The 60,498-nt window shown below is 42.5% G+C and overlaps 1 protein-coding gene across 1 annotated transcript; it reads right to left on the bottom strand.

The window, feature by feature from the left end:
• Window positions 1-9,911: 9,911 nt before the first annotated feature.
• On the bottom strand, window positions 9,912-47,902 carry LOC117205188 (zinc finger protein ZIC 4-like). Its single transcript, XM_033443346.1, has 3 exons — window positions 46,877-47,902; window positions 14,186-14,355; window positions 9,912-11,760 (listed from the first exon to the last, which is right to left on the bottom strand). The coding sequence occupies exons 1-3, from the start codon at window positions 47,814-47,816 to the stop codon at window positions 11,437-11,439; spliced, it is 1,434 nt and encodes a 477-aa protein (XP_033299237.1). The 5' UTR covers window positions 47,817-47,902; the 3' UTR covers window positions 9,912-11,436.
• Window positions 47,903-60,498: the final 12,596 nt, after the last annotated feature.

Genomic DNA, 60,498 nt, shown 5'->3' with positions numbered 1-60,498 from the left:
AGGAAGTTGTATTTCAGCCACTTTACGGCCGATGTACTTATCAGAAGCGCTCGTTTCCCGGCAATTTCATTGTCTATTTTCGGAATCACTATCTCTACTTTTGAACGAAGACTTTGCAACAAATACGAACGCAACGTGGATAGACTATTTGCACTTAATATCCACTCAAGAGCGGCGTAATTAAGGAAAGTAAATTTTTCAGGAAAGAAAAGAAAAAGTATTCTTTGCCATTAATATTTTATTCCATCGATAACGAAAATTAGTAAACGACCAATTCGAACGATCTCGACTAACTCTTTTCCCTTGGCCAGACCACAATAGACCTTAGAGGATTACGTTATCCGTGCTCGTTAAGCGAAGGAAAACAGCGGCGGCGCACCTTGCGCAATGCAACGCGAAACAGGGACACGGTAGTATTCATCAAGGTGTCGGAGTTGGTCTAGCTGTGTGTGTGGGTGGTTGGACTCAGCTGTTGGTACACCTGCCCGGCACGCAGCCAGTGTGAGAGTCGCTGGTTACGCGAGCACCTTTATATGCACTGTCCACGTCGGCCCCGGTGCATTTACATACGCGGTTCGCGCGAACACAATGTAATTGTTACCTCATAATGCATGTTCTATGGCGCGTCTCGGTGTATCGCGTTTCGCCTGACGTCTCACTCGAAGCCGCTTCTTCGACTGTTTCTTTGCAAGTTTCCCTCGAACGATGAAATAAAAAAGAGGAAAATGTAGGGCAACAACGTATTTCTACTGGAGTAGAGATTTTATTAAGAATACGAGGGTAACGTCAAAGAGTAAAAACAGAGGGTAAAGAATCAAGATGGCATTGATATGAAAATGAATCATGATGCTTGCACAGGCTTGGCTCGTCGCGCCTGGGATCAACATACGCGATCTAGATTACTATTAATTACACGCTACTTGACGCCCATGCCTGTTTTCCCGTGAACTCTTTTATACTTGCGAGTTGTTTGAATCTCCACATCTTCACGCTGATTCTTTCACCTTTACGATTTAATGAAGATCGAAACTTCACGTCCCGTTGAATTCGCGTAATTGATACGCGCAGTAATTCTTCTCGAGCAAAGCGATGTTGCCTCGCATGGACCATCCACAGTAAGGTACCTCGCGGCGCGTATAGGCTTCTATGGAGCCACATTAATTACCAATGTCGTCGAAACGCGGCCGATATTCAATTACAAAGTTTAACGGCGGCGCTCGGTTTTCACGAAAGGTTTTTCGAAAACGTTGAAAGTCGTCTTTTCGCCGGAGTTACTTTACGATTATGACAGCGTGTATAAGACGCGCGGGCACGCACCAGCCCGGTTAAGACTGTAACAACGGGGATAAAAATCGGTTGGGCATAAAGTAGACAGTGGGAGACAGGGAACGAGGTTTTGACTCGAGAGAACAAGAGAAAAGGACAGAGGTATAGGTTGTTTCTGGCTGGCTGCGTGACTCGCGGCTACGTGGAAACCCAGGCGATTAAAAAAATATGACGAGCATTCATTTCCACGATCATAAAATCATTAGCATAAGAATTCCTCTACCTGCTCGCCACGGACACACCGGGTTCTGTGGATGGCGGTCTGTTCCTCAGGTTCTTCTCCTCTGGTGGTTGGAGAGGCCAGGCGCCCCTGGACTCGTTCGATTTTCGTCGTCGTGTTTTTTACAAGCAGTTCCGGCCTGATTTATAAACATATAATGTGACGAGGGTGTGGTCTCGCTACCACATAATGATAGGCCAACGTTAATTACGTTTGGTTAAGTCGTTTAAGGAACTCTTTCTCCCTCTCCCACGCTTTCTCGCTCCCTTTCTCTTTCGGGACACGGCACGCGGGGCCCCGAACGCGACCGCTACGCGAAAATTACTGCCCGCCAGCCATGCCGTAATATATTAGCCAAAGATTACAATGTTCGCCGCCTTGACGTGTATGGTCGCGAACGAATCGGTGTCTAAACTCGATTGCTCTTTCAAATTTGTTCACGTCCGCTATTATTAGCTCACGGTGTTGAATGGAATTTTTCTTCTTGCTATTTTTCACGATCCTTCTTCTGGCGTTGCCATGAAACAGTTGCGAGTGTTGCTTTCCTTCAAACCCGACGTAGATATATTTATATTTACATAATAAAATAATAAAATAATTGAAATATAATATAATAATAATAAAATAATACAAATTAATATAGCAACAATTAATACTTTTTATGTATAGATCACACAGTTATTTGGTACATGTCTGTTCGCCATAACATTTTCTTTATTACTTTTTTTTATTATAAAACTTGATATCTGTAATAATAGTATCTATAATAGTGTAATAATAGTCACGTCATATTTTTATCTGTCTTTTACAAATATTCGTAAAACGACTGTCGATATGACGTTCGGAGATAGTCAGCGAAATTTTGCGACGAAAATGCAACTCTAATTAGGAGATAGGCCGAAGTGTCTATATTTCTCTCGGTTCGATCGACTGCCGAAGGATTCTCAGCGAGGAAAGCATTGTTCTCGTTGGTTGGAGCTACAGGAATTCCCTAGCCAGGCCATACGAATCTTTTTGTAGCGGAGGAGAAATGATAAAATATCTCCGGCCCGCGCCTTTCTTTCGAGTCGTGTGGAGATCAAACACCGTTGGCTAGACTCCCACAGCCTAAATGGTGAGGCGAGTTGAAATATCGCGCTGGGCCTCCCTATATGTTAATCTCCGCATTAGCATAATACCGTGATTCTTCAAGGATCATTTGGAAATGCAAATAAATAATTTATAATAATAAGAGCAGACGGCCTGTTGTGGCAGCTACGCATTGCTACGTCAGCCGGAGACCACCTTCGGCCCGTAGTTGCGTCGGTAAATCTAATCGAGATATCTGTTGGTTCGTTGCTCCTTTTCTTGTCACGACAAAAACCGTTGGTGTTCGGGGATTGGCCTATTTTCTGCCTCGCTACCGTTTCGTCCTTCGTCCTACGGATTCTTGCCCGCCACGTTTGCGATTTCTTCACCCTTCACAGTTTGAATGATGAAAAACCTTCGTCAAACCATAGCTGTAATTATCATACCCTTCGAAACTTTGAATTAATTTACTTTATAATTGAAAAAAGGAATCTTCCTTTGAAAATTCACTCTTAATGGTTTTACTGGTATTGACCTTGTGTCCTCCTCCGATTGTCTCAATCATGCTCCTGACTCAATTGTTGCGATTTTACTTCTAGCCATAATGTTTCCGCTCTTAGGAAGAGAAAATAAAGTTTCAGTGAGAAAAAGGCTACTAAGATGAAAAAGCATTTCCAAACTATCGAGACAAAGCTGAATGAAACGAAAAGTCGCACAACAATTCAAGTGATAGGGCTGCGAAGTCTTTGCCTTGTTTCCCTTCTGCACGAGTGTAGCGGACTTTATGATTTTCTGTGGCAAGCCAGCGGCCATATCGAGCGTATCCAGCTACTTTACGATCTCTAACCAGCCTCGAATTTACGCGGACGTTTATAACCGGGCCACGTGAATGAGACGCGCGTTTCGGTTTCCTTCGGATCCTCGTGAGTCGAGAACACAGCCTTTACATAAATAAAGTATAAGCGTGTGCGTCCAGCGGATAATGTAGTCGCAGGTGTACCCGTGTGACGTGTTTTTGATGTGTTACGTGTTAATATACCGAAATATAGCTTTCGACTGTTCCACCTAGTCCCTAACCCCTTAATGGGAATCTCTCGAAAACCGTGAACCCGTTCCGAGAAGTCGTCGCTTTCTTTTTTATTTTTTTATGAAGCCATTACGGTTGTCGTGAACGTGTAAACGTTCGACATTAACCGTCTCAAAGCGTTATCCTGTCTTATAATAAATGCTACGAGGTTTTACGATTGTTAATTTCATTTTTCAATGTTGCCTGAATCGTTCGAACGGAAGATGGTCTGCGAATGTTAAGGGATGCTAACGAGAAGAAGAAGCCTCTTTCCCTTTATTACACGCGTCTGCGTTGAGAAACGAAGAAGAGAAAAGAAGATCGCAACGTACGGGTACGCGTACACGGCCGAGCTAATCACGGAGATCGTTCCACCGGTCTGTCAGATGCGCGTGTATTTTGCATAGAGTGGATTTATAAATCCCTTATCAGCTTATTATCTCGCAAGATTCCCGTGTGTAGTGGCGCGGGTAAGGGCGAGGAGGAACGATACGAGAAACGTGGCAGCGGCCAAAAACGACCACGAACCGGCAGGGTGAAAGGAAGAGAAAGAGAGAAAAAAGGGGAGAAAGAAAGTGGGAGTATCTGTGTACGCGAATGCGTACAAGTGGAAGGTAGAAAGAGGACTCTCGCGACTCATGGGCCAGGGGAATCAGGGAGAGGGGAAAAAATAGTATATACAGAGAGAGGAGGCAGAAGGAGGAACGATGAAAAGTGGTGGGGGAGCAAGGGTGAAAGAGGCGGAGGGAGATACAGTGACAAATGAGAGCGACTACAAATTGCACTTTCCGGCTCTCATTCTCATTCGACTCTCGTTTCTCTCTCCCTCTGGCTCTGTTCCTCCCATTCGCCGGATCGGAGCAGACGGGTAAATGTTCGTCTGGCCCTCCTCTTTTATTCCTCTTCCACGCGGCCTACCTCCATTTATCCTCCTTCGTGATAATACTTCACGCTCGAATAACGAAAACTACTCACAGCGGGTCGGTGCAATTCCGGTTATTGGTAAGGACCATCGCAATATTCCAGCCCACTGCCAGGTCATTCCGCTACCCTGGCCCCGAACTTTCATTCTCGTCCTCATACTCTCGTTTGCACGCACTCTTCCATCGTGTTCTATCCGACCGTGTGAAATTAAACCTGACTCTGTGCCGGACTAATTCGAATACGAGGCAAACGATATCACGTTGATAAAAGATTTCAATCTTAAATAGACGAGTGGAATTAAAACTGGCCATTTGACAGACTAATTTCTTAAACACTTTCGCTTTTAAACGATACACATCTACTGCGAATTACACGTATCTAGGTACAATTGACTTAATCGTAAATCACTTTAATTCCTGAAATCTCTTTAGCTCGGCGTTCCACAATTCCATCATAGCGAGTTGCAGTTCTAGAGGCATAAATCCTCGAGGTCGTAAATTTCTTTCATCCCAAAGGCGATTGCGATCGGTCGATTCTCCGAGGCTAGCCTAATTTCCAGCGGAACTCGAGCATCCGCGAAGAAATACGCGGCGAGCGCGAACGCGCCGGTCGACCGACTTGTATTTACTCGGACGATTTCTGGTAGAACGGTGGGGCGAAGATGTTATATCGTGGCAGGGGCCAAAGAGTAGTGGAGGCTCGGCTATTCTCGGTAAGCACTCGCCTCGTCGTGGCTTGCTGCCGTTGTAATAACCCCCGTAGATCATACCAGCGCACGCACACCAACGTCTCGCAGTCTTCTTCGATGCAACGGAGAGCAGCACACGGCCTCGAACACCAGCACATATTATTCATTGAATGGAGGAGCGACTCGATCCGGCTTCGAAACACACGACACAGTTTTACTTGGCGGGAGCAGCCCTTAACCCTTTAACACCGGTCGTTCCGATCGTCTTGGGATGCTTTATCGATCTAAGTCGAGGAGGGACCAGTAATCGATGCTTTGGCCGATCGATGGGCTCTCGAGGAATTTGCTGGGTTGCAGAGCAGTGGCTCTGCACTCGTTAACGTAGAGAATTGCTTGAATAATCGTGCGAATCACGGCGATCCGGGGGGTTGTACACGATGCTGGAATATTAGTCGGATGTTAGTAGGACTGCGAGCGATCGTTGATTTATTTGGCATCTTGCGATGTGAAGCGTTCCTGACGTCTCGAAGCAGGAAGTAAGAAAGTAACAACCTACTGACTCTAAGTAGTTTCTGTGTCGATTAAAATTTCCGACGAAATTAATATACCTAGATAAAATGAAGGATGAAGAAGCGGATTACTATTTTATGATGGCTTTTGGGTTATAATGGAGCAACGAAAGACTATAACGGAGCGAGTGTGTACTCGATAGTGGCAAGAAACGAGTGAAGCATCGTGAAAGAAGCAGCAAAAGTGCGTTCGAGACAACTGCAACCCGTATAACTCGTGCTTCGGGCAGATTTATACGGGGTTCGTTGGAACACGACGCTCGGTGAGAACTGTCTCGAGAATTCGATGCTCCATCACGGTCAAGCTTCTCATGACCAACATGGTTGCAACTTCTTTGAAATCTTGCTGTGCACCAAACCGCGTAAGAATCGTGTTGAGGCATTTAATTCGGTACTTCATCATGGACAGCATTTCATGGTTAATGTTGTTACAACTTCCCCGAAATCTTGACACGTAAGCCGTGCGAGAACTTGACGATTCGATTCCTCGTCGCGTTCAAACTTCCAATGACTAAAAGGATTAACGATCTCTCGCGTGTTTGCAATTCCTTTAATTTCAAAGTGTTTGCAATTTCTTCAGAATCTTTCGTCTCATCTTTCCATCTCAAAGACTAGCCACGATCGTCGGAGGCACGCGAGTATTCGTTTCATTCGGTTCAATACCGATAAATCACGACGATGCTCGAATCTTCACAATTGTATTATTTATGAAACTATCAATAGGGTAATTTATTCGCGGGAGCCGGCCGCGCGATTCTTCAACAGCGGTCCCTGGAGCAGGATTTATCGCCGGCCGGGCGAAAAATGCAACGCTTTTTAATCCGGGCTCGGTGTCCGGCGCGGTCGAGTCGCGCGAACCTACAATGTTCCCTGTGATTTATCAATCGGCTCGCGGAGGATTAACAGTCGCCGCGGAACCGGTAATAGTCGATCGATCGATATTAAAAAACGACAACGAACAACACCGCGTGTCCGCTAAATTAATGGATCCACCGGTACCAGCGTAAAGGTTCTCGTTAATCGATTGAAATCGTTCCCTCGGGCAACGCTCGTGGCATTTGTTAATCCCTCTTAACCTCGTCGCTATATTTCGTATCTAGTAGGCGCAACCTGATTTCCCGTTAAGACCCTCTATCTGTATCCCTGTTATGCTTTTCAAGCCGGTTTTCATTAAAACGAGGCAAAATCCTGGCGCTTTGTTAGCGTTTTCGTAACTCAAGCCACTCGTTCGATCGTTAAGGCGAGTCGCGCAACGCAATGATTTATCAATAGCTTTGCGGAGGATTTACAGGCGGGACAGGACCGGTAATGGAAGGCAATCGACCAAGCCTTTTAATCCTCTTACATCGTTTTACGTCGCCTCTGCGGAAGTGTCTACGACGATCTTGTCCACCCGGTGCTAACGATCGCGATCCTTTTTCTCGTAATTTTCACCTCTCTCTTTGGTCAATTACAAGCGATGTAAATCTGTTCGGTTTATCGTCGAGAATTGTGGCTAAATTCTTCAGACTTGTCTTGTCACTTGCTACATAAATTTCTGTTTGAAAATCCGTGTGTTAATCCATCGCTACCGAGATTGAGCGTCATCGATAGCCCTTGACGATAGTGTCGCCATGCATATTTATTCTAGAGAATTTTCCTGCGAATTTCTCTTGATTATCGTAAATTATTTGCTACGAGAAAGAATTAGCGTCGACTACCAGGAAACTTGAAGAAAAAAGAGGAGACTAATAAGATGGTAGCGGAAACTGGAGGCTCAACAGCTCGTAACTAATTATCCTAATTGAGGCGGTTTCGCGCGTTGGATGTCGCACGTGTACAATTATGGCGATGGGGTTATGTGGCACGCGACATAGCTACGTGCAAGCGTGCAACGCACTGTATGGACGCATGTACCGCCTTCGTACACACGTTTCTTTATAAAGTCAGGACAACCGTGGCGCATCACCTTCCTTCTTGGTTCGTCTCTCTCTCTTGCGATACGATGTTTCGTGACCGGTCGGCATTAATTATGTGTCGTGCCCTTTAATACGAATCTCGGCTTTATGAGCGACGCGGAGGAACAAGAGGAGGAAAAAAAAGAAGGAACGAGAGCGGAGGCGAAGACAAAAGGACGTTCCCGGCGACGGAATTATTTTTTCGCGTCTGGCCACCGGACCATGGAATCCCCTTCCCTCTCTTCGTTGCCCCGTTCCTCGTCTCTATTTCTCTGCGTGTCTTCTATTTCGTCGGAACGATATTTATTCGGTGTTCTCTGACGAGGGTCCAGCTGTTTTCGTCCATCCATGATTTCTGTGAAACGACGAGAGTTTGATTGCGGTCCGGTTGACTGATTGGACGGTCCCGAGCCCGGACGTCGAGTCACGCTTGCGAAAAATATTCGCGAATCTAGCTCTTCTCCGCTCGATTCGCCCTGGATGCTGTAACGATCCTCTCTATCTTCTCTCTCTCTCTCTCTCCTTTTCTCTCTTCTTTTTTTTTCATTCTGTTGGCTTTTTCGTGATGAAAAAAACCCACAGCCGGTCGAATTCGAAACGAAATACGAGGCATACGGACGATGGATGGAATAAAAAGGAAGAACAAGGAACACAGAAACGACGAAGTAGAAAGGGGAGCATTCACAAAAAGCGAGGGAAAATCCATCGATCACGGGAGGCGATGCAAAGACACTCGGGGAGAGACGTACCCGTGGCTCTATCTGGTGAGGATCTCTCATCCGGGGCCGTGTGTCATCTCAATCGTCCGACCGAAAGAATTCCTTCGTGTTGGTGCGCCGTTTCAGCTAATAAAATCATCTGCATCCGGGCCAGAAATTATCTGACGAATTCATCTGCTTATCAAGCAATAAAATGGCCTCTCTCGCGCGTCCACCTCTGCCGATCCTATCTCTTCTCTCCACCTTTCCTCCTGGTCCCTTCCACGTCTCGCGTAGGTGCCTAGACACATCGTGGCGCCATGCCAGCCGAACCTTTTCGGTACGAACACATGTGCTTGCTATACACGCATATACATCCTCCTTTGGTCGTTCTTTCCTTGCTCGATTTTTTATACTGCCCGTTCAATGCTTGGACAGACGCCGTGCGCCTTTACGGGTTCGAGTATCGGGGGCCAGTTTAATAAGGTCCCTATACGTCCCCCCTTGCTCCGTTCTTCCCCGTGATATTTATAATCCCGCAAGGAAACTGTTTTTATAATCTTACATAGAAATCTCGGAGCCTTCGCGAGCTTAGGTGTGCGTCTTCTTTGCCGTTTCGAGATTTTCGACGAAATGCGGTAGCTTTCGCGAAGTTAGTTTCGGAGCGTTGAAGATACCGTGCAGGAAATTTAAAAGAATACGGAACAGAACGCTAAAGATCAGAAGATTAAAGAGGAATATTAATGTTAAGGATGAAAGCATGGGTTGGTATTTAAGGTATTTAGAATTTTACAAGTTAGAGATTTTTAGATTCAATGAGAAAATGCTTAGTCGTATCACGATATAGAAGAAACCGATGTTCCGGTTTCATGGTTGGAGCAGTAAAATTCTCTCGTAAAGGCAGGTATAGGCCGTGCAATAAAAGAAACGTTAATTTCCTCGCGTTAAAGTTATTATTTATTGATACGACGTAATCTCAGGGCCGAGATCAAGGGAGATGCTTAGTCGGCCGATATTCACCCGAAACTGCGCGCCAGTCGGATTCCTCGTCGCATTTTATTATCTCGATCGTTCATAAATTTCGTTACAATACAAGTATAAAGTATCCACCGCCTCCGCGATACGAAAAAGGTCGTCCTCGGGGTCCGGGAGGTATCTTCGCGTGGAGCATTGTCATCGTTCGGGCAACTTTTCAATAATCAATTATACGACGTTAAAATCGTATATTTATGAATTCCTTTTTTCTACGGGAACGATGACAAAAACCGAAAGCAAAAGAGAAAAAAAGTAAAACTGATACTCTGATATTAAAGTCTCGATAAAGAGCGAAGTATTCCGTGTTATTTTCGATCGTTTCGTAAATTTCGAAAGAACAGGTGTAGATGATTCAGTACCGACGAATAAACCAGACAATATTCTAATATATCGCATCATCAATATATTTCAGATCTTTGCAAAACAAATATTATAATACGATGCAAGGTATGGGTGGATGAACAAGAGAAGCATTCTCATCCAACAACCTAAGCATATACGTAACGAAAAAGGAAAGAAAGAAAATTATTACAATAATTATTTAAACTCGCTTGGTTCGAGCCGTAGGTGTCTCGTTTCTCTCTCTATATTTACAGCATATCACACATAGAAATTATAGCAGTACAATATTTTACAAATGGAACCATCAGCCCCCGAATTTCTATTAATCTCGCAACGTTTTCGTCCTTATTTCCCGCTCGACGACGCAAACTAAATAATAATGGTCATAATAATAATATATACAACAATAGTACGTCTGTTCGGACGTGACTTCCCTTCTTTCCTTCTTTTTTCCAATTTTCTGTCTCGCAAACCAAGCACGTCGCTCGGTTTTAAAACACCGTTTCGCTTCACTATCAACGTTTTAATTAGACTTAAGCCCGCGAGAAGCGCGTACGATCGGTCGTGCTCGAGGAACAATTAAGCCGGAACCCAGCGAGTCGTTCTTTCGTTTCGCGATTGATAAGTCGGAACACGAACGTGGCTGGAATTACGAGACACGGCGCCGTTGGAAATTGCTTCGACTAATTTGTAACGCCGTGATTGCCGAGACACGATTTTTCGTAGCTAAGAACACATGGCAGTGTCCCCTCTCTCTCTCTCTTAATTTCTTTTTTTCATGTTTTTGTTTATTTCTCGCGTTTACTGCAACGGCCATAGCACTTGGTTTAAGGTTCATTCGTATTTACAATCGCACCTCGCCATCTAGATAGAGGTAACTCTCTGTTTGGTACATCGCAACCCGAATTCTCGACGATTATTACATATACAGTTACGTTCGCGTTTGTAATCGCGTTTAGCATCCGTTAATACGATCGTCTTCCGCTTTTTCTCTTCCTTTATATTCTTGTTGATACAATCGTACTGGTAAATAAATACTAACAACACTCGAAAGTGTGTGTTTTCCTAACTTTGGTCACGAGTGTAGGTAGCATTACCTATCTTACAATCCCATTGTCAAATTTGCGGAACAAGTAACCTTGCCGTACTATTACGAAAAACGATCATCCGCGAATACATAGAGTAGAATTCCATTTATTAAAAGAAGAAAAAGGAATTTACAATTAATAACTCAAATCCGATTAATTGAACTCTCATCCATCGAATTCGTTTATGTAAACAAAGAAAATCATAGGTACTGAAAAAGGATCGACAAACTCCTATTGATTCGAACTTCACTTACATCTAGCAACAAGTTCAAAGGAATAAAGTTCTATTGTAACTTATTTAGCACTTCCTTGTGGTCCTCCATTTCTTCTTCGAATAACAGTTTTCAAAAACTCCGTTTTCCCTCCATCGAACGTGTGATCAAACTCGACTTTGATTGCCGACATCGACTATCGTGTATGTTCGTCGAGGTTGCGTTGGTCTCCCCCGAGCAATTGCTCATTTAATTAATAGGAATTAATAGGCAGTCGCTTGGTGATGCATCAGCGGGTTGAAGTGGTGCGGTCCAAGATGATGGGGCGGCGGTGGACCCGGCAACGGGCTGTGCTGAGGACCCACAGTTGGTGGCTGACAGACGTACCACTCCGTCAACTCTGGGCCTCTGGTCGAAGGATGACTCGACGGAGGATTGGTCGTGGTCGTTGTCGGGACGACCGGAGGCGGTTGAGGAGACTCGGTGTGTCCGGTCACGGACAAGCTACCCCCGCTGCTAGTGCTCTCTTCACCCTCGCTTTCATAGCCCCCTCCTATTTTGCCTTCGCCCAGGGTCATGCCGTGCACCTGGAAGTAAGAGGCGGAGCTTATTCTTAGGTACTCGCTGGAAATTTCTAGCTAGTAGCGAGCCTACTAGTCGCCCTTCCCAGGGGTAGGAACCGATGAATGTGTAAAAGGTGGTAGAGGGGTGAGAAAGATAGCAGGGGCTGCGTGGTTTGGGAGTTGAAGTTGAAACGAATCCGGCGGAACATCGATCGTGTTTGTTGAAGATTCCTTGAGTTTCTGTTTTCCTGGTATTTATCACATTAAAATTGATATTACGTAGCATTGGTGTCATTTGTTGTGGACTACTTGGGATTTTCCTTTTCAATTTCATACATGGTAGCTGCAAAAATGCCGGCTTTCCAGAAATACGTGTACAACTCCCCGATTATTAGCTATTGCGAGCGACTTTATCAAGGATGAGGAGGATTAAACGTATAGGTTTGTTTGATAAAGAAACGAGTGGATGAATTCGTAATAGTCCTATGTATTAAAATCAGTGTAAGAGTTAGTGTATGCCGGTTGTAATCGTCGCTCGTTCAATGCTACTATGCCGATCAAAGAAAGGATAATAATACTGTCTGTTAGGGAGCACATTCATATATTTATATCGATGGATGTTAAAATCTTAACCTTCTTATGTAACACTGGCTGAAAATTACAAGACAACAATAACAATGCGTCCAGAGTCCAGTTGCCTGTAGACCTTGAAAACCAAAACAATCGTTAGTATTCAAAGGCACAATAATATGGGTCTCTCCTAGATGTGAAATTTTTATGCTCATGTGCCGCTACAAGTATCTTCAAGATTTTGCGTAATGTCTTTGTGATAAACTGCGTGGTAGTTCGAACGTTCTTTTCCTAACTTTTGGGTAGACTCATTTTTCGCCCTTTTGACGATAGAACTACATATCTATCCTTCGGCGATGGTTGAGCCTCTCAATCGATTCTGCGGAGGCGAGAAATCTCGTTCGAGACACATTGTTATATACTTAATATCGCTACTGCTGTTTTTCAAAACTCGATCGATAACAAGTACAGGAATTTCAAAAATTACGCGCGTCATGCAATCCCATATTAGACCTAATGACACAGTTGCATGATACTTGATTGGTTTCGAATGACCTAATTTACGTTTCCACGAGTTAGTAGAATGCACAACGTGAAATATCGAACGTGTACCACAGAAGAAAGCGTAGATAGTCGTATTCGATCGTAGTAAGTTATCGCTTCGGAGATCAAGGGACTATCACGAGCAAAAGGAGTGCGCGTTGGCTAAACCGAAGAAACCGGGATCAGGGAGACGAGGATCAAGTCTTCCGACTCTCTGATTCTTTCTGCCGTCTCTTTCTAGTCCTTCGTTCATAATTCAGTGAGCAAATCTCGACGACTGCCTTCCGCGAATCACGGCCGGCGAAAAGCGTGGAGAAGCGAAAGGTGCTCGCTCCTATCCGACGAACCTATCGCGCACGTATCTCGGGAGTTGCCGTTTTGGACGGTTCTGTTTCTCTTTCCGTCTACTATCTTTCTGTGTGTGCCACAGATAATTTCCTATTAAGATTCCGTAGCCGTTCGTGCATGAACCTTTGCGCGCCTGGATACCCGGCAGCCTTTCTTCCCACAACCGTTTTTTGCCCATTCCAAAGTGTCTACTAGCGTTTCCTAGCGTGAAACGAAATGGCAAACACGATAGGGCCATTCTTCATATACTTTGATACGCGCCTACGTATATGTGTGCAAGATGATATAGGAAAACAATTCGAGACTGAACCGTGGAAATACGGAATCGCGTGAAATGGACGATTAACACCGTTGAGCATTCGTAATTTAATTCCGAAGCAAGGAGTAGTGAGGAAACGGATGTAATTTGGAATGAAATTATAATTCTTCGAAGCAGATATCTAACATTTCGTCGGTATTAATGATTTTGATTGGGAAAATAAGAATTGCTAATCCTTCAAATAATAATTCCTTCGTTTGGAATTTTTCCGTTTCTATTCATGTCAGTGAATTGTATAGTGATTTTTAAATATTTTTCTATTAATAGCGACAAAGGCTACGAAGTATAACAATTATTAAATATTTATTGTAAAATCGTCGATTAAAAGGAAACCTAGTTAGCTCGAGAGAGCTTCCTTGCAATTATCTCAATTTCAAGGCAGAAGCTTCGGCTCAGTTCGCTGACTTTCGGTTGAATTGAACGAGAGAATGATGCACGGTAAAATTCCATAGTTTTATAAATACGACTGAAGAAATGAAACTTAAATAGAAGTTTGTTTCATTTTCTAAATGTTATAGCAGATGATTTACTTTGGATATCTATATGTGTTCGTATATTATATGCATCGTGTGCTCTTTCAATTTTACCATTCAAATGCGTAAACATCCGTAGTTTACTGATAGTAAAGTGGAACGGAGGTCGAATGTTTCACGATTGCAGACGGCGTACCTTCATATGCTTGCGCAACGAACTAGGATGTGTGTAGGACTTGTCGCAGCCGGTAACTCGACAATTGTACGGCTTGTCCGACGTGTGGACGTGACTGTGCTTCTTACGGTCGCTGCTGTTCGCAAACCGCCTCTCGCAGCCTGAGTATTCACACTTAAACGGTTTCTCGCCTGGAAAAAGACAGGAATTAATGACTTGTAATTGTGCTGGCTGCACTCGTGCCTGGCTACGATAATTGAAAACCGCTTCGGAATCACAGGAAACTAACAGCCCGGAATAGAAATGTAATTGCTACATCCTTTCTCTATCAATAACATGTGCAACATCGTACAAATGATTTAAATGTAACGTGAAGGAAATGTCCCTTATACGAAAGATCCTTGTTTATACGACGTTGAGTCTCTATTATTTGAATTACGACCGAGAGTAATTTCAGTTATACAAGTACCAATATTTATTTCTATGAAATTATAAGTAGATTATATGGATATTTGTGCAAATATTTGTTATCTGCATAATTATAATATATTATAAAAAAGACGAAATCTGGGTAAAAAATTATTTTATCTTCCCATAAATGTATAAAAATTCTCATCTTACTTTACGTCTTATCGAAATCTGAATCCAACTTCAGCTAAACTTTCTCGTTACTTTCTCGTTCAAAAAAGGAACAGTTGAAATTCTTATAGATAAATTCTATTATCCGAACTAATAAAAAGTGCTGCAAGGGATACGTAGACTGAATGTCTATCCCATCCGAAAATCATACAATCTGCTTAGTCTGGTCGTTCTGTTCGGATAAACAAGGTCCCACTATAATTTAAAAGGAAATGCAAACAGTATCTGGATACACGATCGTCGAAAGTTTCCAGGGAAACGCAGTTACATTTCTAACCGGAACAGCCTAACTATTCGCAATTACAATTATCAGGAGGCCAAAGAAGGATCTTGAACGAAGTAGGAAGGGGCTGGTGAAACACGGAAACGGGCAACAGGAAAAATATTTTCTCCGGGGCAAAGAGGAAAAGCTCGCGGGCTTCTCGTAGAAGCTACAATAGGCGGCTCGAACGCGATTACATCGTATCGCGGACCGTTTCATCATGATTTCGTGGATATCTTGATGAGCACCGGTGGAACATTCTCTCCGCTGGTGGCTCCTTTTAGCCCGGGGGCGAAGAGAGGCGCAATGATATCGAGAGATAAGCTCCCCTGCACACGAATAGCCGCCGTCGTCGGGGCGCAACGAGACCGTGTGGCGTGACTCTTATTTATTTCCACCGGAAGTTGACTGGAATATATTTTACCGTCGGCTCACACCCCCGCCACCCCCCGCGGCCCCACACGCCGTAGACTCCCTTTTTCCGGGACTTCCTCCTGGCGCTCTCTCGGAGAAGTGCGGAGACGCGAGAACAGGAAGCGCAAACTTGGCGGATTTTTTATGGGGAAAATGGTGGCCAACTTTGCCCTTTTTCGCTTAAGGGAGTCAGGGAGAAAAGGGAACGTCGCACGGATTCAACATCTTAGCCCGTCAACTATAGATACGAAGATTCTCTTTTTTAATATTTTCTGTCTAAAAATATTATTCCAATTTTTTTCTTTTTTAATTGGAAACTATAATCGAGAAGGTCGGAGTTAATAGAAGAATAATAGAGATTCTGTTGCGACGAGTAGCGTTCGTTTTCTTCATTATGAAACGTTACGTAACGTGCGTTCCTCTTTGTAATTGTGCGAGAAAAATTGATATATTTACTTGGAATTAATTTTCACCGATGAAAACCAACGAGTGGCGCGATCATACGTGTTAATTCTGAAATCTTCGCCGGAATCTGTCCGGATCCTAGAAACGTACGGGAGTTAACGTCAAAACGTAATTAGAATAACAAACGTATGTTCGTATTTCATATTTTTGAATAATTCACCGACTGGTTGCACGATGGCAAATCGCGAAATTCATTTTTCCAGCGTGGTATCGCGAGGAAAGTCTGGACGTTGGGCGCGAATAGGTACAAAGAAGCATGGTGGGTTTTCGCGTACATGCCGGTGAACGTCGTTATTCATCTCACGTGTGAAAAGCGCGATAACATTGCCATGTTACAGTGACGTATCGCCGCGACACAGATTATATTTAAATCGCTCGGACGTGGAGTGCGGGTACTTATGGCAGCGGCGTCATAAGAAGGCGTCTTAAATATTTATGAAGCTGGAAAGATAGCGGTACGCGCGAGCGCGCGCGTTCTCCCTGTGTCGCCGCCTTATCTGACGTTTCACATGCCTCAAACTCCCTCGACTTGCCACCATCGGTGAGATTTCAACGTTGTTTGCAATTTGCGGACGATATACGTGTACGCTCGATACGCTGCGAACCGTATCGAGAAACTTCATTAAAGAAAATGTACGATTACTGTTCGAGATTTCGTTTATCAGCTTGAAAATTTCTGTAGGAAAAAGAAAGTAGAATAACTTTAGTACTACGTACTTTTTTTATTCAATTATATTTAAAAGACAGTATTTTTGACTCTGGTACCACCACATTGTTCAGAACTTTCTATTTCTCTGTTTTTACAAGTTTTATATTTCAATTGCTCATAGTTTTAACACTTAGTCAACCGAATATGGAGATTTCCCCTCTGTAAAGTACATCGCTGCGTGATCGAACGGGGAGATCTCCCTTTTTGATTTTTGCAGCGCGTTTTCATTTTTTTTTTCGTTATTATCAGTTAGTTATTGTTTACCTGGAATTGTTCCCAATTAATTGCATCACTTTTATAAAGTACAGTACGTACTAAAATACACCAATCTAGTGGCATTCAAATTAATTAAAGAGTTACACTATCAGTTCTGACTAAATAAAGTTATAATGGAACGATACCACATTGTAAAAAATATTAATTTTACTTTTTTTTACAAAGGAGTTTATTTAGTCCAGAAAATACAGATTTTAAGTACATTATTCACAATAAACATGAACTTTTGTAATGGTATGTTAGGCAAAGGTACCGATACACGGCGGTACGACGTAGTCATGCTGTATTATGTGTCGGCGCTTTACATTTTCTGTTGTATGATGCAGTTTTTGGATTTCAGCCTCTGGGGGGCGGAGCTTTTTTTTTTTATTTTTTTTCTGTCCTGAAAAACTTGGTTGCAAAACAGAACGCTTCGTAAAAAATATTAATATTAAGTAACTAATGATTTACACGAACTATATTATACTCCATTACTTGTTTCCGTTGAAACTAAATTGAAATTATTCTCAACTAGATACAATGAATTTCGTTTCACACTCTTTTTCCTCTCTTTCCACTCTTTTTCTATCGCAGTTACTTTTTCCATAGTTGCAAATATTGAACTTGTTTCATTCGTATTATTAAAGAAATTTGTGAACTTGCTTCATAAAACTGTTATAAATTTTACATCCGACCGATGATATTGGCAATTTTCGATTTCGATGGTTTACGAGACAAGAGTAGGTCGCTTCGTTCCGCCCGATTCATCGCGAATGGATCTCCACCCACAGATTCGCACCTACTCGAGAAACCCTTCTCGGGGGCCAATCGAGAAAGACAGAGTGAAAGGGACGAGGGTTCCGAGGTGCCAACGACGCTCGGTTTATCCCTGGCCCGCACGTATAAAAGGAGAATGTATCCCTGAGTTTCTGTGGCGCGCTCCTTCCAAAAACGGGACGATTAATAACTTTTCAAATCTGTCCCCGGCAGGGTCGTGAGCCCGCCGGGACCGCTTCGGTAGCGAGCGCGTTGGCAAATAAATAGCAGATAAATAAAAGCTCGCGTCTCTCCTACGTCGTGCATTCTGTCGTGCGCGCACAGGGTTGCGTGTGCAGATGGCAACAATATGCCGTGAAATATTGCCCCCGTTGGTCGTGTGCGGGGTTCTGTACGCGTGTGCGTGCCTCGTCCAATAGGAAGAGGCCTCGATACACGCCCGATCCCGTGGCTACGTGTCTCTCCTTTTTACCTCTCTTCGCGAGACACTGAGATCCAAACGTAAGGGAGAAACGAACAAGACAGTTGCAGTAAGCTTGGAGAATTCTGGCTAAACATTAATATCGTGACGATTGCAATGAAAGGGGTGGCTTCTTGAATCTCAATACAAGAGCGATTGCAAGTAATTTGCTTAGTTGTTAAGTAATTGGCTAGTTGATATCGGAAGATGGGAATTTCATTTGAATCGCTTAGTCTTGATGCGTTCTGCTTTTTTTCCAGTACGAAATATGTTATATGATTCAATTCAGAGACGTGAAATTTCTAATTAGTTATACGGTATTCGATATAGAAATCAATTCATCATTTTGCGCATAACTTCCTGTATGCTTGCGATGCGTTCTTTCCTTTTCGGAAATAATACAATAAAATATGTCTGAAATGCGTGTCTTGTTCTTCCATTTTTAAATTGGGATAAAAATGAAACTAAATAACTAATCGATACAATTTTCATGTTAAGTTAAAGGTGGAAGTCCAAACAACAAGAAAGCAATATAACTTAGGTGCTTTGAGCACGTTGACAAAACAAAGGAATGTGCTAAGACCAGCTATTGATAAAATCCGCAATCACTTAGTTGCCAACTCAATCATTCTCAAATTACGATGCATCTTCCTTTAGACGAGAGGCGTGAATCAGTTTTCCGCATTGACATGTCAATTCTAGCCTTTTCGACCTTAGATTTCCTAGTTAGTATCTGTAGGCTCTATCAACGATCAGAGTTTGATCTGTTCGCAGAAAAATACTCTATATAATGTGACTCATATTGGCATTCGTACAAAGAGACGAAGAACACGGGTACATTCACGAAAGTGCATTGTACGAGAGGGAAGAGTAACGCGAAAGAGTAAGCTTGCACAGGGGACACGCAGACGCGTATACATAAAGTGGAGATTCATGGTGCAGTGGGTTATACACAGTGTATCGTGGCTGAGGCAAGAGGGAGACCCAAAGAGCAGTTCCCGAAGGGCAGTGTAGGCACCGTGTTATGACTTTCAGAATGGGGAGGCACAATGGCCCAGATCCGCGCCGGATAAAATAGTTATTATAATCGTTTTGGCTACGGCCAGTATCGAACACAGCTGAGTGAGCGAAAAAGAAAGGAAATGTGCACGCGTGTGCGTTTTCAATTCGTATACGAGAGCCGATGCAACGCGGATTTCGAGATTCACGATGCACCCACGTCCCGAATCCAGATAGTCTCCAAAGAGAGCAGCTTGACGTAGAAATGACTGGATCAGAAAAAATACCGATGCCAATCGGAGCTTGACTCGAAACGAGCTGAATCCCATCCGCGCCACTGTGTTTGTAGAACTTGTTATTCAAGATGAAGATTCTTAACTTGTAATCGGAGGAACACGATGGTCCAACATCGCCGAAGATGGTAAAAACTCTCTTCGGGGATGTTAACGATCTCTTGGTTGTTCTAAGAATTTTTTTAATCCGCATGCCCTTAAACCAGACGTTGCTACAATTATAAAATTAAAAATCAATCTCTTAAGGTATAAATTTTTCTTTCGCTGAGTACGATAGTAAGAAGGATTAAATTCGTTGTGCTAAAAAAACAATAAATTTGTAAAGGATATATTATACGCGTAAAAATCAATGATTTAAATAATCGACTGAACTAAAACGAATCTATTCTTGTCTATATTAAGCGAAGGACGTGCTAACTTACTCCGTTAACGGATTAAGTATCTTTTTTCGCTATTTAAGAAGAACACTGAAAAGTGCAGGTGGAAGATGAGATTTGCGTTTAAAAGAAACTCATAGATCTCTCGTCGGAATAGAATATAGCACCGGAAGATTTACAGCAGATACACTTCCGTTTCGGCGAAGACTTGAGCATTCCGTCGTTCTTTCGTCGACACGGTTCACACCTTGAAGAAGCAGCCTGGTATAAAGGCAATCTAGAATTCTATTTTTCTTGGAACGCTTCTTAGTGGAAAAACTCATTGAACTGCAGTTTTCGGAAAATCTCCGGAGTGATATATAGGCGTACACCATTGTACAGCTTTCAAACTGTCTTCTTTCTTTTTTTTCCTTTGACCATCGAAGGATAATGGATGATTTTTCGCGACCATTATGTTGGAAGAGGACACCGGGTCCTAGGTCAGCGGACATTGTTACAAGGCGTAGCAGAAAACCAAGCCCTGCTCGCTCGTTTTTCAAGGCCTTTCCACTACACTCCCCCTTCATACTCTCTCTCGCGCATCCCCTATTTTCGAAAGGTTGTCATGTGGATAATTTTCTTGTTATTCGTTCGGTATTAGTGAAAACCGAGAAATTATCTCTGTATTTTCTGTATTTCGATCGCTTATTTCTGCCAGATAAGATCCACGAAAAGTCGATGGGATCGGTTTCGGAGGATCGATCTTGCCACGGATTAGGACCCATGAGATATTGGATCTAGATAAAATCCATGAAGGCCCGCGTTTTGTAAATTGATTGCGCCGTACCCTCGCTCTTCTTCTTCTTTCCCTCTTTCTCCTCTCTCCATTTTCGTTCCTTGAAACTTCTCCACCAGCCTTCCAATGAGATTTCTGTCCTCGTGGCGAAAGTCTGGAGATCGAGACGCGCAGATACAGAGAAGCAAAAGAGACTGGAAGAGATCGCGCGCGGTTATGATCGATGAGCTTTCCGTGGCGGGATAAAAGCAGGATCGAAACGTGAACGTCGCGATTTAATGAAAGCCGCACGAAACTCTCGGACACCCAGCTGCCGTTTCTCTCTCGGGTTGGAATTAGAATCGAGATCGTGATCGGATAATCATTGCGGGGCCGAAAATGGAAGTGTCTAGTACGCGCGATTCATTGCATCATGATTCCCGTTTACGTTTCACGATGCCCTGGCCTCGTGCACGGTTGCACTCGTGCGTGTTCGCCTGAACTTCTCCCTGGTCTTCTTTCGCGTTTCTACTGTCAGTCCGTAGAACGCGTCGCGTGTCGTAACCTTCTACTGGCATTTCAATATCTTCGTGGACGTTTAACGAACGTGCTTCGTGCACCTTTCAAGACGTTATCGACGTGTTCGATGAACTTCGTTCACAGTGTAGACTTCTTTGTTCTCTGCAATTATATTACAAATGTAAATCCCGAGATTACAAAGTGACGTGTGAAAAAATGTTTCAGGATAAATATATCAATCTTGTAGCATACAGTATAGCATAACAGGATAAAATATTATAGCCTTTATCTTTATGAACCTCTTTTAATGCTAACAAGCTGAATATTTTAGCATTCTGCGAACTGTTTGTTACTGGAAAAGACGAAAAATTACTTTGGAAAGTGATAGCAAACGTGACCCATAAATAATAGTAAAACGTTTAAAAAGAAACAGAGGGTATTTTTAATGGAATCTTATATAATTCCATAAGGAACATATTATCGTTAAATTTCTTTTAAATTTCACCATGGACTTCTCAAACAGCCAAATACATCAAATTTATGACTTTATCTTTCTTGTCCTTACACCAAACGTATCTCTTTATCTAAGATAAGGAATCTGGAGATTCGGTCGCGATTTTCCAATCCCTTCGGGAGACCGATCGACCAGAAGGATAACCTGGCTTCGGTAAGACATCATTCAACGGCCATTCCTTTATCTTATCTCAAGATCTGTAGTTGGTGTTTCGGTGCTATCCGATAGAGGATTCCTGCACCGATGTATCATGGCGAAAGCTGTGTTCCGAAAAACGTGGCTCGTATTGACGTCACAGGGAGACATTTAGAGGAGAAGAGAAAGAAGAGAGGACGAACAAACACTCGAATTACCTTCGTGGTGAAACATCTGTCGATGGCGCTCGCCCTTTCAGAGGCAACATGGTGGAATGATCGGCGCATCAACCGGTAGTTACGTTTACCCACGGATTTGCGGTTCTTTTTTTCCGAACTCGTCTCGTGCTTTTCCCTGGCCCCTCGACTTTTCCCTCCAGTTTTCTTCCTCGCTTGCCGATTCGTAGCGGCGGAAACGTTCCCCAAACCTCTAGAGTATCCTTGATTCTTCGCCCTTTTCCAGGCAGGTTCACGTGGATGCATCCAGGAATTCTCGTGCGCGAGAAGCTTCCCATTTTGTTTCCATCATCATAGTTCGATACATCGAGCTCGATACAGATTCAATATTTTTACAATAGAAACAGGACAAAACTTACATGCTATTTTTCCATGTCAAATTTATTCGAATTCGTTATCGAATGATTCATCCGCGTATAAAGCTTCATCGTTTCCCGATAAAATCAAGTATAACAAGAGAATAATCCATATTCGACGCATTTCTATTACCTAGCACAACCACAGTATCTTCAAAGATGAAATTTTTCCCTGGAGAAGCAGTCTGTTTCTCGCCAGATCCAGTTCCTCAGGACCAGAGTGTGTCTCATTCTGAAAAAATCGCGAGGGGATCTTGATTTCTCGAAAATTCGGTAGCCCGGTGTCCTGCACGTAGGTGCAGTTTAGAGTCGTATATCCTTGCCCGTTATCTGAGTCGGGATGCTACTGTTGCACTCGCACACGCTCGCCCAGAACTCGCACGTACACGCGCGCGTCCACTCGACGGACTTTCTCTCGCGCCGGTTTACACGACGTTTATACGTGTTTATGTAAACTCGGACCGTAGAACACACGTGTTGCTGCTGGCGGTTGCTGCTGTCGCTGGCAACTAATCTTCCCTTTCCACTCTTCTCCTCTCTCTTCTCTTCCTTCGTTGCTCCGCTGTTTCCTTCTTCGTGGTCCTCTCTCGTTTCTCCTCTAGGCTTGGAAGTCAGATCAAACTGAGAGATTTTCAGAAACTGCCGGCATAAAAGATAGGGGCGCCATGGCCACGGTATGCCGCTGCCCATCTAGAGTTACCGCAGGGTCGGTATACGAGGTTCCTCCGGGTTTATCCTCGTGAAAACAGAAAATCCTCACGGATTTCGGTTTCATCTTGGGCCCCTGAGAGTCCGCTTTGATTACACGGAAATTGATACTTCGATCGGAATTTCGTGGAAGGGGAAAATGTTAGGCTGGATGTTGACCCAGTGAGAGTTAGAAGACAACGGTTCCGTGTGAGCAGGTTAAGAGGATTCCGAGCTAACTCTTCCCTGTGATCGCTACCGTACGGCCCTGGCCAGCACAGGCCTCCCCGTATGCAAAACGCGAGTTATTTATTCGTGGAAGGTGGCATTTTTTTGGACACTGACCCGCGCGTATATAGTTGTCACGGCGCCGCGTATCTTTGCACCGATCTACCATAATTGAATATCCTCGCTGGCAGGGAGGAGCAGCGTGAATTCTCTTGTTCTTCTCTCGCCAACGGACTCTGAGAATCTTCTTAGGCTGCGATTACAGTGGATGCGAACTCAAAACGTCGAAGCAATTAGATACGCGTGTATGTAGATTCTCACGAATATACGCATCGCAGTCCTGAGTTGTATTATTCGTTACAAGGCCGATTCGAGCGAATTTACGCCCAATGTAACACGATAGTCTGGAACGTTTGTGCAAGAGCTACAGCTATTTTTCATCGCCTTCCAGTAGAATCTTCCAATTTCGGAGACATTATTCGTGTATCTCGATGCAAAACGTGCGATCCCAATATCGTAGGGACTCATCCGAGCGTAGATCCTATGGTAAACGGACTCCGAAGCGGCTCGAACCGACAATATTGGAGCGTGTGCCCCTCGACACACAGGTACATAAACAGAGCGGTGGTGGCGGCACACACGCTCGAGGGTCCTCGACGATCGGCATTGAGAAGCAAAAGTAGGTGCGCGCCCTTATCCCCCATTCAACAGCCACTGAAAGTCTCGTCAACTTTTGCACGGGCCACGTAGAAAACAGCAAACAGATTTGCCCGAGATATCCTTCTCTCTCTTTTTCTACCCTTAAATGGAAACGAAAGAGGGCTGCGTGAAGCTTGGACCGCTTTGTTGCATCTTTGTGCACCGGTGCTAAACGGCAGAAGAGGCAACGATGAATAAGGAAACTGAACAGTGGAAGAGAAACGGAAGGAGACAGTGAGACCGCTTGTTAGAGGGCCTATTGTAAAGATTTTTCACGAAAGGAACTTTTCGATTCGTGCCGCCGGAAAGCTTGCACGCCGATCGAGAAGCTTTCGCTTTTTGGTAGGATATAGGAGGAGGCTAACAGAGTGAGATGTGAATATTTGGTGAAACTAAGTGAGAACGAGACGGAGTAATCGGTGAAAAGAAAACGCCGGCAGATTAGCATTTCAGGTTTTGAGAACCGGAACGAATTGTATTTCGAGTGCCGCTGTTCGTGTACACGGCTACTTAGGTCCACTTCTGTCGTTCTTAACCCTCGACAGCCCTCGCTTTAGCCTGTTCCTTGTGTCGTTATGATCGACGTAATTCTAAGCTGTTTTTTCGAAAGTAAAAATCGGAACTGTAAAATTTCATCGTTTATTTTTATCTTCAAAAAAAAAAAAAAAAAAAAAAGAAAAAGGATAGAAAAAATAAATTTGACATGTATTCGTTTGATTTCGATCAAAGAAGAAAATATCGCCATGTCCTGGCGATTCAGAAGATGAAATAAACGAGCAATACGCGACAGAAAGCCTCTTAAAGTCGGATCTCTTCGGAAAAGTTTCGATTCTCCCCTCGGTGGGCAAAAGCGGCGTTACAAGTACCCTTGCAGGCGTCAAGAAGGAAGTTGGTGATTTACGCGCGGCCAAGGATTAAGCGGGGAAACGCGATGGATACTTTGAGGGAGTATAAAGGCGCGAGACGAACACGGCACATGGAAGCGCCTAACGAGAGCAACGAGAAGGTGTGCGTACCATCGAGTTATCAGGTAACCGAGAGAGTCGCGGGTTTCCAGAGGCGATGCCTCATCGAATACCTTGAAGCCGAGACACACGTTGCCTCGAAACGATGTAAATTCAGCGGCTTTCTGTACCCGTTTTGCTTTTACTCGATTCGCTCGGGAAAGGATTAAATCATGTTCAAGAAGCAGGGAAACATTGACTCGCCAGTGTATGTCAGTCTTCGTGTAACCCGTGCGAGATTAGTGGAGATCATGTTGAGCAATAACTCAGAGGATCCGTTTGGAATATCTTTACACGCGTTTGAAAAATCGAACTAGACCTGGACGATACAAGGATTCTGCCGACACAATGGGCCCGTTCACGGATGTTAATTCGAGAACACCGGAATTAGACGATTACGAATGGGATCATCGGGGACTTTGTCATCAGAAACAATGCTAGGGCAATGGTGGAACGCCGAATTAAACGCGCTTTAGTCACGGTTAATTTGGTTAGCCGACGTTTAGGTCATTAATAGATGCTGGCGTAAGATCGATCGGTATTTATTGACTGTCGATGATTCGACGATTTCTATGGACGACGTGGATCGTCGATGGACTTTCTGATCTCTACCCTTTTCCTCTCTAATTCTTTTCTCTCCATCGGTTGCTTCGCCCTCGATCTCTGTTTCGTACGCGAGCAACCTTTCGAAGTTGACGTGGCGCGGCCTGGTCTCGTGTGTGGGCCAGTTTTAGGTTTATTAATGAACAGAGCCGACCCGCACTCTGGCGATTAGACACAGGGCGTGGTGGAGAGATTGCTAAATCAGATCGCGTTCCAGAGCTGCAGCCGCATTATCCTCCGGCTATTAACGAATATCTCTCGACACTCTTTCCAGGTGAAATTTCAACCCCTTAACTTCTTGGCCTTACTTACGACTTCTTTAGAATTCGAACGTTTGACGTTCGTTGGTGGAACCGTGCTAAACCACCCCTAAATCTTTATTTTCATTCAAATGTTCATTTCTCTTTAGAAAAATTGCCGATCGTTAAAGACAATGCACACACATAGTACAATTACAATGATTCTCAAATTGATCATGACGTTTCGAACGCAGATAGTAAAGCGTTCTAGCTGATTCTGTTTTGGTCGGCTCGATGTTACAATTCCAAGGTTGTATACCCACACTTTTATATTTATACGCACGCGTTACTTGCATCTACCCACCTTTGAAATTGCATTCTGTCTTCATCAATAATGTCTTTATTTCAAGCAATAATATTTGTGCCACTGTTCACTTTGTTTGCTTCCTTACGTCAAATTAGATAAATTAAATAATGGAATCGACAACACGTGCATTACTAGCAATGAATCTATTAATATCGACTCTCACGACTAAAAAAGTGTAACGCCGCCGAATCAGCACGACAGAAAGGAACGCCAATAGCCTCGCACCCCCGGAAATAATTTCTAGTTAAGCAAAAGAGATCTTGTGGAAAGCCCCGGTAAACGCAATCTCGGGACACGTTCGACCAACGAATCGAGCTTCTCGTCCCTCTTGTCCGATAGGGGTGCAGAGCCACGGGAACCATGTGCTTCGAGGAGGAGCAAGGGGGCCAATCGGTGAACGAAGGGGAAAGGATCGGACCGATGGGGATCGGTGGTCGGGAGTGGGAGAGAACATAATGTTTCCCACAGCGCGAGGAGTTGTATATTTTACGATATGGCGAGCAATTTGACATCTCGCGCGAGGCATAATTCACGCCCGTGTGCAGGCCGTGCGTGGCCTGGACCTCGCCACCCTCCTACGTTCGCAATGATAGCGACTGGTACGTTGGTGTGCGTGTATGCATCGACGCGGGGAACACGCAAGAATCGCATGAAGGATAGCTCGTACACGCGTGCACACGCACCGAGCGGACAGGTACGCGCGCGTCCGACCGCATCGAAACCATTAGAGGCTTGGACTGTTCGTAAATACTACGATCGTTTTCTTTCTTTTCCTATTTATTAGGTCGTTTCGTGAGTTTTGTGACTTTCGTTATCAAAACAAAAAAATAACAAAAATATGAATTCGATCTTGAGGTTTTCTACCTCTCTTTGTTAAAATATCCTATTTACCGCGTGGAAGTTGAAGAAAACTAAAGCTCCATCATTTCCTGTATATAGTCTTTGTCTTTGTTCGTTCAATTGAAAGTATCTAGTCATTAGACTGTGTCATATAACTTGAGATAAAAAATGAAAAGTAGAGAAATCGCAGATAGGGTTCCTATTTGGATTTTGTAATTTTGTTTGGAAGAAATAAAACGATAACGATAATCGAAATAAAAAAATGTTGGTAGAGTTCTGTTTCGATACTCTAAGAATTCTCCTATTCTATTCACCTATTTTTCATCGATTTCCCTCAACGAGCCAAACCCTGTAAAGAGGCGTGTTCGATCTCTGGGTTTCGTTTGGATCAGCTTCGAGACCATCCTAATTGATTGTTAATTATTTCCCGCGATGATTAACGAACTGTAGGAATGTCGTATATGGACGAGTCTGCTCGTAAATGGGAATCCATGACTCGTTTCTCTATTTCGATTCCTCCCGTTCGTCGACAGTCGCCTCTTCTTTTTATGGGAATATCGAAGGTTGGTTTCCATCGTGGTGAACGTCGAGATTAAACGTTTCGACGATCGTCTCGCCATCGGTTGCGCAACGATTCTTCACTATGATTTTAGGATTTATGATGGAAAGAAACTCGTAAAACCCGTGCAATCCTTTCCAATGAATGATTGACGAATGACAGTCGAATAAAAATACCTCGGTGGTCGTTTGCCCGTACAAGCGGATAGAGTTCGTACGCGGAAGCTGGATTCTAATCTCGCCACAGGCCTCCATTTACCGGCGTGAGATTCGAACCGCGCGTGTCTTTTTATCGCTGATACGCCGTTGGCGTGCTCGCGTGTCGTTTCACGCTGGAATTTTATTTATCGAGACTTTTCGCTGTCCGACGCCTGGACGTTCTCCCGGCGCGTTTTTGCCCGGCTCTGATTAATGCCTCGCGTTTCAAAATCCAGCCCGTGTTAGATCTTCGTCCACATCTATCATATTAGACCCGAGATAATATAAAATGCTCCAAGGAAAAAGTTACATACGCGAGGTTTCAAAGTACCCAAAAACAAACTTTGATATTGCCTCATTAGAAAACATTTCTACCATAGCAAGACTACAAAAGACTGCAAAGCAAACTTCATTGCAATCTTATTATAATAAATTGAACATCAAGAACCAGGAAAACATTTACACTTTAGCCCGTTAATCTAGTAACTCGTCATTCGAATTGCCAGTCCCCGAAACGCGATACCGTCTTTGTTCGATGATCCTCTGTTCAATCACGCGTACTTTCAAATCTTCTAAAAGTGAATTTCAGATCGCATTTACGTTCGCAAGGGTCGCAACCAATTCGATTAAGATCGATTTAAGAAAGTTGGTGAATTCTAAGACGTTTTTAATTAAAGGGCACTTCCACGGTTTCCTCCATAATTTTCGCGCGAGTCAGGTCGCCCGGATCGACGACTAACCGTTTCAGGCTGTGGTTCGCGCACGTTTTACCGTTCTCCTTGCCCGCTCGCATCCTAATTAGCCGCGAACAATACGCAATCTGCGTCATCTATACGCGGCACCGATTCTTGCGCTTTGCCTAACAACCCATTCTACTGATTGCGCCGCAACAGGCAATAAATCTACGTAATCGGGGGTCCGGTAAGGCGCGCTCCGCGATTTTAACACGTGTACAAGCTCGCTCGATAGTTATCGCCCGCGCTTTCCAGACGTGAATTCTCTCTCCTGCAAATGAATGATTCTACCCGACATTTTTCCGAGATCGACTCGCATAGTTCCGCGCTTGCATCCGCTCTACGATATAAGATCGCTATTCAAAAGCGGAAGTTTAGGCTGATACGTTTCCTATGGGAACTTGTGAAATGAGAATTTGTTTTGGTGCTGGAAGACGTGCAGAGCAAACGTTTCTTATGGCAAAGCGTGATCGATCAACCAAAGAGACGAGGTGGATCAAACGTGTAGATTTGTTTGATAAAGAAACGAGTCGATGAATTCGTAATAGTCTTATGTATTAAAATCAGTATAAGTGCAACGGATAGTGTATGTCAGTTATAATCGTCGTTCGCTCAATGTTATTATGCCTGTTGAAGTGATTACCACTTCTAAGAAAACTCTACATCTGGTCTTTTTTAGTTTTCTCAAGCACTGAAGCCATCGACAGCGTGTAGACAAAAGACTGCGACGAAGTCAGGCCATAAACAGTAGACAGGCGACGTTGGCTTCGGGGTTTTTCAGTTATTAGGTAACACAGCTAGCGTGCGGATCTGGACCAGCTCAAATTGTATTTTTACTTATTACACTTCTATTTAAATATATCTTCTACCTTACAATTTATCCACGTGTTTTCTCTGTTTACACACCGAATAACCTCAACAATGCCGATCGAAGAAAGAATAACAATATTTATATTCTCCCTTAGGGAGCACGTTCATGCATTTATATCGACGTTACCACGAAAAATTGACCTTCTTAAGGGGGAGGGGAGGGGGGGGGGGTAAGGTTTTAAGACTTTTCTTTTTGCATTTTTTTGTATTTTTTTAATTGAATGCATAACATCTTAAGAATATTGTGTCAAAATTTCAAGTCGATTGGAGCAAAATTGACGAAGTTACGAGTATTTTTATACATGTCGGATGATATTACCTATTCGACCCGAGCGTGCTATTGTTACTTCGCAGACATTTTTTTCTCTATATAATACCTAATCTTACCCCCAGATCTATTTATAGTACTTAACGACTTAAGTACAAACCTCCTTATACCTGTACTGTATATTTTGTCAGTGTAGAGTAAAAAATTTAGTGTAGGAGTAAATATTCCATTTTCATTAAGTTTTGTGTTAAATTATTACTAAAATGCCTAAAAAAGTTACTAGATATGATAGACAATCAACTGGTTCGAGATTATATCGACCTAGAAAAATTGTATCTCCGCATAAACGTAAATACGAAGGCACTTCAACAAGTAGCGCGTCAACGAAAAAAATAAAAATGACCGTTGAAGATCAAGTTACGAAGGATCGTGAAAAATATTGTAGGATAATTTACTTTTTATTAGTTTTTTCAACAATTGCTACGCTAGTGAAGAGGTAAGCCGATAAAATTTGCTTATGAACGTTGTATACCAGATTTTTTAGTGTTCAAAATTTTAAAGCGTTTTCCCCACAACTCACGTTTTCAAAGTCGGTGCCCCCGATTACTTCAAAACTACTGCACCGATCCTTTTGAAATTTTGAAGACTATTTCTATACATAATTTACAAGGTAACGCTGTAGAGGTTTTTCAAATTTGTTAATTATTTTTATTTTAAAATAACAAATTAGCCGCAAATTTTCGCACAAAATCGCGTTTTTCCCTTCAAAGCGTTCCAAAAAAGTGAAAGATTGAAATTTCGAAAAAATCTTCGCAGCGTTACCTAGGGGAAGCTGTTGCCTAACGAATGAACTTTAATTTTTTGATTTCTGATGACCCAACACCACGTTCTGAGGGGCACCGCAATTATACTTTTTTCCGAGACACGTCCGAAAAATTGCTGCCATTGCCGTATTTTTTAATATTTCTCCGTGAAAATTTTATACAATATTCTTCGAATATCATACTTTAATGTACTATTGGTTTTAAAAAAGAAATTTTAACTGTATCGTCAGAAAAAATTCACAAAAACATGCCTTTTTTTGTACGAATTAACCTTAACCTCCGGCTGAAGATTACAAGAAACGGCTATAACAATCTGTCCCAATTCATTTGCTTCTGGACTTTATAAACTGAAATAATCGTTGGTATTCAAAGGTACAATAATAGGAATCTCTGGCAGATTCGAATTTTCCATTTCCACTTGAACTTTTTTCGCTCATGCGCCGCTACAGAGATATCTGCAGTGGCAGATATCGGATGGCTAAACGATGACAATTAATTATTACATATTCCATTTTTAATTGGGAAATCGAAGTGATAAAAGTATTAAAAAAAAAAGGGAAAACGACATTTCTTTTAATCAAGAGGAATTTAAATTTCACGTGGAATTCGATGGAAATAGAGTGGCTAAAGAAGAATTCTTCTTGAGGTTAATTATAATATAGACCAGATCTCGAAATCCCGTTGTAAAGGGACACAGACTCACATTCAGAAGCCCCAAAGGTCCGCCTAAATCATAAGAATCCTTTTCGTAAAGGGATTGGAAGTTGCGCAACGCATTAACCCTTCGGTTCTTGGAGCGTCAGAAGCGTGTCAGATATTCGTACAAGGAAATAATAACGTGCAGCATGGCCTCTGATAATTTCCTCACCGGAGGGTACACGGCGTCGGGTTACGAAATTAAATTATAATACAGATGCCAGAGAAGGATCGACTTCGAACCAGACGCGTATTTCTATGACTTTTAACGGGTTCTACGGGTCAGTACGCGCCTGTCCAGTCCTTCGCTTCTTTAAAATATAGAACACAAAAGTCTGGTCTCGAATTTAAGGAACGAAGCAAAGGTTGCAAGGTCGAGACGTTGCCGAGAGGTTAGTGGAATCTGCGCGATATTAATTAAACTCTTAATTCGTTCGACGACAAATTATGCCTTAGCATCGACCACTTACATAATTGTTCCAGCCCCCGACTATATTTCGTTGCTCGGTCTGCGATCTAGATAAGCCTGCGTCCTTTACGAACTAGATTCGTGGCATTCTCGGGATGCCTCCTTCTGGTATTCCTGGTATTTCTGCCAAGTCTCTTGGGAATTATTTCTATCCTCGTAAATATATCTCGCGGCATTAGTACATTGGTCAAAAAACGAACATACGTAGAAGAAACTTTTTGATAAATTTGTAGTGGCACATGAGCTAGAGAACAATTCAAATCATGTTGTTGTTTTGCCTCGGAGTATCAATATCGTTAGGATACACATAATGCAATAATAAATAAACTCTGCGTAAAACAATATCGTCGCTACGTGCAACCGTTAAATAAATTTGAATTCAAATTTTCCGGCTCTCCCCCGACCAGTATAAATAAACAGACGCGATTGTAAGGAGTTCGGTTATCAATGAGTTATCAGCGATCTTATTAGCGATTTACATACTGTCTTTAGCGAATCTGTTGGTACGAGCGTCTTGGCGAATATTGTCTGTATTATTTATTTATCATTTTAAAATACACTTGACGGGTTCAACAGCGAGTTATCTCGTCATTACAACTCAACCAACCATCCTCTACAAATTTTAAAGAATTTTAAGCGACCAGATCGACCTTTGATCGAAATGAGATCATCGATGAGAAAATCACAGTATTTACATGGATCGAGCGTATATAATACGTATCAGGTTGCAAGATATTCTCAGTCTCCAAATATTCTTGGTCCAAATATTCATTGGGAACGATAAGATCACAGACTCTGTTATAACGATATTCACGAGGATCACGCGTGTATATAAAAGGTCCCACGATCGTCAAAAGGGTTCCAGTGCCAAAAGTCAAGCGAACATCGTTGGTACACGCAAAAGAGAAAGAGAGAGGAAAGGTCCCTGCGTGCGCTCGCACTAACGACCTATGTAAATGTTCTATCTGTTATCCTTGTCCCTTATCATTTTATCCTCCTCCGCCAGTGATTCCAACGGAGCATAGGAAAAGAGGGAAAGATGAAGCGAGAGAGGAAATTGAGAGAAGAGAGCGGATGGAAAAGGAGAGGAGAGAAAGAGGGTCCAGCATTCCAGAGCCCGGTCTCGACCCGCGACCCTCGCCCCCTAAATCATCCACCGCAGCTAGGCCGTAATTCCGTTTTGTTTTCTCTGCTCTTCTCTCTTCGTTCCCTCTTTTTTCCTCCCTCTCTTCGTACCTTCTTCTCTCCTTCTCCATTTTCTCCGTTTTCTTTTTTTTTTCGCGTTTATTCCTCCACCTTTTTCGACCTTTCCTACCAGACCACGGAGACAACCGCTCGACCCTTCTTCGTTGTCTTCTTCTTCTTCTTCTTCTTCTTCTTCTAGTTCTCTGGTTGTGCGAGTTTGGCGAGGTTTGACGAAGGGATTTTGACTGTGGGAAAATTGTTTGGTGGAAAGGATGAAGTGACGAGACCCGTTGACATGGTCCGGATGAACCTTTGACTTTGGACCAGGTGAAACGTCACATATGGATGTCGATAGCGTGCAGGATGAACTGACAGTTTCGGACGATAAACGTGACGATGCGTTATAAAAGGATTCACGCGGTGAGGATAAATTTGATCTGTACCAGCGATTAGTTTCATATCGGACGAACACATAACATTTCTCCACCGTGGTTCTAATTCAAGATTTGATATCGCGTCGTGAAGATTTTAAGACACTTTATATACGCGGAAAAATTCATAAAATACTTCGAATTTCTACTATTCAAAAGAAGATAAAGCATCACTGTTCCTCAACGCTACCAAACCAAAAGTTCCAAGAACCATAATAATTCAGATATCTTTATTTTTCAATCGTAATTTCTCCAACCCAAAATTCAATATCTTCTAATCACAGTATCAAAAGAATAGTAAATATATTTTATGTATCGTTGCAAGATCCACAATGGACAAATCCAAAGATACTCCAATTTCGTGCAATCCAAAGGCAAACCAACCGAGTTTCCCTCGAACGTCGTCAAACCAAGAAATCCTCAAAAATCACAAAAACCACGTCCCGCCGTCTGCTGTTGCAAACGATACGCCTATTCTCGCCGCGTGGAATCTCGCTAAGAAACACTTCCCAAGGTGTGTCCGGACGATCCGGATACCTGGTATCCCGTGACATTGCGCGAGAGAAGCGCGCGTACGCGAGTTCTCGAGCGCAAAAGAGGCAAGTGAAACGACACGCAGGAGTCGGTGTCCCAGGTCTCGATGCCGATGCTGCCATTTAAACGGTAAAAAAGTATAATGTTACGGACACTCGATATTTTCTCGATGATCGTCATTGTGTCGCGGCCATGTTTAGCTGGTATACGCATTATTCCACGCGCGGAGCTACCGTACCCGCGGTGGCAACCATCCACGTTCCAGTGATTTACCCCGTCTTCGGTTACTCTCTTCTCTCTTCTCTCATTGTTACTTGCAGGATGGAAGAAGGAAAGGGACCAGTCAACCTCTTCGGTGAAAGGCTGGGTTTCTCCTCTTTGGGCGCGTGTGTATGTGTCGAACGAATTGAATTCTTGGGGAGAGAGAGAGAGAGAGAGAGAGAGAGAATGAGTCCTATGAATAGCGGAAATTAAGTGTATTTTAATGGTGGCTTAACAGGTTGCCGCGACGATTCGTATTTTTGTGATCACATGTGAAAGGAGAAAGTTTCATCCCTTAAGTATACGTTCGATAAGCGACGCGATTAAAATAAATATCTTTAACTGTGAGTGTTTCAGTTTCAGTGTGCTAGAAGATCGTAGGATATGTATTGATATAAGGAAATTAAACAACCGTTAGAAGATTATTCAACTTGCGACTTGATACAGTAAAGAATATTATCTATTAATATAATAAGAAATTTACTAAAAAAATTCATGTGATTTGAAGTCGTTGATCTGCACTAAGCAACGAAGGTTTAATAAAAGTAGTAAAAAATACTAAGATCTAAAATCTTTGAACGGAAGAGTAAATGAAATTGCATTTCTGTTTCAATAAAAATCATTCGCATACTTTTGCTAACCGTAAAACCAGAAAATCTGAATCTAGTTATTTCAACGAATGTAGTAGTTGTACGGTCGACGCAAGTCTCCGAATCCAACGTGTTATACATCGTTGTACAAGAGAAACAACTTGAGAACAATATTTACAGGCAATTGCTCGTCTGGACCATTGCTCTCGATCGAACGTGGTTCTCGATCTTTTGCTTGCGGTGAATTCCTGAATCCACTGAGACAGCGGCAGAAAAATATCGCTTGTTAACTAACGGAAGCGGCCAGTCGGAAGATCGTTAAGCAGACTTTTTCGAGCGTATCCCCCTCCTCCCTGCTCGCAAACAGAATAACACACGGTCACTTAGCACCGTTTAATTTTCAGATCGTTATTTTACCAGCGGTTCGATCGTAATCCACTGCCAGCTCTCGTGAAAACGAGCTACTCCAGAAGGTAGAAGGAAAAAGGAAAAAGTGTTCTCTCGTCTCTGGTTTAGAAGGGAGATATTTCGAGTTATTTTCTCGTCGAACAGCCCCATCGCGCGGAGGATAACCAGAAATGTTTGATTTCTTTTTCCTCTCTCGTTGTTCACAACCAACGATACGTTGCACCTACGCATTTACGTCAGCAGAAAACTCGCGCGATCATCGCGACCGCTTGTTCTCGGCTGAATTTAATCCGATTTACTGGGAAAACGCTCCAATAATATCCTATTTCCGGTGGGAACTATATTTGCGTAAGCAAAGCTGCAATTGTGAACGACGTCTTACGTAATTCGCAGTTAAATGGAAAATGTTGGAGAAGAATCTTTCAGGAAATCTACGTCTCCTATGTTACATTATCGGTGCCAACTTTTAGCATTAGCGATTTACGTTATACATGAATCGTTCGATCATTGGAAACTGGACAGGACATTTTTAGAATTACCAGAAGTAGTCATTCTTAGCGTTAGTGTTCCGCGTAATCTAGAATCGATCTATTCGATCGATTTTCAGGACACAATAGAATTCAATTTAAGATTCGCCGTAAATCAGTATCTGCAGAAACGAACCATCGATAGGGGTAATTTTGATTATTCGTAGTTTTGTGTCATTGAACATCAAACAGGGAATGTTCTTTAAAAATTTGTCTAAAAAGAAAATTTGATTCAGTGGTAAATCTACAGAAAAGTGCCTCGTGTCATGTCAGCGATGGTAATTTTTAACGTTCGATAGGTTGACCATTCGAGCGAGAATAAAGATCGAGGAGGGCTGCGAAGATCGGTTAGGTTTGAGGCGGGCTGAATGAACGGCTCGCGGGGAACGTGACAAACAGGTTTCTCATTAACGCTGCAGCTTGACGAGAAGCCTTCGAAACCGCGCGACGCTAATTGTGAACTAACGCGACACACGGCTACCAGAGCTGGGGATCCGGAGGTAACCGGAACACCCCGAGGTAATTTAATGGAAAACGATGCGCATCGGTTTTATCGATCCTTTTCCATTCTAAACATTTGTCTCGATCTGTTAATTGCTCGTGAATTGCGAATCGCGATTGCTTAATACTACCACGGGATGTAACGGAAATGTAGAATGGAATAACGCGTGCTAATTTATCAAGGAAGCTTACTTAAATTGCATTAAGCGGTTGATAACATCTAATCTCAATTCATTTCTATTTTATAATAAAGATACGTTTCCAACTAATCTTTGCTCGTTATACCGATTCCAAGAGGTGAATTAAACCACTGTGAAGCAAAGTGTGCAACAGACTAATACATCCGAAGATCGCAATCGATCACGCCACTTTACTCGTTCTTCCGATTCTTCAACGGTGGAAATTAACATCGCCAGTGGCCGATCCCCGGCGGTGAGTTAAAAATACAAGTGAAGAACATGAAGGAGCAACATGATACGAATCGTAGTTTCTTTCGCCTTTCACACAAGACCGATTTGAAAGATACGCTTGCCGATCAATTCATTTATACAAAATTCTATTCCTATTTCAGCTTCGAATTAAACATAAATTTCTCTATTTTCTTGAATATTTCAAAGATATCGATTGCCATAAAACATGTAAATATTATAACGATATAATACGAAATGAATGTATTATATTAAAACATGTAAAACATATCATATAACTTTTTGACATGTACATTACGAAACTTGAAGAACTTATCCCCTACGTTTAAGAGACATAATTTAAAACCCTGTTTTAGCTCCTCCTTTTCTACCACGTCATATTAAAACGCTTCTTTCTAGCTACGAATTAATATTATAATTAGACAATCGACTTATCACGTATCCCTTGTGATCTTCAAATGCAATGTAACTCTTCTGCGCGTACGTAAGTACATAAATACCCGAGAAACAGCAAGAAAGAAATTCTCTGGCCAGGCGAATCGATAAAGGAGCGTGCGGCGTGCGCGCGGAGAAGAAGAGGGAAGAAGCTCGCGCGTGGCCTCGTTATTTTTTCAGCTGACTGAATCGAGAGTGGCGAGAGAGCGAAAGGGTGCGATCGACGCAATAATTAACCGGTTCTGTTTTTCTAGAAGCCAATCAACCGAGCCACGGGTGTATCTATTTATCGCGGGTTTCGCGTCCCGAAAACGGACACGCGTGGTGTCCCGAGACAACCGACGCTTCCGTCTTCGTTTTCGATCGCCATTGCTTGTCCATCAAGCCCTGACACGCGCCATTAACTGTATCAACAGCCGCTTCCGCCTTCGTGAACCGTGTTCCTTGTAGTTGGCGTTCATTAACGCGAATGGACGGACCCTGTGATATCGCGTTTTTCTTTTTCGTCCGCTTTCGAACGACGATTAAACTGCACCGAAGTGCACGGACGTATCGTTGTACTGTTTGTTTTTAAGTTTGCGATTAGGCGACAGTGACGAATATTGTCGTTTAAGAGCGGCTCGTGCAGCCTTTAGACCATCGGAGAAGTGGTGTAAATTATGGGAATTTTGGAATTTTTACCAACGTGGCACATTCTTTTTCCTGTTATAATAATTTTGAGTCTTCGATTGCATCAATTTCGAGACATTCTCTCATGTACTCAGTTGATCCTACGATCTTGAATTTTTCTATCTGAATCTCGTTTAAATTTGAACAAGTAAAAAGATTTCTAACGTTTTAAGGAGATCATCGCGACATCGTGCAACTCTCATGACTGAGATACTATTCTTTTAAATTTTTGACGGTAAAAAGATATGTAATTCAAAAGTTTCTTCATTTTCTAAAAGGGGGTTAAACGCGATCTAATTCTCAAAGCGCGCGTGATTAAAAAATCTTCTAACTTTCCAAGAAAAAATGTTAGACAGGCGATGTAACCTCCAAGTCTCACATAAGTAAAAAAATTATCCAAACTTCCAAGAAGCCTTGCAACAATTTTTCACATGAGCTAGAGGACGATTCAAATCATATTGTTGTTTTGCCTCGGAGTATCAATATCGTTAGGATACACATAACGTAATAATAAATAAACTCTGGGTAAAACAATATCGTCGCTACGTGCAACCGTTAAATAAATTTGAATTCAAATTTTCCGGCTCTCCCCCGACCAGTATAAATAAACAACTGCAACCGAAGAGTTCAGTTATCAACGAATTATCAACGATCTAATTAACGAGTCATTAGCGATCTTATTTTGCGACTTATACACTGTCTTCGCGAATCCGTTAATACAAGTATCTTAGCGAATATTGTCTGTATATTAATTTATGTTGAAGTGGTTACCACTTCTAAGAAAACTCTACATCTGGTCTTTTTTAGTTTTCTCAAGCACTGAAGCCATCGACAGCGTGTAGACAAAAGACTGCGACGAAGTCAGGCCATAAACAGTAGACAGGCGACGTTGGCTTCGGGGTTTTTCAGTTATTAGGTAACACAGCTAGCGTGCGGATCTGGACCAGCTCAAATTGTATTTTTACTTATTACACTTCTATTTAAATATATCTTCTACCTTACAATTTATCCACGTGTTTTCTCTGTTTACACACCGAATAACCCCAACAATTTTAAATATACCCGACGGTTTCAACAACGAACCATCTCGTCATTAAACCTCACCGACCAACCATCCTCTACACATCAACCTCCATAATCTTTCTCTTCAACAGTCTGTTGACTAGCTTGCCGTCAAAGCGAACCGCTTCGGAATAGAGTCGTCGAGGCTTAAACCGCGATCTTGAACGGGATTATCGACAGGTTGAAGGCGTGTAACGTGCCTTCCGCGAGGAATATGGCCGGGAATGGCGAAGACTCGGGACGGTTACGACGTTCTGAAAGAACGCCAGCGGCTATCAGCTCTGCCCACTCTCGTGTGGCGGTGAGCTTTTGCAACAAATCTTTCGGTCCAAATCAGTTTCAAATAATATACGCAGCTCGGCCCCCGGGGCCTCGCGATGCAGCCCAGCCGCAGATTTCGACGCATGAATCCTCTTTTAATGACCCTGCGAACTACCAGTGCTCGGCTACCGTACAATAAGCTGCACAGATTCTACGTTCGGCCCGATCTCTTCATTCTCCACCGATGGAAAGATGTATTTTGTGTAAGAAGCTGAAGGTTGACCGTGTCACTTTTGAGAGTTTTGTTGTGAGAAAAGAACTTCAGAATCATCTGAAGATTCCAGTTTTGCATTTCTTTAAGAATCCTTTTTGGTATAGTAGAAGTTTGTTTTGGTTGATTGTGGGAAGGATGTTACACATCTTGGAAAATCGATTCTACTTGTTATAACGAGGAATTTGAGGAAAATTGTTACATGGTAGGAGATTTTGCCTTATCTTTATCTCGTCGTGTTATCTTTATTGAAATGAATGGAGGAACGGATGAAAGTTATACGGGTCCGAATAACATGTAACGATGGGAGGGAGGCGATTCCTCGTGTAAAAATAAGAGGAAGATATACAATACAATTTTACCATTCTCAGCTTAGTTTTCGAGAAAATTGAGTTTGAGAATTGTCAAGTATACTTGAACGTGCATAATTCCGGACTGGACAGGATCAAGTAATCAGTCAGGAGGGCATTCTATGTGTGAAAATAAGTTGAAAATGTAAAATTATAATTTTTCGGACGCTTTGTTTCCGAGGAAAAGAAATTTGAAGATTTATCATACGCATGTACTAGGCCGATCCTTAACAAAATATGTCGAAACTCTATTTTCTTGAAAATTAAGCCTTCGGACAAATTTTAATCCTGTTCAGTCGGAAATTAGCTATGTTCAAGTACATTTGATGAATTTCCAAACCCGATTTTTGCCGAAAACCAAGCCGAGAATGAAAAGGTTGTATTCCGTATATTTTTCTTATTTTTCCACAAGGAATGTCGTCGTGTCCACTTTTACATGTCACTTGTTCGCGTCCTGTACATCATCGTTAAAAAATCAAAATTAGAAAGCTTCTAAAACCTGCGAAGGAAACTGTAGGAGGACAAACAGTTGATATAACTGGAATTTTATATAATCGTTCACTGATTTTCCCTACTAACTTCTTACAGCAGTTGACATTCAGATAAGTGGACTCGATCGACGCTAGTTCATTAATAATCGCAAATTCTAACGAAAGTGGAGTGCATATATTTAAGAAAATTAACCACGGTATATTTTATATAAGAACTTTGCCTAGGAATTTTCACTAAGCAAAAGATGAAAAAGAACACATCGATAGCATGAGAAATTGCCGCTAGATAGAAAACACATTTTAAGCAACTAATATTCGCTACGGTACTCGACGTAAGACATATGGAAATAACTCAATTTCAAGCGAACCTACGTTCTAAATATCGTAACCGACGCTTTTCAGAATCCTAGATACTCAACGATAACGTCATCCTCCTAACGAACCTGTAATTATTTCCAACAGCATATAATTCTCCCTTTCATAAGCGTTGCGCGGACGAATCGAGGCGGACAAGAAGACCGGAATCGTTATCGCGATTCTATATCGATGGTCTCGCAGGAACGCCGTCGCGTTTCTAAAGATACACGTTTTCGCAGCAACAACGGGCCGACAGAGCGCATTTCCGGCAGGCTGTATCTCTCGTTTTGCGTTCCGCGCTGTCAAAGATGAGCGAACGACCGGTGTCGGGTACCGATCGATGAAGGCGTAGGCGGTTGAACAACAAAAGCCACGCGGTAGAAACAGGGAACCTGAGGGCTGGTTTTTTATTGGTGGTAAGCTTTTCGAGCTGTGCACGCGCGAAACACTGTCTCGCCCTTATCGACCCGCGAGCTTATCCTCAGCCTCCACCGTCAGACGTCTTGACGATTCACGTCGAGTGTCATATCTCTTGGACGTCCTGTGGAAAAATACTTTGACACGTATTATACGATACGACGTTCATAGGTTTCCGGACGCTTTGGTATTGATGGCACGTGATTTGCATCGAGATTTGTAAATTAATAATCAGCAGACTGCGTTTCTCAATTTTCCATTAGAAAGTATAGGCGTTCTAAGGTATAATTCAGAAATTAAAAAATTTGAAAGAAGAAAGAATAGAGAGCTGGTCAAGTAACTAAGTAGTTGTACGGCGTTTGACAACGCCAGTTTTATTGCGTATTAGCTTCCAGATATCGAGCTAACCGGATCATAATACATTGTTGTAATTAAGCTGACTATGTTTGATTTATCCGCAACTTTGATAGAGATTTTTGTTCGAACGTGACAATTTTATTATTTCACATTAGGCTTGAAAAATCAATTTAATCGCGCTCGATTTATCTCAGGTTAACTTTATAATGAAAATATATCATGTCAAAGATAAGCAAGTGCTCGCCTTGTCTCCGAATCCTTAAGCCACGGTTACATTTATAAACACCTTGTCAAATTGTCGATTGTAAAATCGTCGAGGTGGTGCTTTCAACATTAAAGAAATTCCCGATCGGTCGATATGCAAATCAAGATAAGCCGGACAATTTACCTTCGATTTAGATCTCTCTTTCACGACACTGATTTACGAAACGGGTAATTGAAAGGATCGGCAACGAACGCTGACAGGGTGTTTCGAAATCGTAGCAGTTAACGCCGAACGACGTTAAACGCAGCCGATTATCGATCACCGTCGTCGTCGCTAGCGATCGCCAGGATTATTCGTTCGCGTGGCCGTCGGTGCCCTTCCACGCGCGTTTCATCTTCGAATCGAACGAGTCGAGGATCGAGTATCGAAACGTGCTCCTTCCAAGATCGATCTTTCACGCGGAAAGATTTCGATGAGTCGCCGTTACGATAATCTCGCGCGGTCGATGCGCTTTCCCCGTCTCGCCTCGACAGATCGCGCCTTGTCATCGTTCGAAAACCGCTCGCCTCCGAAGCATAAAACGTGCCATCCTTTTGCGTACCGTGTCTCGATCGATTTCCATCGAAAGATCACCAAGGAATTCATGGAATTTTCTTTCGCCCCATTAAACAAGCCACTTGCATCGTAATTAATTGTCTTTTCGAAATTGCAAGTAAGACCGTGCAACGTTAATATTCATAATTCAAAGCTGTCGCGCCGGTAGATGTATCCCTGGCGAATATGTATCGATATCGATAAAATAATTTGTATGCGCCTCTGGAATCCCGATTCTAATCGAAGAGAGGGGAGGAAGAGGGTCGGTTTAGCGTGTTCCTGTCGACGTCACGCCGCCTTATCACAATAGCCGGCACGGCTTTCCATATTGGCCTCGCATAAATCCGATCATGCATCTCCGATACCGATCTTACCGGCCGCCGCCATTAGTTACCAGAGACTTACAATGTTCCCCGTGGAACGGAGCTTTACAGTGTCGTCGATCGTCGTCGATTTCCTGAGAGCGCCGCTCAGCCGCCACGAATATCGTCCTCCCGCTTTCTGGCATCGTTTCCTCGTTCTTTTCTCCGAGACTCCTTCCGCTTCCTATTCTTTCGTGTCCCCCCCACGTTCTAACCTTCGAGGTCGTTCATTCTTCCGTGTCATTTCATGTTATCATAGATGTAACATAAGAATTAATAAACACCAAAACCCGCTAGTTACTCAATTACTTGACACGACGGATCAGATCCGCAGGCTAAAAAGACATTACCCTTTAGATTTAAACATTAGATTCAGCTAGAACCAAACATACGATAATCATTTGTTATTCGCATTATAGTACTTATATAATAATTTACTTATAATTCTCAATGAGAAAAGATTTAACTACACTTAGATTCTTACACTGGTTAATTTTTCAATTTTTGCAATACTCGTTTTTCTTATTCGCGTAAGTCTCGACATCTATCTGGATCTCTTTGAAGATTTCTTATCTATTTTTCTATACGTATTTCTCTTTATATAATTCTTCCTACCATATTCCTAGTATTTTTTGTAAAATACCTTCCCGATTGTCGTTGTTTTCCCGAATTAAAAATTCCACGCGACCTTCCTGAGTTTTCCCTTGCATTGGGTTGGCAACTAAGTGATTGCGGATTTTGTCATTAGGTGGTAATGATTTCACTTACATTTAGATAACAGGATTCTTCCTGATTTCGTAACTTCCACGAATATAACGATGCTTCTGATCGTTCGTAGAAATCATGCAACAGTCCAAATCAATTCTTCGATCCTCCCTCTTTCAGTACTTTCAACAAGACGATTCACGGATTATTTACAAAATAGCGAGAAGAGCGGAGACAATCAACTTAGCGAAATTTCTTCCCATGCAAACGAGCGTGTCGACCTCGTCTACGAGGACGGGGGAAAATTTTCAATCGTTCCGTTTCGTCGGCGCGGCGAAGCCATTTACTCGGACCAGTCCCCCTTTTTCTATCTTCGACATGCTCGTCCCTACTTAACGCTTATTCCACAACAACCCCCGGCGACGACTCATCCTGTATCATCCCCTTATTCAACGCGTCTCTAACCCCCCGAAAATCCTGACCAATGGCGCTTCGTCCTAGGGGGAAACCATTGTCGATCCGACCAATCGTCGCGACTCGTAACACGCATATACGAGGCTCGATGCGCTTCAACGCTATTCTTCTTTCTATCTTTTCTTCTTTTTTGTCCTCCTATCTCTGTCTACTTTTCTCGTCTCATCCTTCATTGTCGACGAGGATAGTCTCTTTATAATGCATATCAATTTGTGCCTAATGGCTGACACCGTTCCAACGGGTCACATCTGCGAATTAATAGGAGCATTCCTTATGCCCGACGGTTTTTAACGCACGCCCGCCCGCACGCGATCATTGTCCAACTTTGTATAATGCACGAAACGAGACGCCAACGTGTTACTGCGTAATCATCGGTGTTTTCGCGTAAACGGCCATTACACCCCTGTAATTCATTCCCGTTAAATCAAAGTATCGTAATTCCTATTTTTTTTTTATTTGGAAGTAGTTTACAATCAATTCTCATCGAGAATTATAAGTAAATTATTCTGGCGTGGTACTATAACGTGAATAATAAATGATTATCGTATGTTTGGTTCTAGCTGAATCTGTTCAAATCTACAGGGTAATGTCGCTTTAACCTGCGGATCTGATCTGTCGTGTCAAGTAATTGGGTAACTAGTGGGTTTTGGTAGTTGTTAATTCTTGTGTTATATCTATTACTGAATTTGCATATTCCTATACTTTTAAATCGAATCTTAGGAGAGCTTAGATGTTTAAGTTAAAGAGGAAAAGGAACGGCGAGGAAGTGTTTGGAAACGGTTGTTTGCGGATTAAAGTCTTGTAGAAACTTGTGAGCGCGGATACTTTTTCACCGGAAAGCTTCTTTGAGAATGGTTTAAGAACTTCTACCGTAAAATAATCCACCGGGATTTTTCCTTTTTTGGAAATTATTTATAGATTGCGGATATTTGCGTAGAATAGTTTTACAGGCACAAGTTGCGAATTTATTTCACATTCTAAATATTGTAACGAGCAGTTTTGTATATTTTGTATATTTTCTTTAGTTTTGTATATTTCAAGTTTGTATAAATACAGGAACCTCTGTGTTCTACGTAAAATGGGCGGATAACATCGGTGCCCGTTCACGGAGATTGTTGCGTAACACCGGTGAATTCGCGCGAGCCAAAATATTTGTCCGAGGTGTTTCCACGATAAAAAACAAAGAATTCCAGCGTCGAGTCGCTTTTGTGCGCCGGTCGCGGCACAGAACGATGAAAGAAGGGTGGAGGGCGAGGGCAATAAAGGGGCATCGTGAGCGTACACGCGCGTGAAACGGGGAACGCCTGGAAACAAAGCGTGAAGCCGTGCGTGGAAAGTTTTTTGAAAATGCCAATTTATTTCGAAAGGGCTCGCAGGAGGACCACGCTCGTTCACCAACGCGCCAACTAAATGAATTTTAATTGATTTCTTTCTTCACAGTCAGCCTACCTCTCCAGTCTGTGCAAAAGCCTGACAAGTATTTTCAAATTTCCATCCTCCGGATCGAGAATAAAAAAAAGAAGGAAGACTAAGAACCTAGTGTATGAATCTTCGTCTCATACTCACAACAATGGCATTACTGTTCTTAATCAAAATCGATATAAGAATGTCTTCTTTCCTTCGAGTCAGATAACATTTGGTCTGTTTGCTTTTGCTCTTCAATTACGAAACGGTGTATAGCGTGATAATATGTAGTCTAACGCATTATATGTACGTTACATAATAGTGTATAATGCATATAGTGTTATAATCCGTTAAAGATGGTTGATGTATTAGGGAAAATCATACGAGACACACCTGATTTCTTCTGGCAATTGTCGAAGGAGATTTAGCTCGCGCGAGTCACGTACGATTGACAGGCGACGGCGACAGATAGCTCGATTCGAGGTAGAAACAGAAGCGCACTGTGCGATACACGGGGGCGGACAGACGCTGCTGGCGTGAAATCCGTGCGAACGGAAATACTGGGGAAGCGTTGGTACGCTAAAATATGCGATCAGAAGCGATACAATATTACGTTCCCGAGACCCTTAATTGAATTCTCGCTCGCGGCGTTGATCATTAAAGAGCCCGCGCTTCTAACCATGTAACCTTCCAACTATAATTTCCCTACATTAATTTCACTACATCAATCGCATTAACCCCTCTGCCAAAAAAATCTAAAATGCTTCTAAACCGTCTCGAATGAAAAACAACAAATCCGACGCTAATCATTCTACGCAAGAACGAAGAAGAGAAAATCTCCCCTCGATTACTATATCGAAGTATAATCAAGTAACGACGTCCGTCTAGCGGCAGATGCACTCGCTAATGGATTTACGCGTCCCCGTGGTTTCACGAGGCGTTTCGAGAAACCGAATCGCGGAGCGGATCGTCCGCGAGACGAGCGTATTCTCCTCCAGAGAGATAAATTGAAATGAAAAACGAAGGGATAAAAACGAAAGGACGTTGCTCCAGCACGCAGACACGGTCGTCGTGGTAACGGACGGACGGACAATAAAACTACAAGGTGAAATTAGTAGTGACTGTCCAGAAAGGAATCTCGTAACAGCAGCCGGTCGTGAGAGAAAGATCCGTGTGGCTGGCTGGACGCCTGGCGTCTATCCGTCGGGCCCTGAGCCAATGGGACAGGCTGGTGGTTTCGTTTCGTGTGTGTATATAACCATATGTAAATACATTGTCCAGGGACGCGGGCATAAAACGCTACGATATATGGCCCGGTAATTTCTTAATTGCGCCCCGAAAAATTCTTGTCATCGTAAACAGCCGGTTGATTATATTGAAACGACTCGAGGCGCCGGGGGCGTTTCATGGATGAAGCGAAGGCTGGACCAAAATGAGCCGAGATAGGGGAAGGTGGAGGGGAAGGCGATAGTAACTGCTTCGGCCGTTTATTTATACGTCTCTGGCGTTTAACCCTTTTGTAGCTGGAAATCGACCGATTTCCATCGACTTCATTGTCTTTCTTTGTTCGGTGCCCCTTCCGTTTTCTCTTGCACGCGGTGTAGGCGATCGTTCCCGAATTAATTAGCTTCCCACCGTTTCGATTCCTTCTAACTAGCCAATATCCGGCTACGATTCATGGCGCGTAATTTGTCGCGAGTTATTTATATTTCGATTTTCCACGATTATCTAGCTTCGGTAGAATTTCAGGATGTTACGAGAGGATTGGTATCGCGATTGATTTGTATCGGATGACAACGCTTCTACAAGGAATTGGAGGTATTTCTTTGAAACATTCGAAACACAGTTAGGAAGGAATCTGTCTAAAGACCTAAAAATTATAGGTTTCGTTTTAAACTAACAAGCAACAAGTGCAAACATACTTGTGAAAGATGAACAGACATCTATAGTCCTAAGAGGAGGTATATAATATGTACATCACTTACCGGTGTGCGTCCTCTTATGAATTTTAAGATTCTCAGACCTGGCAAAGACCTTTCCGCAGCCGGGAAACGGGCAAGGGAAGGGTTTCTCACCGGTGTGAACCCTTATGTGGTTAACAAGTTTGTACTTTGCCTTGAAGGCCCTGCCGTTACGCGAACATCCCTGCCAGAAGCACGCGTGCGTGGTGCACTCGGGACCGCCCACGTGTTCCACCGTGAGGTGCGTCACGATATCGTGGAGGGAGTTGAAGAGTTTACCGCACAACTTCCTTCCGGGTCCGGGCGCATCCTGATCTATCCACATACAGGACATTTCTTGCCGTTGGCCGCTTGCAACCCCATTGGTTCCGCCACCGCCGCTTCCGTTGCTTCTCATATACCTTAAAAAGGCACCGTGAGGATGATGGCTTGGATGGCTGACGGCTGGATGTTGTTGATGATGGATCGACGCTGGCGTCAGATGAGGAGCACTTAAATACTGATGATGAGGCGGTAGTCTCGAATCTTGGGGATAGTGTCCTGGATAGTGACTCGCTGCCAGGGGATGTTGGCTCGGATGATGAGGAAACTGCTGCATCGTTGCGGCTGTCCCGTCGTGATGTAACGGTGTGAACAATCCTAGGCCACTTTCCGGCGTCGTCGGATTCGCGGTCGCGTTGAATTCGTGCTCGCGGCGGAGGAGAAAATCACGTGCCGCGTATCCAGGATGATGGCTCATGTGGTGTCCCATGTGCGGTGCCATGTGCGATGCCGGATGGGGATGATGAGGGGGATAGCCTTGGGGGTGAAAGTGATGGTGCTGCTGAGACGGAGCTTCACCTGGTGCCGGCTGCACACCTGTACCAGCGTCCGTGGCATCACCACCACTGGGTGATAGCTTGATGCCCAGATTGGCCAGATGGTGTGGATGCGAGGACACGCCATCCAGGAAAGCGTTCATCATCGTGATGGACGAGACGGTTGCAGTTGCGGTGTCGATCAGTTCAGATACCAGCTCATGCCTCTACACCAATTTCTTGTCCCTTTCTCACGGACAAATACATTTTGAAACGTTCCTGCGAAGAATAGGTTTATTATTTTAAATCATACACTTGGGAATCACTGTAAAGTACACTGTCTATGCAACTTCACTTCAGTTCACTATTTCTTGTCTTCTTTCATCCGTCTGTCGTTTCTATTTCCTAAATTTTCGTCGTTTGGCTGACTCACTGCATTTAATCGCCAATTATGTCAGTTCCGAAGTCTTCGTACACGTTCTCCCTCTTTCCACGCTTTGTAATCGCGACCGTGCGAACACTCTGCGAACTCTCCGTGAGACGGTTCCGTCTCACGCGTTTGCAGGGACAAACACGAGTTTACTCGTGTGACAGTCTTGCTCCGTTTCACTCACGTCGAAGTAGTTCTTCGACCAACACCGAGCGTATTTTCATGCATCTTTAGCCTACCACGGAGGAGGACGAGTACACGGTAACTCTGACTAACAACACGATTCGCGTGTACGTCTTCAAAACGCGTCCAAACATAGAGGGTAAAACATCCGTTGCGTTCCTTGCTGCGTTCACAGCGGGACTGAGAGTCGGCACTGGGCTCCCGCCGAGGAGCAGCTCGGCCGATTTCGGCATTTACGAACTTGCCCTCTCTCCTTGTCCCGTCCTTCCCTTCTTCTCTCTTCATCGTCCTGCTCGCCGTTACCGTCTCTTTTTCTCTTTGGCTTCGTTCTCGCTTCAGTACTTGGAAACGACCGCACGGTAGAGTTCGTGTATCCTCGGATGCCTGCTCGTTGGAAACACCCCCTACCCCCACTGAAAGCCACCCGATATACGGTGGATGCAAGCACAAGCTCCGCCAGTGGCGGACGTTCTCTGGTGGATACCAGCGTTCCATTGGCGACGATCGCATCACTGGCAATTGGAGGCCTGCTGCTTCACTTTGGCCTCTCACCGAACCAGCCGGTTTCCATGGGCGGGAAACACGGCAAAGCGCATGTCGGAACTCCGCCTTCTTGAGCACGCCTATCGTGGGAGGATGACATCAGGGACGTCGCGACCTCGACGCTCGATGATCTTCCGCGTGGAACACGTTTCAGAGGTTTTTCGAATGGGTACGGATATTTTAGGTCGCTGGGAGTCTTGCGATTTTGGACGAAGGAGTTTCAGGAGTTGGGCGTGGGAGTTTTAATACGGTGGTTTTTAGAGACTTTCATTTTATTAATTTTTTAGTATTTGCAAAGTTTCGTAGTTTCGATACTGGCTATTTCTTAATACGCGATTTTTCATAAATCGCCCCTTACTCCAATTTCGTTTATTTCGATCGTGATGCACTTGTTATTTGAAGAAAGGTCTCTGACTATGAAAGACAACTTGGATGGACAATATTTTATGAATTTTCTAGCATTTTCGAGTGTCATGATTCTTAAACAGATCTTTTAGTGAAACATTGTTGGCTCGTATAATCTTAATCTTTAGATTACGACACGGATGGTCTGGAATCGACTATCCGGCAAGCATAATCTGTAATCCTATTGCTTCTTTTTGAAGCTATTTGTTAACGCGTATCACAATATTTCCCAAACCTTGTCATATGTCTGTTCGATCGGTAATTCAGCCAGTTTTTTCACCCTCGAAGGGCAGGAGCGAAGCTCGATTCTAATTGCGGAGCGAGACGCGCATTCGTGCGAGTTTGCGTATCTGTATGATTAGTGGAAAAATATCAAGCCGGCCAGGAAGGAGACGAGTCACGCGAACCACTCGTTTATAAATTATCACGGAGAGACGAGAAGGAAATCTTCTCGTTCAACGTTTAACCTCCATCTCGAAAATTGTATGCACGCGTAATCGCGCGACGCTCCATCCTCCTTCGTTCGTTTATCCAATTAACCGACTTTACTTATTTGCAACGTCGATTAATTACACCAGACGCACCGGTGTTTCCAGCTTTTCTTCGCGCTTCCGGGTATCGCGTAATATCCTCGCGAGTTGGGACGCGGAAGCTCGCGTGTTCGAGCCTTATAATTAAATACTTCGATATTTCAGCGTCGAAATTCTTTCAGCTAGTCTTCACATTCCTTCTATTTTATCCGACATTCTCCTTCTTTAATATCTCTTTCCAAGCGAATCGATTTGGTAAAATCGGAAAAATCAAGTATGACGAAGTTCTTCGTTGAATATAATCGATGGGTACTTAATCTAAGAGAACTGTAGAAACTTCAAGGAACAGGTTACTTTGGAAATAAGTATTATTTACAACCATTATTATGTACAACTACCTACTTAGGATTGGGATTAAAGGTCCTGATTTGTAGTAATTTTCCGAACGGTCAAAACTAATAATGCTAATCCTGAAAATCCATTGGGCATATTTATCTATCGTAGGATAAGGTTTCGAATCTTTAATAGCTGGCATAATATAAGTCAACAGATCAGGAGAGCATTTAACTTGGGTTAAACTAACCATTGTATGATCAAATATTGGTTTCGTCATTGTTCTTGGACAAAGTCTATAAATAAGAAACACAAACATTCTGTTCAGTTTGTCTCTCTGTTGACGCTTCTGTTCGCCTAATTATCATAGACTGAAAACACACGAATTAGGAAGTAAGTTAACGACTAGTACATAAAGTTTATTGCCAGTTTCTACTAATTTAGAAGATTTAGAAGATTTATTTTTAATATAATAATATAATATAATAATTCCATAGTATTGTCATTTATTGGCAATACCTGTTTTATGCTCCTCCTGGTACATCAGCGTTTATGTCTACAGCATTGTTTCAGGGACAATACGAATAGTGTTAAACCTACCACCATTGTTCCTCTATTACCTGTTTCCGTAATACAAAAACTTCCTTATTTGGTTTCCCAGACCATTTAGAGCACGTACCTTAACAAGCCTAGTAATACTAAACAATACTAGAAATACCTAACCATACTAGAAATTATTGTAGTAGTAAGGACAGAATATATTACAATAGGGACAATTTCTCCCTTTACAATGTCAAAAATACTTGCACTTAAATATCTTCTAATAATTTTTTTTTTTTATTTATTTATTGAAATTACAATCAATTCTCGCGTTGAGAATTTTCAGTAATTAATAATAATTCTTCTAATAATTTGAAAATCCTTATTGGATAAAAATCAGTTCTGTTTCGCGTTCCACGTATCTTCTTGTTTCGTGGCGTTCACTGCCATTGGATATATTAACGGAGCTTAATCATCCGCGTGAATAATGCAAACACATCGAGTGTTTAACGGGGTGCCTCATTGTCGCGGCAAAAAATGGCGTCCCATTATGTCCATAATGGGCACGGTGGCTGACTATTTGATATTAATAACTATCATAAAGCCGGACTCGTGGCTCCTTCGTGCACTTAGGAGGTACATCTGAATGATGCTTTCCATCCACCTTCTGTCGCTTACTAACAGCACGACCCGTTCCTCCGGCGCACACATCGATCCTCTTGTGTTACCGGACGATCGGAGTGCGCCACGAACACGAGTAACTTGGTCCGTGCATTCTGGACCCAGTTCAGGGATCATTTTTATTAGAAGTCACGAACGAAGCGTGTCATTTATGCCGGATGACGTCATTCGTTTCATTATTGGAATCGTTTAAAATGCTTTGTATTTAAGAACCACATTCTCTTAATTCACAAATTGGATATGGCGTTACATGAAATAAAATGTTACTCTATAAATGTTAGAAGATCTACAAATTTTCTTCTAGTTTCCCTTTCGTTCTGCATTTCGGTTGTATGGTGTTTTTTTAACTAATAAATTAAATATTCCAAATTTCTATAAATATTTTATGTATAAATATACATTTTTCTGTCAGAAATATAGGTTCACATGGAATAAAATATTTTTTTGTGATAGTTAAAAGATGGACGAATTTCTTTCGATTTTTCAAAAGCCAAATGATTCCACGGGGATTATTAACGATCACACGCGGATGTAACTCAACGATCCGCATTGCCGAGTACATTCGTGAACGGACCATCAATCTAAGGGCCCACGATAGAACTTTCATCACGGGAGTGCGGTTACAGGGTCGCGAAACGCGAACACGACGTACGCACCTACGCGATCGTTCGTTCGTTCGCAAGGGCCATCAACAAGGCCAGACATTGTTTCGTTCGTTCATCAGTCACGCTCACGGTGTAGTCATTACATTTAATTAATCGTTAATTGCGAGATCGTGAGCGGATCGTTGCGTTCCGCTCGCGTCATGGCTAGTGCGGATGGAAAGTTGCCGAGTTTATTTCTTCATTTTCCCCCGTGTTCTTCGTTTCTCATTGTATACGTGTATATTTTTTTATTATTTAATTTGTACTTTACAATTTTTTCAGCCGAACATTCGGTAAATTTTTCTAGCTTAATTAATTTTAATAAAATAAAATGTGGATGGCTACCCCAGCGGGATACCATTATATTTCTTTAATAAAATTGGCGACATAATATAGCGACAGATATAGCAAAAGAGTCAACAAACATCGAAACCCCCTAATCACTGGCCTACTTGATACGACGGACCAGATCCGCAGGCTGAAGAAGCACTACCCGCTAGACCTAAACGATAGATTCAACTAGTTATTTAAATTAAGTAACATTTATTTATTTACAATACTTACGTACAAATTATACTTATCTATAATAAGTATTAACTTATTATAAATAATTAGCCATGTTACTGCGCCACGCCAGAAAAATTACTGAAAATTCTCAACGCGAGAATTGATTGTAATTTTAATAAATATTAAAAATAAAAAAATTGGCGCAATATAGTTTTTAATATCACGGTGATTGTTTCACGTAGAAAGCTTTAGTTCTTGAAGTATAATTTATTGTTATCCTCCTTTTACGGTCCCTTGACTATTAATGTAATAAAATGTATGATCCTTAATTTGGCTGCAAATGATTCATTATTTATACCTCGATTTTTGCTTTTGAGATTTATTCTAAAATACTTTTAATTATTTCTTCATTATGTACCAGCAATTACCAATAATCTATTTCGTTTTATTTTTCAATCGACTCTTCCAAATCGAATAACGCAAAAGGAATTCTCGCCATGTGGAACAGGTAAAACAAGTTTAGGAGAAATCTGATCAACCTAACTGATTCTCGATGCGTGTATACGTGAAAACACGGATAACCATCGTGTTTCCGCGCGAAAATACGCATCATTAAAAACGATCACGTGATTTATGCGCCATTAAAGTTTTGTTAGAATCGTAGCGGAATGACATTTTCCCGAATCAGGATCAAAGACGACCGACACGCAAAAGCTTGTAGATGCCGCGGTTAGATGGAAAGACAAGAAAGGAAAGATAAACCGATCCGACTGCTAGATATTGTCTCGAAGTCATTAGAGACATGACGATGTCTGTCGGTCCGTCACAATAGTCTGTCCTATTCTTTAACGTAGCAACTTCTTTACATTCCTTCTATTTTGGTGACCTGTAATGTTTCAGACGCAAAATGGTGAAAAGTTCATGCCACGGATATCGTATCTATCTTGATAAATTCTTTGTTAAAAAAATTTCTACAGAAATAAATTTCTAACAATAGGATAACGTTATTTTTGAAATTCTTAGATTCCGTGCAAGACGTGTAAATTGTGAATTTTTAAATAGTATTCGTTTACTAATACTTCTATGTCATCTTGTGCGATCCCTTGTAATTCCTAAAAGAAAATTATGTCTTGAATTTTTCTTCGTATTTCTTAGTAACAAGGATTTAATGTACATCTGATGATTAGAGCAATGGTCTTGTATAATCTGGGTATTTATGTAACGATGAATTACTGAAAAAGTAGTAAAAATCACTGGAAAAGTAGTAAACGTTGTACAAAGTGTTACATATTATAAAATATGCATTCAACGTTCCGTTAAGCTTAACTGCTCTAACTTCAAAAGGAATTGTAACACCTGTAGACACCAACAAATCTAAATGTTAACTTCGGTTGCAATCCTTTTATTTATTTTTTCTAAGTTTCGTCGCTTCGTAAACGAATTTCCCTATTGAAAACCATAAGTTCTATGGTTCTAACAATAAATTATTAAAAATAGAACTGTTGCATTAACTTAGCTCTGCTGCACCTTCGTTGCTTCGAGACGTATCGCGCCACGAAACGAAGCAAAGCGAAGGAACGACACGCAATTATGAGAAACATGTAACTAGGACACGTTTGGAACACGATAGAAGTCGGGATCAAAGCGGAATTCCGGCGCAAAGGATGACAGAGTCGTGGGCGGCTCGAAGTGGCTGCAAGATAAGATTTCTACGAGCGATGCAAGAGCAGATATGGTTCGATAGGTAATCTCAGAGGAGGATCGCCGAAAAAAATATTAGGGAACTGGCTGGTAACCAGTCGAACAATTCACCAAACCTGGCCTCTATGAAAATGAAAAATACTTGGAATATGATAATAAAATTTATTTATTTCTCTCTGCTCCCATCCGCACAGACCGTGCTGGTCATTCCTAGCTGAATAACCGTGAAGATGGAGAGAATCCGAACGACCAGTCTGCGAGCGCCCAACGTCAGGAACAATGAAATATTTCCTTTCATTTTCCAGGAACAGAAAAGAGAAAATGGTCCTGGGAGGAAACATTTGTCAACGATTTCTCCGCCTTCTGGGGGCAATTTTTGAAGTTTCTACTCTTCTGTTATCTATTACACGCTCCTGATTGATTGCTATTAGTAAAATTTGAATCATTTTGCTGGAGTAAAACCGTTTGAAAGGACATAGGAGTGTGAAATATAGTTTAACGTTAGAGGTTCCGAGGTTCAGTCGTTTCACAAGAATCGACTGGCAGAATTTTGTGAAAAATCGTAACGAAGAGGGAAACGAAATAGCGAAGAGCCCCCATAGAGGGGCACAACGTTCGAAGGAAGTTGTCGCCGGCTAGAGCAATGTTTCTCGAGAGGCGAAAGAGATTCTGGCATCTAAAACAAACTCTTACCCCCAGCAGCCTTTATCCGCCGTATTTTTCGCTGACAACCTCCTTCTAGCGACTTGATTTACGGTCCGCGTCCTCGAGAACGCCGGGACAGGGAACGAGACAGAACGAGAAGGTGGAAAAAAAAGAAGGCGAAGAGGAAAACCGTTTTTGGGAAGCATTAATATTTATAGTTGGCCGCGTCGCGCGGCATAATTTTACGAGAGAATTTACAGCTACGCTCTTTCGCGAACGCGATCTTTCCTTTCGTTTTTCTCTTTCGCGTGTCACTAGTCGTCGACGACGGTTTACGACGCGTATCGGTCCACAAAGAATCGAATCGTTCAAATCTAAGGGAAGACACACGAAATTACGCTTTATAAAATTTGGGACAGGTTGGGAAATTTGGAAAAGTTTAGAATTATTCGCAACGTCCGATCCTTTATGCAAATTCGTATGCTTGCGAAGATGATCGAGCAAAAGGAAATTTATTTCATTTTGCATCAGAGTTACACGATACGCAGTTAAATTCCTGTCGAGATATTAAACATCGAATAATAGTCATCGTGTAACAATTATACTTATGCTCGTGCCATAGTCACACCCATTTCTCGAATTCAATAATTTTCCAATTTTTCTTGGTAAAAATATTTGACGACGCCCCTTAACGAACGAACAGGAGACAACGACGGACAATCGGATAATTGGCGGGCGTAGAAGCAATAAATTTCTATTAGCCGAAGCGATCGATCGATTAATAAATACATTAGTAACTACGGTGTTTCTGATGAAAATACAGCGGCGCACAATACGAGGTAAATGCGAGGGGTGGGACTCGTCGCGGCGTCTGTTGTCCGTTTTAGTTTTATTTGTGTGTCGATGTTTGTCCGGGCCGCGAACAAAAACGATTCGTTAGGCGACTTACCCCCACGATAGCGGTCTTACCCCTAAAAAATGATCGTCCACCCCCCAGTGAGCAGCAGATGCAACTTCCCTCGGCTATCCCTTGACCCTTCGCCATGGACCCAGTGTGTAGGTGTAGGTATACGTTTTCCCTTGTCATATTTTGTTTTTTCCTTTTCCATCCTCTTCCCCCTCAGCACATCGTACCGTTTACTAGACGATCCTCGAAGATCTTCCGATTAGATCATCCTTATGAAACCACTATAATAACGTGTCTCATGGGATATTGCAGGGGAACTGGATAAATAATAGAATATCACACGTATTTCATTGATTCCCTATACTGTCCTGCTTAATTAAAATTTCCTACCTATTCTTGTTCTTGTTTTCCTTCGTTCGATTAAATATATTTCGTTGGTATTTTGCAACAACGTGTATACCTTTAAGAGGTACAGAGTAGACTAACTTCAAGCATTTTAACAAATATTGAAAGATGAAAAAATGTCAGATAATTTCCTATATCTTCATTCGGTTCTATGCATTTTTTGCAACTTCAAATTTCCGACAAATGCATAGAAGTCTGTTTACCGTGAAACAACTGGAAAATAGAAACAGCAGAAAGCAGTTTATTTGTCTTAAGATTGGTCTGTCAAACATCGACGAGTATTTTATTATAACATTTATGGTCAGTGGTGTATATTCGTTAAGGTTAAAGCAAAACCTGCATTTGCATACGTAACTCAGAAAATCGTAGACGTCAGTCGAGTGTCTCAGAGGGGTGGAGAAGAAGGCGGGCACCCCGTCGAGGGGCTCGTGGTCTTGACCGAACCAGTGAAACACGGGGAAAAATGGAAATGATCGTAATTACCAGGAGAGAGCAGGTTGAGACAAAGGGTGAGTCGTAACTCATCGCCGTTCGCCACGCCCAATGCTCATTTTCGACATCTTGGTCACGTTGATCCAGCTCGTGTACCGCCTCTGTCGTCGCCGGCTCTCCTCGTCGAGATCTCTCGTGGAGACAACGAAGCTGATCTTGTAACCAAACGCTCATTACGCTCGAAGATGGAAGATAGCCGCGCTGTTTCTTCGACCTTCTTTCTGCCACGATCTCGTCGAACCGAGACGTCCTTCTTTGTAATCGACTTAATTACACCTGATGACATATGTCTCTTTCCCTGTGTTCGATGTTTCAAGTTATGAACATTTCGTTCGAAATCTTTTCTCAATCCATACACTGTCGAATTTTCCTTTTAACGTGGTGAAAAAGAATTCACAGGATTCCCTCAATGTCTTTTTCATCAATATCTCATCAACTTTTATTTCTCCCATTTAAATTTTCCGAAATTTAAAAAAATCAATGTATCTATGAACATTATGATAAACCACACATACATTGCTTGGTTAATTTTTTCTTCCAAATAGAGGCACAGTACAAACATAGACAGTACAAACAGAACATAGACACGGGACAAACATAGAGTACTGAGTCTTCAGAAAAATTTGAGTGGATATTTATCTCAACTTCGCTACTGTGACACGAATACCACGGGTCATAATCGCGGCGATTTTCTCGAGCAGCGTGCACAATAGCTGGATGATTTTTAATAAACGTCCAGTCGGTCGTTCGCCATCCCGTATCATTGTTAATCCTTTGTGTCTGGCGAATGAAGAACGCCAGATATTGAGTCGATTAGTACAACAAAGAAGAGTGCACTCAATCAGCTAGGAGCATTAAGCCTACGTCCTATTGCGAAGAGGACGCAGCAATATGGGAACAATGCGAATTGTCCATGATCTTTCCTCGTTTACACAACAACGTTCCATTAACCCTTTCTCGAAATAACACCACTCAGACTCTACTATATCATCCCTTCATCATTGCTTCTATTAGTTTCCACTTCGTTTCATCCTCCAAGTGTATCCAAAATCTGGATTCGTCTTCGTGACACGTTCGCAACGTTGATTAAGGGACAATCAAATTTTTACGATTCTCTTCCCCTTAGTGGAGGTCGGAAACGAGGGCTAATTTTCTTAGGAAGAGTCGCGATCGGAGGCTCGGGGACACCGGAAAGGCTGCTAATGAGAGAACAGAGAGGAGAGAGAAGGGTGGTCGACGAATACGGAGATGAAAATGAATTGAGTGAATGGACTTGAAGTGCTCCCGAGTGGCGGGAAGTGAGCAACTCCGACGAGAGAGTCGTGCCCCTCTCGCGCGTTCCTCGCTCCTTCCGGGACATCCGACGTAATCTAGTCGGCTAACTAGCTCGTTTTGAACGATTTCTTCTGCATCGATGATCTACGCGAGACATAGATCCCAATGATATATCTTCATTGTATTACAGAAATAATCTTTAGGATGAGAGAAATTACGTTTCCAATCCAACAGCCATCTAAGATCTACCGTCTTGTATCTTACAATTATTATAATCGCAATTATTCTAATTATATCAATTGTAATCAGAAACAAAATATTCGTTTATTGTTACCTCGTAACAGGATCTAAACAAATATAGATTATACGAAGAGGGCAGAGATTTAATCGAATCGTGTACAACACAATCGTCTACAACTTGACCGATCGTCTAAACTCAAACAAACGTTCGAACAAAATTCATTCATCTTTTAAGTAATTCTTTCGCGTCGTTCTGAGATAGTTACTTTCATGAACGCATTAACGTTCCACGGTGCACAGAAACTCGAGTCGCGATTGGTCGGCCACAATAAGCACCGATCGGACGTACCTGTCTGCACCATCGAGCAGACAGGATAGAACCGACTGGAGAAGAGAGAAAGACGATGGGTATCGTGTGGGTGATGACTAATAGATTTCGTGCTCTGGCCCATCCATCTCGCGTTCTCGAACTGCCTCGACACAAATCGATCTTGCCGAGGCGGTCGCGTCTACGAAACACAGAGGATATCGGCTATCGATAGATCCCTCGACTCGTCCTACCTCTTCTCTCTCTCGCTCTCTTCTTCGGATGCATTTATAACATTGGCCCTGAACCGATCGCTCGCGAGAGGCTTGGACGGTTTGTCATTATGAATATTCTACGGATGATCTTCTGTCAGACACCGGCGAAAGTTAGGCGACTGCGCTCGTCATTGTGTCTACGAGAGAGCGAGCCTATTTCAGAGAAAGAGTATTAGTCAGGATTAAGAAAGTATCGCCGTGGAAAGGCTGTGTTTCTTCGCGTATAACATCTCTGTGATGTATTTCTAATGCGATTTGAATTAGTTGTTCAGGGTAAAGAAATAGAATGTGAAAGTAGTTATTCGGATCGACTGATACGTTTGAGAAGTCATCGATTACTAAAATTTATCGCACTTGTTCGAGCTTGTAACGTTCGACGTCAGCAATGCCAATATATCAAACTAACGTGCAACGTAGAATTTTGAATGTCATTGTCGTTTACTAGAATGTTCAACCGTTACTTCTAACATGTTCTAACCCAACATGTGTTTCATTGTTAAACATCCGTTTCGTAAGAGATACGTAACACTTATTGGTCGCTCATCGTGGTTTTGTACTGTATCATGCTACGTTTGTGATGGATTTTTGGAACGATTTATCTTCCAACGATGTAGCCCGATTTTCTAGAATTCTGTAGTTGTAGAACTTTGTTCCCCTCGTTCGTCAATATGTTAAATAACCAACACTAAAATAATTTGTAATATATATTATAAGCATCACAAGTATATAATATACTCCACACTAGTCTGTGGACCAAGTTCAATAGCAAAGGTTCCTCGTATTCGATCCGCGAGGGAATCCATCGATCGTGATCTGCGAAACCGACAGAGTCGGCTTAATCTCAATTAGCAAATTCGTGCCGTCCAGCAAAATAATAAATTACACGTCGTTAGAGCGGTCCCTGGCGATCGTCACGCGTGCACAGGGACGCAAGAAACGCGGCTGGACAAGGAACCGGGGAAACGGCCGATTAAACGAACGATAAAAATGCCGGAGCAATTTACAGGCGGGTCGTTGGATCGCGGAATAATTGTCATCGCCGATGTCCCGTGGCACCGTGGCGCCACTCATAGCCAATTAGCCGATGCAATTAAAGAATTACACAGCGATGCACCTCTAATCCTGAATTCCGCGGCCAAGTTCAAGGCAAAACGATGGTGACATCATCGTCTGTCTCTTTTTTTATCTCTCTAACGTTAACGCTGCATCGCCGAAGAGAGGAGGAATTCTACGACGAAGGGAGAACGCGATGCGCCAGTAAAATCAACCCTTTACGATTCTTGCGAGAACATAATGTGCCAGACGTCTCCATACTTTGTCGTTCGTGACATCAGCACTGTAGTTGAAGACGAGTCGGTGTTTCTGGGTTTCGTTGCTACGATGAGATATTGGTATAAGGAAGAGGGTTGTGCAGGGTGTTTTGTGGTGGGAACGTCGTGGAATGTAGAGTTTCTAGGGAATTGGGAATCCTAGGAAAAAATTTGTAAATAAATATATTTCTTTATTACCTCTTACTATTGAGATAAATTATTATCGTTTTAGCGTTGCTCGAGAAGAGTAATTTATGAGGTTGATTTTAGGAAAAGATCGTGGGAATAATTTTTTTTCTTTTTTTTATTTAGTTGTTTACATTTACAATTTGTCCGATTTGGACATTTGGTAGAATTTTTTGGCTGTTTGATTATCATGTGGGTGGCTACCCCCAGCGGGGTAGCGGGAATAAATTGCATAAATTTTTGAGCTATTTTAGAAATGTGATTAAGGAAAAATGTTGCGAATAAATAATTCTTTCTCGTTCTTTCTTAT

The sequence above is a fragment of the Bombus bifarius genome, unplaced genomic scaffold, assembly GCF_011952205.1.
Source record: "Bombus bifarius isolate JDL3187 unplaced genomic scaffold, Bbif_JDL3187 scf7180000007987, whole genome shotgun sequence".
Taxonomy (NCBI): Eukaryota; Metazoa; Arthropoda; class Insecta; order Hymenoptera; family Apidae; genus Bombus; species Bombus bifarius.
Note: the sequence above shows the minus strand (reverse complement) of the source record. Positions and strands in the feature narration are given on the sequence as shown.

Bases quoted from the DNA above. Each gene is read 5' to 3' on its own strand.
- LOC117205188 (XM_033443346.1), bottom strand. From the start codon at position 47,816: ATGATGAACGCTTTCCTGGATGGCGTGTCCTCGCATCCACACCATCTG. The intron at 14,356-46,876 runs GTAAGTGATGTA...GTCTTTTTCCAG, and splicing joins TCATAAGAGGACGCACACCG to GCGAGAAACCGTTTAAGTGT. The intron at 11,761-14,185 runs GTACGCCGTCTG...TCTTACTTCCAG, and splicing joins CGTTGCGCAAGCATATGAAG to GTGCACGGCATGACCCTGGG.